Genomic DNA, 71,348 nt, shown 5'->3' on the forward strand with positions numbered 1-71,348 from the left:
TCTTAACTGAGACCCCAGTGAACCTTTGCCCACATGCTACTGTGTGGGGGAAGTAGGAGGAAATGCGTACAGCACATGTGCTAAGGGATGGTCACATAAACACCACCCTATACTGGAAACCTACCGACCGCTATACTTACCTAGATGCCTCCAGCTTTCACCCAGATCACACCACACGATCCATTGTCTACAGCCAAGCTCTACGATACAACCGCATTTGCTCCAAACTCTCAGACAGAGACAAACACCTTCAGAATCTCTACCAAGCGTTCTTAAAACTGCAATAGCCACCTGGTGAACTGAAGTAACAGATTGACAGAGCCAGAAGAGTACCCAGAAGTCACCTACTACAAGACAGGCCCAACAAAGAAAGTAACAGAACGCCACTAGCCGTCACCTACAGCCCCCAACTAAAACCTCTCCAACGCATCATCAAGAATCTACAACCTATCCTGAAGGACGATCCCTCACTCTCACAGACCTTGGGAGACAGGCCAGTCCTCGCTTACAGACAGCCCCCAACCTGAAGCAAATACTCACCAGCAACTACACACCACACAACAAAAACACTAACCCAGGAACCTATCCTTGCAACAAAGCCCGTTGCCAACTGTGTCCACATACCTATTCAGGGGACACCATCATAAGGCCTAATCACATCAGCCACGCCATCAGAGGCTCGTTCACCTGCACATCTACCAATGTGATATATGCCATCATGTGCCAGCAATGCCCTTCTGCCATGTACATTAGCCAAACCAGACAGTCTCTATGCAAAAGAATAAATGGACACAAATCTGACATCAGGAATCATAACATTCAAAAACCAGTAGGAGAACACTTCAATCTCTCTGGTCACTCAATAACAGACCTAAAAGTGGCAATTCTTCAACAAAAAAACTTCAAAAACAGACTCCAACATGAAGCTGCAGAATTGGAATTAATTTGCAAACTGGATACCATCAAATTAGGCCTGAATAGAGACTGGGAGTGGTTGGGTCATTACAAAACCTAAACTTAATTTCCCCAATACTAATTTCTCCCTACTGTTACTCACACCTTCTTGTCAACTGTCTGTAATGGGCTACTCGCTTACCACTTCAAAAGTTATTTCTCCTCCCTTTGTATTGTGCTGTTAATGGATTTAACTCGTTAGACTGACCTCACACTTGGTAAAGCAACCCCGCATCCTTTCATGTATTTATACCTCCTCCTGTATTTTCAGTCCATGCATCCGATGAAGTGGGTTCTAGCCTACGGAAGCTTATGACCAAATACATTTGTTAGTCTCTAAGGTGCCACAAGGACTCCTCACTGTTTTTTTTATAAAAAGAAAAGGAGTACTTGTGGCACCTTAGAGACTAACCAATTTATTTGAGCATAAGCTTTCGTGAGCTACAGCTCGCTTCATCGGATGCATACTTTCCACAGCATGCATCCGATGAAGCGAGCTGTAGCTCACGAAAGCTTATGCTCAAATAAATTGGTTAGTCTCTAAGGTGCCACAAGTACTCCTTTTCTTTTTGCGAATACAGATTAACACGGCTGTTACTCTGAAACCTGTTTTTTTTTATGGTATGTTTGGCATTAAGTCTGCATTACATTACCGACCTCTCATATCCACAAATATTTAACACCGATTAAATTCACCAGGGAAAAAATGTAATTGCCCAGAAGATGGATGAAAACATCCAAAATGTATTTTTAAAAAGCAGGGTTGGCTATGACCAACTCTAGCCACCCCACCCTCCAGAAATTAAGGAGCTGGGAATCATCAAGAGACCCCCATTACTACTCATTAAACGAGATGAGGCTCTTGAGCATCTTTCAACTTCACAGCAATTTGCGGGCGATTGAAAAAATTAACAAGTGATGAAGTCAGCCTTCATTTATTTGTTTTTTTTAAAAAGCTTGGAAATAGTCGCTTCCCTTCCTTTTTGGTTCACTCTCAAACACTCCAGTGCAATAGACGGCTGAAAAACACGCCGAGGACCTGATTCTAGTCTCCCGCTGGTGTAACTACACCAGACAGGATCAGAATCAGACCCTCCATTTCTAGTCTGTCCACGAGTTTTTAACCTTTCACTTGCAGGTGACAAGTTTACTGCAGTGGCTGAGTATTTATCAAGAACTGGAGCCAGGAGCATATCTAGCAGAAAGGAGGGGAGGGCAGACAAGAGCAGAACATCTGGGAGGCAGCAACAGGAGACAAGAACATGTATGGAGGACTGGAGAGAGCCAGAGGAGACGGAAGGAGAGATCCATGCCTGTGGACACCCCGGAAGGAAAATGAATAAAGGTAAGAAATAAGGTAAGATCATGAGGCCATGCACGGTGGTAGCATCTGAGGAGCTGAGCAACAGGTAAGTTACCAATATCACCTAAAGGTCTGTGAAAGGCTTAAACACTGTAGCCCATAAAATGTTCACCAGCCTATCCAGAGTGCTGGACGGCCAGTCCTTATTTAGTGAGAGCGATGAAAGCAAGATTCAGCCAGAGACTGGAATATTTCTAAAAGCATACATTTCCTTTGGGAACAGCCCACACATCTCTGGCATGGCAAGCAACCATCACTTCCTGCAGCGGTGTCCATCAAAGCAGATGATTAAACCTACATCAATCATTTGGTGTAAACAGAGAGTCAGGGGACTGGGACATCATGTCATGAGCAACGGCAACACACCTCTTTGCTTTGCTTTAACAGCCATCTGGCAGTAAGTATCCCAGCCACGCACCACAGCCATGTTCTCTTAATTAGTTTGGGGCTGTGAATGTGTCACACGTCTAGAGATTGCCTGTGTTGAATTCGAGGCCAGTGATAGGGTCAAGCGGCCTGGCCCTAAAAAGAAACACCCAGACTTAGATGGATTGATGCTCCCAGATGGCTGTTCTCTCTTGAGCTGCTTTTTGTTTATTTGAAACCCAGTTGCTGATATCTGCAGACTGCTTCATCCAGGAGCAAGCTGAGCACACAAACACGTGGACAGGTAGAAACCAGCACATGAAAGAGAGGAGTTCAGCCTCAGAGCACTGATAAAGGCTGATCTGAGATAACAGCCCACTCCTACGCGGGTACCACAGAACAGGATGCTGTTAACGAAGCCATACCATGCATGCAGGTTGACTGGACCACCACGCTACCACTGAGGAAAAAAGGTTTTATAAGTGATCCGGATTTCCTACGGGTGAAATGCCCGCTGCTGCCTATACACTCCCATTAGGACTCCAATTGGCCCTCTGTCCAGGCCCAGGGAGAATTTCGTCCTGAAACAAGACAGGGCCTTTAACACTTGGGCACCAAGTGTCCCACCCCCTCTCTCGGACCTGCTCTCTTTGCCTGACCTGCCTTTGCCAATTCACCAGTCACCTGCTCAGGTCCCCATGCACCATCCTGTCATTGCTCGTACTCCAGCTGTGCAACGTCATGCTGGGTCTAACCTACTGGGGGCCGAATTCAGACCTGGCGTAAGCAGGGATAAGTGCCCTAAGATCAACGGGGCGGTGCCTGCACACGCCAGCTCCGAGTTTAGCCTCGAGTGGCTTGTAAACCCCAGGCACTCCTGGACGCGGTGCCTCCGGCACACACAACAGCACTGAGACCACACACGGGGGCAGGGGCTTTGTTTTTTACTCCACCTCGTCCTTCCCCACAAGACACAATTTGTATTAAATATTTTAAATATATTAATTTTTAAAAAGTATTAATAAAAAGTGACGGAACGACAGAGCCGACCGAGGGAACGAGGAAGTCGTCTGATCACAAAGGGAGAGGGGGGTATTCTGGTGATTTACAGCTGGCTGGAGTATCCTGGATTCTTGCAAATTTGGAAGGGGATGAGTAGAAAAAATATACTGAATTTTATCTTCCTGGGTTGGGAGGTTAAGAGGAGGATACTGTGGAGTTTTAAATATTTTTGGTAATCCCCCTCCCCGCTCCTCCAATTTCCAATTGTTTTTAGTCTTTAAGAAGATTTTCTGGCTTGGGGTAGCCAAAGAGTACAAAATCAGCCTCGTAAAGTTTGTAGAGCTGCTGCCTCCAGGCCAGAGGAATTTTGGCAAACCAGTCCTCCTCCCAGCTGCTGGCAGTCCTGTTCCGGTAGCTGGGGGGGAAGTGGAGGAGCCTGTCCACCTTGAGAAGCTGCAGCAGATGAGCTGCATCTTCGTTGAGGGTCTCCAGCTTCCCGACAAAGTCATAGTCTATCTGGCACGGGTGACACAAGCGGTAAACCTGTCTCCAGTGCTCATTGAAAGGGGCCATCTTCTCTGTCCGGGGGTCCAGTAAGTACTGGATGAAGTCAGGGAAGGAGACTTTGAGGCCCGCCTTGAAGGCCTCGCTAACAGACGTGGGGAGGTTGGTGTGGTTGGAGTAGAGCTTCAACATGGGTATGGCAAAGCGCCGGTAGAACTCCTCATTCTCCAGCTCGAACTTGCTGCGGAAGGCAGAGATGAGCCGCACGAAGGGGTCACGTACGAAGAGGAACTTGGTGTATTTCTTCAGCTTGATCTTCATGAGGTGGCGGGAGAACTTCCCGTAGCGGCGCCAGAACTTGTTGAAAGTCAGGTGGGTGCTGGAGTTGTGGACATGCTCTCGGGGAATATCCAGGGGGTCCCGGTAGGGGACACCCTGATCCAGCAGGCTCTCACTCAGCACGATCATCACCCGCTTCCAGTTGGTGCAGGCCACCTTGGGGACATAGCAGTAGATGATGCCATGGCGGTCGTCCACGATCAGGTGGTTCAGCTCGTAGTTGGGGATGTCGTCAAAGGAACGCTCCTTAGCGGGGAAGGTGAAACTGGAATTGGCACAGAACTCCCGCAGTGCCCTCCGCCGCTCAGCCTGCAGCTTCTCCTGGTCCAGGCTCACTCTGGTAATGCGGGTGGACCAGTCATAGCCTCTCACATTCTCCTCCAGGTTGCCCAAGTCAGGCCTGCTGGAGCCCTGCAGTGGGGCCTGCTCCGTCTTTCTGTTCAAGGGACCATTCTGCCTCAGGCCAGAACTCAGAAGCTTCTCTAAAAACTCATCCATGTCCAACAAGCCTTCGCGTTCTTCATCCTGAGCAGTGGTGGGCGGAGTGTCCGGGACATGAGGCCTGGAGAAGGACGTGTGCAGGTAGAAATGAGCTGTCCCCACGTTGTCCCAGTACACAATGATCAGCAGAATCATGAACACGGAACCCAGCACCACCGAGAGGCGGAACAGCCGTGCTTTGGTCATCCTAGCTGTTGCTGGGGTGGTCTTTTTCTCCTGAGTTCACCTCAGCCTCACACAGTGCTGCTTGGGACACCACATTGTGCTGCTGACAAGGAGCCTGGAAGGGTACAAAAAACAAAGTTAGTCAGTCTCTCTGATGTAGAGTGACCCTGTAGGGTAACAGCTTCCATGTGGCCATACGTACTCCTGACCCTAAGGTTTTGTGTGACAGGAATTGTATGAAACATCCTGTTCCCACCCAACTACACGCAGACCACTGGCCCTCATGGGGTTAAATGCAGGCCTTTCTCCTTGCTGTGCCCAGCACCAGTTGATAGCATAACCAGTTGCTCCTACCCCACTTACTGGGTTGCAGGTGGTTGGGGATTAGAAAGTTAAAGTAACCAGTTTCTTAGGCATGGTGCTGCATGCAGTCAGGTTAGAGCGGACTGGCCCTGCTAAGCGAGGGCTCTGGCTACTTTAGAGGATTGTTGGATTCAAAGTCAGTTATTATCTCCTGCAATTTTATCGTGAGTGTTGCAATAGCTGGCGTTTTTCTTAAGGGCTCCAGCTCCTAGAGTCATGTGATTACTTAAGAATCTCCACTTTCATTACAAAAAAAATAAAAATAAGATTTCAGCCCTCATGAGAGAAGCTTGAAAACATGAACCTGAAATCTCAAAAATCAGAAAGAAAGTAAAAAAGTAGCCAGAATTTATTTTTTTAAACTCATTTTTTAAACCAATATTATTCACGTCAGGGGCCTGCCTCATGGTTTTTGAATACTTGACATTAGCAATCCCATAACGTGGTCTCACTTCCTTCATTCAGATGCCCCTAAAGCCACAATACTGTGTTGAAAATAGAGGTTCTATCAGCTGAATGGGCGCGAAGGGTGTCACTGCCGGGGACATCAGAGGTCAAAATTCACCTTCCTCCACAGACTGCGAGTTGGCCCAATGCTATGCTTTATCTAATCTCTGTTTGAATGTATTCCACGGATGATAACTCAATGACCTCTCTTGGCAGTTATTCCCTTGTCTATTTGCTTTTGCCACAAGGAGTTTTTCCTATGATTTAATCCAAACTTGCTTCTAATTTATAAAGGGGCCTGGCCCTGATAAAAATCATATTTAACATTCTTTAGGGTTTTACTGTGGCTGTTTGATTACTGCGATCATGCAGCTTCAGGGTTACTCCTGCAAATCTACTTTTCTCCAGCCAAGAGAAACCTGTCCTGCTTTTCTGGAATGTGTTGAGCAGGGGGGCCTCTTGTCTGGCCCAACATATTTTGCATTTCTAGAGCACCTTCCATCCAAGCCATATTAGCTAAGCCTTGCAAACCACTTGGCAGGCGGTCCTACCCCAGTTACAGATAGAGAAATTGAAGCACAGAGGTTAAAATACTCGCCCAATATCTGTCAACATAGATTGTGTCAGAGTATGGAACAGAATGCAGATTTCCTAACTTCCCTTCACTAGCTGCACACATGATCCCAGAGGGAGGTTTGTGGAAGGGAAACAGCTGTACACCCCACTCCCAAGCACGGATGCATTTTTTCTAATCAGGGGATACATGCAAGGTGAGGGCTGGGGAGCCAAGCAAGCTGAATGCAGCGGCCTCAGCTCCTCCCCAATTTAGCTCTTCCCATAGTCAGACCAGCAGCGGGGAAAAAGCTTGAGAGCTCAGGACTGCCACACAAGCAAAGCCTCTCCAGTGTCTCGACAGAAGGTAGGAGGGAGCAAGGAACAGACAGCGTGTCAGAGCAGCATGGCCCAGTGGACAGGACATTGGACTGGGACTCAGGTTCTCCATGGTCTATTCCTAGCTCTGCCACTGATCCACTGTGTGACCCAGACAAGTCACTTCACCTCCCTGGGCCTCTGTTCCCCCTCCCATCGACTTTGTCTGTTTTGACTACAGAATCAGTACAGCAGGAGCGCTCTCTTACAATGGGTTTGTACAGTGCCTAGCACAAATGGGCCACAACTCACTTGGGGCCTCTAGATGCTACTGTAATACAAACAATCAATAAGAATACACAAGAGGGGAGAGAGACATTGAGTTGCCTTTTTGCACCTCGCTCAGCATGGACAGGAAAACTGGCCAGCTCTGTTTATTGTCAATTTCACGTCTTAGTTGTGATGCAGGAACCGAATTCTGCAGCATTCAGCTCTCACAAAATCCAAACTGTTTGCACTGAAACCAGTGTATTTATTTACTTTTAGCTTTCATGGTTTCCCCCTCCCCCTAAAATTCTATTTATTTTCGGTCAACAAAACCGAGGTTTTGGGGATTAGTGTCGTTCAAAGGTCATCACTCCTGATCTTCACCCCGATCAACTGCAAATAAGTCCTCTCCTTGCCCTCTTGCAGTATATCAAGACTATTCAGCCACTCTGTCTGCTCCTTAAAGGACCTCAGACCCATCTTAGACAGTGCTCCTTTCATGAAGGTCAACTCAAACTAGTGAGGGCAGGACAACAGTTCAAACAACTGAGCTGAGTCTAAGTTGGTGACATGAAAGGACAATTGATAAACCCCAAGCAATTAGTATTATTCTTTGAATTGCTGTAGTACCTAGGAGCCCTAGTCACGGACAAGAAGCCCCCTGTGCGAGGTGCTGCACAAACACTGAACAAAATAGATGATCCCTGCCTCAAAGAGCTTGCAAGTAGCTGTAACACTGTGAGCATGTTTGCACAAATTAACTTCCTGCAAAATCCATGTGATGCGCCCCTTGCACTGATATCAATAGTGCTACATGCATATGTGCAAAGAGAACAAATGGGAAGATAAACTGAGCAGAGTCATGTTTGCAGCAAGCAGGGTAGCAATGCAGCTTGCCTGGTTCAGCAGCCCAGGGAAAAATGGTCTTGCAGTTAAAACAAAAGGCCAGGAGTCAGGAGATCCAGATTCTGTTCTCAGCTCCCTATGGGAACTTGGGCCAGTCACTTGCTGCCAAATTTTCAAAAGTGGCCTCTAATTTTAGAGGCTCAACTCAACACACCTTGAGCACTCACAGCTCCCACTGACTTCCAATAGGCGCTGTAGGGTGCTCAGCGCTTGGGGAAACCGGCCTCTTGTTGGGCTCCCAAAAACTGACCTACCCACAATAAGTGACCACTTTTGAAAATGTTGGTCTTGGCCTCCCTGTCTCAGTTTCCCACCTGTAAAATAGGTACAATGTAGGTGAATATTATGACCGGGGTAATTAGGCTGTTTAGTTCATTATTCTTTATAAGGCCCTTTGAGATCATTGGATGGCAGGCAGGGGCCAGGGAAGTGCAATGCATTAGAGAGGTTAGAAGGTTCCCAGTATTTTGAGAGAAAGAATCATTTTTCTTTTTTAAAACCTCTCTCTCTGATGAGATGTCACTTAGGAAGGTGAATAAAAAGGTGTTAACTACACAATCTCACTCCTGAAGAGCACTGAGGCTATCAACACAGAAAAGCACCAGTTAAAAACTCCCTAAAACACAAAAACAGCCCTTTCTGCTGACATCCTCATTCTGTTTAACGGCCTCAAAACAAACCATATCCACATCAGTTATGAAAACAAAACCATTTGTGCCCATTAAGTAGCTCTGAAAGGAGCTTTTCAAAACCAGCACTGGGTTTCTTTCCTCCCAAAATGCTGAGGCCGTTTGCCAGCCAGTTCACACGCACACGGCCTCTCAGGGCAGCAACATTTCCACGTTGTAAAGGGAGAAAAATTAAAAATAAAGAGCATCGGCCAAATCCGAGCAGAGCTTGGCAACAGTACATTTGATTTAAAATACAACACCTGAAGCGGATTGGGATTCATGGCTAGGGGGGTTCTTCATGGAACCTCATGTTCCGCACCCCACCCAATGGGCAAGCACGGAGACTGGGATGGGAGAGACAAACTCTGACACCATCGGTAGTGAATTTTCTCTTATGGGAAACTGGCAGGGAAGGGAAGAATCTAAACAAGACGAGAGCGAGGCCGTGGGATTGTTGGCATGCAAAGGTAGCATGGGGTCAGCATCTGTTTTGAGACACTGCTCTCCATCCAGATGGAATCATGATAAACAGAAAACAGCAACCAAACCCCTCCCCGGTTTGTAAACTAAACAAAAATGGCGCAGAGGGAAAACTACACAACAAGGTCCAGTATGACAGCTCTGGGTACGTGTGCCCTGGAGACGAGCATACTTCCCTCTTTCCTAGGTGCGAGCCAAAGCATCATAGAATCATAGAACTGGAAGAGACCTCAAGAGATCATCTAGTCCAGTCCCCTGCACTCATGGCAGGATTAAGTATTATTTAGCCTATCCCTGACAGGTGTTTGTCTAACCTGCTCTTAAAAATCTCCAATGATGAAGACTCCAGAACCTTCCTAGGCAATTTATTCCAGTGCTTAACCACCCTGACAGTTAGGAAGTTTTTCCTAATGTCCAACCTAAACCACCCTTGCTGCAATTTAAGTCTATTGCTTCTTGTCCTATCCTCAGAGGTTAAGAAAAGCAATTTTTCTTTCTCCTCCTTGTAACAACCTTTTACATACTTGAAAACCGTTATGTCCTCTCTCAGTCTTCTCTTTTCCAAACTAAACAAACTCAATTTTTTCAATCTTCCCTCATAGGTCATGTTTTCTAGACCTTTAATAATTTTTGTCGCTCTTCTAAGGACTCTCTCCAATTTGTCCACATCCTTCCTGAAATGTGGTGCCCAGATCTGGACACAATACTCCTGATGAGGCCTAATCAGTGCAGAGTAGAGCAGAAGAATTACTTCTCGTGTCTTGTTTACAACACTTCTGCTAATACATCCTAGAAAGATGTTCACTTTTTTTTTTGCAACAGAGTTGCACTGTTGACTCATATTTAGCTTGTGATCCACTATGACCCCCAGATCCCTTTCCGCAGTACTCCTTCCTAGGTAGTAATTTCTCATTTTGAATGTGTGCAACTGATTGTTCCTTCCTAAATGGAGTACTTCGCATTTGTCCTTATTGAATTTCATCCGATATACTTCAGACCATTTCTGAAGTTTGTCCAGATCATTCTGAATTATAATCTTATACCCCAAAGCACTTGCAACCCCTCCCAGGTTAGTATCGTCCACAAACTTTATAAGTGTACTCTCTATGCCATTATCTAAACCTTTGATGAAGATATTGAACAGAACCGGACCCAGAACTGATCCCTGCGGGACCCCACTCGCTATGCCCTTCCAGCATGACTGTGAACCACTGATAACTACTCTCTGGGCACGGTTTTCCAACTGGTTTTGCACCCACCTTATAGTCACTCCATCTAGGTTGCATATCCCTAGTTTGTTTAGGTACAGAGAAGGGCTACTAGGATGATCCGAAGAATGGAAAACTTGTCTTTTTGAAAGGAGACTCAAGGAGCTTGGCTTGTTTAGCCTAACTAAAAGAAGGTTGAGGGGAGATATGATTGCTCTCTATAAATATATCAGAGGGATAAATACCGGAGAGGAAGAGGAATTATTTAAGCTCAGTACCAATCTGGACACAAGAACAAATGGATATAAACCGGCCACCAGGAAGTTTAGACTTGAAATTAGACAAAGGTTTCTAACCATCAGAGTGAAGTTTTGGAATAGCCTTTCAACGGAAGCAGTGGGGGCAAAAGATCTATCTGGCTTTAAGATTAAACTCGATAAGTTTATGGAGGAGATGGTATGATGGGATAACATGGTTTTGATAATTAAATATTCATAGTAAATAGGCCTAATGGCCTGTGATGGGATGTTAGATGGGGTGGGATCTGAGTTACCCAGGAAAGAATTTTCTGTAGTATCTGGCTGGTGAGTCTTGCCCATATGCTCAGGGTTTAACGGATCGCCATATTTGCGGTCGGGAAGGAATTTTCCTCCAGGGCAGATTGGAAGAGGCCCTGCAGGTTTTTCGCCTTCCTTTGTAGCATGGGGCACGGGTCACTTGCTGGAGGATTCTCTGCTCCTTGAAGTCTTTAAACCACGATTTGAAGACTTCAATAGCTCAGACATAGGCGAGAGGTTTTTTGTAGGAGTGGTGGGTGAAATTCTGTGGCCTGCGTTGTGCAGGAGGTCGGACTAGATGATCATAATGGTCCCTTCTGACCTTAATAGCTATGAATCAGCGTTTTAGCTCAGTTTGTCCAAAAACACTTAAAATGCACAATTTAGGGATTTTTTTCAATGCATTTGCTTGCACTGATCAGGTATGAAAGAGGCAAAGACCAGGAGTGGCTGGTGATCTAATTATTGCTTTGCACTGCAGCACCAAGCATTGAGATATGGATCTTGGATTCAGTCTCTTGTTCTGTTCGTCAGCAGGGGCTGGAAGAGCTGCGGATAGAATACATTCCATTCCGAAGAGTAAGAAGGCAGGTATTACTCAGCAATAATTCTCTAGGCAAGGTCAGTTAAGACAGGGACTGACTGGATCTAAGAGTTGCTTAGGAAGATGCAAAGGGAGCTAAAGGAGGGGTAAACTGTAGTGTGTGTGTGTGTGTGTATGCAGGGCTGCTGGAACTAGGGGTGCTGGGCGCAAGGCAGCACCCCCGACTTGAAGAGGTTTCCATCATATACAGGATTTACAGTTTGGTTCAGTGGCTCTCAGCACCCCCATACAAATTGTTCCAACACCACTATGTGTATGTGTGCGTGTTTATATGTCGATACTTAGGCTCGCAGCCTCAGCCCATTAATGGAAGATTTGGAATGCTGCTGCTTGGCACATTGTTTTTTTGTTGTTTGTCTGTATCTGTCGGCCTGTCTTGTCGGTAAGATTGTGAATTCTTTGCAGCAGGGACTGTTTTCTATTCTGGTATGTACAGTGCCCAGAATAGTGGATTCCCCCAATCCTGGCTGGAGGCATTAGATGCTACTGGGATGCAATTAAATAATAATAATAATAATGTTTCAAAGAGAGAAAAGGAGGACTTGTGACACCTTAGAGACTAACAAATTTATCTGAGCATAAGCTTTCGTGAGCTACAGCTCACTTCATCGGATGCATCCGATGAAGTGAGCTGTAGCTCATGAAAGCTTATGCTCAGATAAATTTGTTAGTCTCTAAGGTGCCACAAGTCCTCCTTTTCTTTTTGCGAATGCAGACTAACACGGCTGCTACTCCGAAATGTTTCAAAGAGAATCATTCACTTGCAAACTCGACACCAATCACCCTCCATAACACGGTGCAGCTATAGCAGCCTGCCAGCACTGCTGTGAAATCTCCCACCCCAGGACGCCCTCTCTCAAGTAACAAAAGTGTTTGCCTTACCAAAATGCAGAGTTTAGTGTTGTAACAAACACTCACGGCCCTCTGGATCATTGGAAGGATGTTCATTTTGAAAGCCACTGAATTCACGCAGCTTTACCCAGCCCACTCCCAGGGCTCAAGCCTGCTTTCCGGGGTACAGCACACATCTACCAGAGCACAGACTGAGTTTCCAAGATACATAGCAATGATCAGCGGAGGATCAAACAAAATCCTCTCCTGTTAACTCGGTCAGTGCCATATTCACTGATGGGATTTCTATCAGAGACCCATAATGGGACTTAGTTAAACTAAGCCAACTAATGGAGAGAAAAAAATTATTCTGTCAATTATTTTCTCTTTTTCAATGTCAGTGTGATTTTAGTACTAATAAAAGAAGCCAGGCTGAAAACATTGGAGACTAAAGGTCTCTATATATACACAGAGAGAACAAAGGTCTGAGACAGGTGCCTGAGCCATAACCTGAAGAGAAAACCTCTACAGGTGAGTAGGGAGTTCACACTATATGGCCCACGCAGCCCTTGGTCTCAAAGCTGAGAATGCCAGCAAGAATGCCAATTAAGGTGGTGTTATTTGTGATGCGGATGCCTGCCAAGTGGGAACTGGGTTGAGCACCAAACTCATTTCATGCAGGCCAGGTAATAGCCATTGGATGGTAATAACTTTTAGCTACTACTGACCTGGCCCAGATTGGAACCCGTGACTGGCTCTCCCTCTCATTAGTAAGCCTGGCAATTTGTCTCATTTAACAACAGTCACAGAAACCACCAGAGACAGTGGCTTCTAACCTCTGGCATAGAGCCAGGGTGTTTATCATAGGGGTCAGAGTCCACTGACTCCAGTGGTTATTATTGCAATGGATTCCAAGACTCCCTCTTCCCCACTCCTAGGACTTCGTGCAACACTTTCCGCTCCAGAGAAGCTGAAGATGCAGACCAGGCCTTCAGCAATGGGGCTTAAGAGCTGTTGCTATGACCCATTTTCTTCTGTTCCTGGTCCTTTAACATTTTTTGGGGGGAGAGGGGTTTTGCACAATATAACAGGACATGAGACTTTACAAAAACTGTGGATTGCATTTTTTGCCACGACTTACCACATCTTTCCCCCGCGACTGCCAGGGAACTCTACTGTCCATCACCTGAGCCATCCAGCCCCTTGAGCCATAAATCACCAAACCTCGAGTGGGATATGTTTAGTCAAGCGCATTTCAGGTTTTTATTTCACTATATGGTGTAAAACGTTTGAGACCAACTCAGCTCCAGTGATCTGCTTTCTCTAAAAGGGGAAACTCAGCAGATTCTGACATCAGAGTCAGACCAGGACTGTGCTGACTTAGCCAAAACCAAGAAAGATTTTTGCTCATTCTGCAACATCCAAAATAAACTGCTTCACCCCCACGCTGCAAAAATCTAATGGCTTGTCTAGACAAGGTAAATTTGCATCAGTGTAACTACATCAGTGTCAGTATGTCACACTGATACAAACCCCTAGTGCAGACACAAATCGGGCTTACGCTAGTGCAGCAGTTCTCAAACTGTGGGTCAGGATCTCAAAGTGGGTCGTGACCCTGTTTTAATGGGGTTGCCAGGGCTGGCTTAGACTTGCTGGGGTCAGGGGCCAAAGCCAAAGCCCGAGTGCCACTGTTTGGGACTGAAGCCAGAGGGCTTCAGCCTTGGGCAGCGGGGCTGAGGTTACAGGCCCCCTCTCTGGGGCTGAAGCCCTTGGGCTTTGGCTTTTCCCCCTCCCCCATCCCCGGGGTAGTGGAGCTTTGGCCCCTCCCCGGGACCGGATGGGCTCAGGCTTTGGTCCCCCATCCTGGGGTGGTATAGTAATTTTTTTTGCTATTGCATCTTAGCCCAGTGTGGGATATATACATGGAGGGGTTGCACCAGCATAGCATCATCAGTGTAGCTACATCAGTGCATTAGACAGGATCTTAAAGCTGCACTTCAATAACCAACTGAAGTTAAACCCATTTTCCTTCATATTCATTCAAGCTTTTTTCCCCACCTCACTATCACAAAGTCCAATGCCATATGGGTTTAGCAGTACCAGCCGCCCCTTCTCTAATTATTTACTCGGAAGTGTTAACTCGAGAACCATAAACATTTCTAGGCCTTGTTCTACAAGGGGTTCCCAGAATACAACAGGTTTTATTTGTACATTACATTTGCTGCAAGGCCCAATACTCACCCATCAATTCTGGGCCTTTCAAATACTGTGGAGTCTGAGCAAGTCTCAGTTCCCATAGCCCTAGCCAACAAGAATCTGGGATGTTTCTGTTACATAGCTGGTCCAGAGAGCAAAGGTTGATGTATCAGAACACTGCGGTTCATACTGTCTGAGTTTACACTAGAAACCCCTTTTGTAAGGCCAATTTTCAAGTGTTTATAACTTTAGTATTTATAATTTACAGCTGTGACATTTTACTCCGTGCTGAAATTTTGCCTGTTGCGTTTCAGTGCAATTAATAAATTGCTTTATAGCTTAGAAGTTGAGTGCGTCAGCAAAGGGCAAGTTCTGATGGCCAACGCTAGCTTGCAGCAGCCCACATGTTTATCAAACAAAGATTTCCCAGTAAAATGGTAATTTACCAGTTTTCTTTCTGTAGTATCTGATCAAAGTCTGCTGTTCTCTGGTCTTTGGAGCCCAGAAGAGGGGGCACAGACCTCAGGCTATTTAATACCCTGTCCCAGCTCAAGAGTGAAAGCTTTTTAAAATGTCAAATGGGCTATTTTAAAATTATAACCCTAAGAGTCAGAGAGAAAAAGAAAAGCATAAAAACACCAGAGAAGGGACTTCCTCATCCATTCACCATACCACAAACCCGTGAAGACCAATTCGGGACTGTCAGTTTCCAAAGCCATGGAAATGACTTGGGCTAATACAGGAAACACACATCTGAATTACAAAACCCGTTACACAATGTATTGAAACAAACATGTTACTCAGCTGCACTTGAAAGTACAGAGTCCCAACATGTCCCAGCCTGCCAGGGCTAGGACTATGGAGGAAGATGACTGCATCACTCAAGGATCCTCTAGGACCGTGGTTCTCAAACTTTTTTTTTCCGGCGAACCACTTGAAAATTGCTGAGGGTCTCGGCGGACCACTTAATGATCTTTCCAAATGTTGTTTGTAACGTTAGCTATCTATTGTAAAGCGTGTTGGATAAAAGCACTGTATAAAAAAACCCTCAACAATAAACTTTTTTTGTTCTACAAATAAAAGCACACAACTCATATTTTAATATCAGTAGTCTTACCTTTCTAATGTGATGGATGTGTCCTCTCTACCCTGCCACAGCAGCCTCCGAGTTGGGGCTGGGAAGGAGGTGGGGGTCTCTCTCCCGCCACAGAGCTGGGGCTGGGAAGGAGAGCTGTCTCTCCCCAGCAGCCGCAGCCCTGGAGCTGGGGAAAGTCACCTCTTTCTCTGGCCACCCCAGCCCTGCACATCCCAAATTCCCCCCATCCCTTCTTCTCACCCCTCTGCCCCTTCCCATCTACCTCTTATTCCCCCCAAGGCCACCACCTCACCTTACATGTGCGTCTTCTCCAGGGTCCAGGCACCTAATTAGAGGAGTCATGCCTGCGAGGCTCCATTAGTTAGGTGGGTGCCCCTTCATTCTCTCGTGTGCGGCCCTCCAGACACACACCTTAGAGGGAACTATCCGCAGACCTACTGAATGGAGCTTGTGAACCACTGGTGATCCATAGACCACAGTTTGAGAACCTCTGCTCTAGGAGTTAGCCACAGAAGAGCATTACAACTTCAAAAGGATTTACCAGCCCTTTTAGGCATAGCATACCTGCTGCTGATCCACTGGTGAAGGGATGGGCTTCATAAAGGTCTCATCATCCAGGGCCTAGATGTATGAAAAGAAGACACATGACCTACTACAAACAGCAGTTGATACAGATGATCTTTTGTCAGATTTCTGCTCCCTTCTGAATTTCCATGCTAAATCCATGCAGTTACTTAAAGACCTAATATTACAGATCTTTTGTCCCAACTGTAGCCAGAACTTGCAAATGTCTCATTTTATCAGCCAGATATAGGGTAGTGAGGCATTGAGCTAACCCTTTGATGGTTGCAGTATAAATACAGAGTCTCTCCACACCAGTTTTGAACCAGAGTAACTTCACCAACTTCAGCTGGGTCACTTGATTTACAGCAGTCTAATGAGTGGCAAATCAAGCCCAAAGATGAGATTGGGCTAGAATCAGGGCCATGGCTTCCCACATCAGAAAACTAGGGCCTTTCCCATCAAGGAGAAAGCATAACACCCAGTCTCCACATAGGCACTTCCACTCCTCCCCTCTATTATTCTGCAATCTCGCTTCTATTTCTAGCTTCCACTGATTTCTGTTCAGATCTAACCAAAGAAGATAAAAAAACAAACGGATGAATACACACAAGGGGGTGGGGGAATATAGCAGGTCCAAAGTGACGAAGAACAGCTGGACTACATCAAGGAGCAATCACCCACCTCACATTCATATCTGTATCAAGCAACATCCGGTCACAAGTGTAAATGTGGCTTTAATGCCACCAAGTTCCAACATCTGGGTCTGACTGAGAGCAACAGAGACTCTACCCCATGGTCTCCATTCCTGAGAGCCAGCTGCTTCCAGGACCCTCCCGACTCTCTGTCAGGTAATACCAGGAGTCCTGGCTGGACCCAGGCTGAGATGCTGCCCAGAGCCCCCAGGAACCGTGCGCACATTCACAAGCATTGTCTCAAATGGCCAGCAGCATTCCTAGCCCGTTCTGTGCTTTCCCAGGGCCACCACAGGCAACGCAGCGCCCTTGGAAAGCCTCACCCACAGCACCTGGCTTTCTGCCCGGAGTGTGGCTTCAGGCACAAGTCACCCCCGTACAGCCATCCCTCTGCACATACATGGGCCACCAAGATCAGAGACAGGAAGCTGGGCAGCAGGAGGAGCAACTGAACTGGTACGTCTGAGCTTCCCCATAAGTATTCGTATTAACAAAACCGACCCAGCATTAAATGCATAGAAATAAACCTGAGGTCAGCAGCACCGATGTCCAGCTGTGCCTGGAGGGGAGGGCCAGGTGCGCTGCAGTCGGCCTGTACCATCGGGGGAAGGGATGAACCCCACACCGCTGGCCAGCTGTGCCAGGAGAGGAGGGGCCGTTGCACCCCGGGGGATGGAAGGGGAACCCTGCACCGCTGCCCAGCTGTGCCAGGAGGGGAGAGGGGCATTACACCCCGGGGATGGAAGGGGGAACCCCGCACCGCTGGCCAGCTGTGCCCAGAGGGGAGAGGGGCATTACACCCCAGGGATGGAAGGGGGAACCCTGCACTGCTGGCCAGCTGTGCCAAGAGGGGAAGGGGGCATTGCACCCCGGGGACGGAGCGGGGAACCCCACACCGCTGGCCAGCTGTGGCCGGAGGGGAGGGGGGCACTGGACCCCGGGGACGGAGGGGGGAACCCCACACCGCTGGCCAGCTGTGGCCGGAGGGGAGGGGGGGCACTGCACCCCGGGGACGGAGGGGGGAACCCCACACCGCTGGCCAGCTGTGGCCGGAGGGGAGGGGGGCACTGGACCCCGGGGACGGAGGGGGGAACCCCACACCGCTGGCCAGCTGTGGCCGGAGGAGAGGGGGGCACTGGACCCCGGGGACAGAGGGGGGAACCCCACACCGCTGGCCAGCTGTGGCCGGAGGGGAGGGGGGCACTGCACCCCGGGGACGGAGGGGGGGAACCCCACACCGCTGGCCAGCTGTGGCCGGAGGGGAGGGGGGCACTGCACCCCGGGGACGGAGGGGGGGAACCCCACACCGCTGGCCAGCTGTGGCCGGAGGGGAGGGGGGCACTGCACCCCGGGGACGGAGGGGGGGAACCCCACACCGCTGGCCAGCTGTGGCCGGAGGGGAGGGGGGCACTGCACCCCGGGGACGGAGGGGGGGAACCCCACACCGCTGGCCAGCTGTGGCCGGAGGGGAGGGGGGCACTGCACCCCGGGGACGGAGGGGGGGAACCCCACACCGCTGGCCAGCTGTGGCCGGAGGGGAGGGGGGCACTGCACCCCGGGGACGGAGGGGGGGAACCCCACACCGCTGGCCAGCTGTGGCCGGAGGGGAGGGGGGGCACTGCACCCCGGGGATGGAAGGGGGAACCCCGCACCGCTGGCCAGCTGTACCATCGGGGGAAGGGATGAACCCCACACCGCTGGCCAGCTGTGCCAGGAGAGGAGGGGCCGTTGCACCCCGGGGATGGAAGGGGGAACCCCGCACCGCTGGCCAGCTGTGCCCGGAGGGGAGAGGGGCATTACACCCCAGGGATGGAAGGGGGAACCCCGCACTGCTGGCCAGCTGTGCCAAGAGGGGAAGGGGGCACTGCACCCCAGGGACGGAGGGGGGAACCCCGCACCGCTGGCCAGCTGTGGCCGGACGGGAGGGGGACACTGCACCCCGGGGATGGAGCGGGGAACCCCGCACCGCTGGCCAGCTGTGGCCGGAGGGGAGGGAGACACTGCACCCCGGGGATGGAAGAGGGAACCCCGCACCGCTGGCCAGCTGTGCCCGGAGGGGAGAGGGGCATTACACCCCAGGGATGGAAGGGGGAACCCCGCACTGCTGGCCAGCTGTGCCAAGAGGGGAAGGGGGAACCCCGCACCGCTGGCCAGCTGTGGCCGGAGGGAAGGGGGACACTGCACCCCGGGGACGGAGCGGGGAACCCCGCACCGCTGGCCAGCTGTGGCCGGAGGGGAGGGAGACACTGCACCCCGGGGATGGAAGAGGGAACCCCGCACCGCTGGCCAGCTGTGGCCGGAGGGGAGGGGGACACTGCACCCCGGGGACGGAGAGGGGAACCCCGCACCGCTGGCCAGCTGTGGCCGGAGGGGAGGGGGACACTGCAGACCCCTCGCACCCTGGGTGGGGGATCACGGCTCCGTCCCCGCGCCCGGCCAGAGCCACCGCCCCGAGTCCCGCTCTCACCTCCGCCCGGAGCCGCTCGGCTAGCGGAGCCTCCAGCCGCGGCTGCAGCCCCGACTCCTCCCCCTGAGCCACCGCCTCTCGCGAGAAGCCGGCCGGGGGGTCCGGACAGCGGGGCCGCAGCGCAGGCGCCGCTCGGTCCAGCCGCGGGCCCCCTGCGGGCCGGTCCCTGCCCCGGCCGCCCGGCGGAGACTCGGTCCCGCGCTCGCTGGAGCCTTTGCACCGCGGGGCTGGAGCGGAGCCTTGGCCGCCGCCCCCCGCCCCAGCCCCGGCCCCGGCCCCTCAGGGCGCCCCCAGCCCGGCAGCGGGTGCAGACTGGGCCGGGGAGCGGGGTTTAAAGTCAGGGCCCGGCGCCGGGGCGAACTCTTCCCGGGCATCGCACGTGGAGATGACTCGCTGGGCCCAGCTGGGTTCAAATGCTGCAGTCGGATGGAAATTGCGACAGCGGCTGCGCCCCCTTCTCTCACTCGAAGGGCGCTCCTTGCACGGGCCCAGGGGGATTCAACCCGGTCTAACGATGGTGGGGGAGAGGGAGAACTGGCTTCTGTTCTCCACTCCGCCACTGTCCTGCTGTTCAGCCCGGGTCGAGCTGCTTAACTTCCATGCCTCGGTTTCCCTATTTGTAAGATCTGGGCGGTACCAGCCTCTGTAAAGCACTTTGAGGCTCATGTGAAAGGCATGATATAAATGCAGAGTATGGATCCAGGCAGAAAGGCCCAGAGTATTTGGAGTTCATCCATCCAGGCTGAAGGGCCTCTCTGTTCAGTCTCATTCACTGAGTGATCTATTCATACCGCCTTAAAGCAACTCTCTGCCCAGTCCCTCTCCCCTGCATTGCCTAGTGGGACAGTTCTGCTCCCTTCTCTGGGATTTTTCCATGTCTCTTTCAGGGTGCAAATATTTCCTAATGGAACTAAATTGTTTATCCCTGTGGGTGGCTCTCTCTCACATATTGATGTGCATCCTAATAGCAAACAAAACTTCCCCCTCTGCACTGGACTTAAGTCAGCAGGAGAGTTTGTATGTAGCATCTGAATTGAAGTGCTGTCAGTCAAGCAGCAATGGCAAGCCAACAAAAATGCTATACAGCTTCCCCTCTGTAAACCAGGCCAGAGACTGAGGGATTATAGTTGGCATCAGATTATAAGGCAGTTTCCATTAATATGATCTGTTGCGTGTGACTCAGGTGCCAATAGCAACAGGTACTCAAAATAATCTGTGGGAAATGGGAAGCCAAGAATTGCTCATATTTTCCTCTCAAGCAGACAAAGATAGACGAATATGGGTATAACAATTACAAAAAGAATCTTAGCTCTCTTAAAAGATTTATGGGAAACCCACTGCACTGTAAAACTGTATTCCAACCAGTTACTGGTAGTAGGAAAACTTTTTAGTAGTTATATTAACCTCATTGTTGAATTGGTTACTGATTTTGTAACCATCTTGAAGGAGAAAAAATAATTTAGGCAAGTTTATTTTCTGCAAGGATTTAGTTTTGTGTGGATCGTGGAATGGTGAGTGCCTAGAGGTGAACTGACAGCAAGACGAGTTTGTGCAGGGGGGCCTGTTGCTGTTGCAGGCTGGTGCTTTAGGGGAGAGAGACCACTTAGAAGTGACCTGCTCTGAGGAAGGTCTCTCCGCTGTGCTGCACTTCTTGTGAAGATGAAGGCAGCTACAAGCAATCCCATTTGTGCAAATTAGGTGCAGCCCTGGGGCTTCCAGCAAGTTGTCAATCATGTGAACAAAAGTTTGGGCTCCCCTAATTTAAACACACCTAAAATGTATCATACAAAAGGCCCAGAGGAGTTTAAATTCTTGTCTCTTTCCTCACACGTAAAAGGCAAGAACAGGAGAGCCCATCATTCCAGGTCAGAGGCAATGTCATTCATCTGAGTTCTGAACATTAGTGCCCTCTCTCTCCTATGATACACTCAGCTTCAAGAGACTGGGGACCGACTCTTCAGAGTCCAGAGCAGCAACACAGAGTTACTGACTCCAAGCGTCTGAGGTCTTTCTCAAATTGCTACAGTCATATTTTTTTAACTTGCGGATTTTAAATGTAGGAAAATTATTAAAAAACATTTAAAGGTGGCGTTGCATACAGTGGCTCCGATTCATCTTCATCTGTGTGGTGTTCCTGGAAAATTAGCATCAGCTTCCATTTGTTTCCAAATGTGCAACCTCCAGTCTGAGTTATGTCCACAAACCAGTGCCTTAGTGTCAGGATTCAAAGTAGCAGTCTGAGGGAAATAGGATCTAGCTTCTGAACACTGTGACTTTTCAGAGTGAATCAGCCCAAAGGTATTTAGCAGAGATGTACACATTTGGAACATTCATGATAATCCATCACACTCAGTTTCTTGCTCCCACCTAGTTCACATGGTGTCCTGTAAATACAAGACTGGCTCAAGGCCTGCTGGAATGGGTTTATTTTCACATGGTCTGTGTTTATTTTATCTAGGTGTGCTTTTTATTTCTTTGCAAGTTCTCCTGGCCCATCTTGTCTACAATGTGACTTATCAGGCTTTCTGCTGTTTAACAGAGAATTCAAAGAGGAGTAAGAAAAGGAGTACTTGTGGCACCTTAGAGACTAACGAATTTATTTGAGCATGAGCTTTCGTGAGCTACAGCTCACTTCATCAGATGTGATGCATCTGATGAAGTGAGCTGTAGCTCACGAAAGCTCATGCTCAAATAAATTCGTTAGTCTCTAAGGTGCCACAAGTACTCCTTTTCTTTCTGCGAATACAGACTAACACGGCTGTTACTCTGAAACCTGTCAAAGAGGAGTGTCCATCAGACCTTATTACATTATACTGAAACAGTGAATAATTCTTCATTTTACCTACTTTGCACTTGTATTGCATTCCATTCAAGGATCTCAAATCAAGCCTCCTAATCCAAGGTGAAGTAGTGGATTATCATCATCCCTAGTTGACAGATGTGGAAACAGAGGCCCAGAATGGTTAAGTGACATGCCTAAGGTTGCATAGTAAATTAGTGGCAGAACCAGGGACAGCATCTAAGCATCCTGACTCCATTTGTGCTTTAGCCGCACAAAGACCCTTCATAACTTACCTCCCCTTTGAAACTGAACGAAGCCCTAAAGATGATAGTTCCTTACATGCTTGCACTGAATGCCCAGCAGGTGGCAAAGCGGGTGTGGAGAGAAGCTATTCATATTTGGGGAATAAAGGCCACATTTATTCAATGGAATGGCCGCCCTGTGCCACTTTATTTGCAACATGAAGAAAATAACAGGGCCAAGAAAGGAAAAGGGTAGGTCTAGTATTGATTTACAAAATGCATGTCCCTCCAAGAAACCAGGGGGAGAACTGAGGGAAAGAGGGGTTTGGTTTATAAGGAGAAAAACACATTGCTTTTGTTCACCTCCAACCCAGCTCATAACAAAGTCTCTGCCAGCCACCAAACCTCTTTTTCAAACTCCCGTCAGATCTGAAATGCTCTGCACGTGGCCAAGTGCTTAGAATGCCGCTGGCTGCTCCCACTTCCAAACATCTGCTCAGCTGAGCAGCATTCCAGATAGGCTTCACCTTTTCCAGCTCCAAGGCAATGTGTATAAACCTCAGAGAAGGGGGCAGGGGATACTTCAAAAGAGTCTGCAATTGCTTTTGATAATAGCCCCCCCCCCGCCACGTGTGGGAGGTTTCCACAGGTAAAGAGAGGATGCGCCTCGTGCAGAGTACCAGATGGTAGACTCCATACTACTGTCTCCTGGGACTAAGAATGCTGATGGACAAAAGGGGTTTCCTTTTCTTTTGCATGTTATTAACAAAAGAACCCACAGTTCATCTTAAAGGAAACTAACAGCTGCAGCACAGTGCAGAACAAAACTGTAGGGAGGCTGTGGGGGAAAGCACCAAGCAGTGTGCACACCGCCCCTTCTGCTTCCTAGCCTCAGAGCATACTGCCTAAAATGCATCTTAAGAAAAACCCTCCCTGCTTTTTAGAACCCCTATAGTCCTTGTCCCTCAGGAACAGATGGAATCTTGCTCTCACTGGTGATTTTATTTTGATCTTGGCAGGTTCCTGAAGCTTGTGATGGGTTGCTTCTTTGGCTGGTTGCTGGCACCATCTACGGGCCCTACGTGCGAAGGAAGATTGAGATGTTTTTTATCATCATATTACAGGAGAAGTGTCTTGCCTCAGTGTCCCAGAGTAAAGAAAGCACTAAGCCTTGAACCTCCCTGATTGGCACGAGGCACTCTCAGCATTGGTCAGAGGTGGAAAGAGATACAGTTTGTTTTGGGTCCAGATGGAAAGCCACCTTTTTCATTCACTTCCTTAAACATTTGAGAGAATCTTAGTGCAATGCATTAAATAGCAGGAGCATATTCTCATACCGCTAGTTCATATTACAGCAGTGCTTCCTACATGGATCAGATGGGGATTGTGAACACATCTGAAAATGTTCTCTCCCCACAAAGGAGTTAGTTTTGGCCAAAGGGGAGGAGGAATGTAACTTAGATGTTTGGAATATTGCGAGTTGTCTGCTGAAGTGTGTGGCTTGAAAATGTGGCTGTAAGAGACATACCCACAGGATTGCTTTTCCAAGCCAGCAGTTTGTGGGGCATCTACAACACATTCAGATAGGCCTACTACAGAGCAAGCGTCATAAGGAAATATTTAATAGCGGAATATTGATGTTTTCCATACTGACCTTTGACTCGCTTTTGTAGGACCTGGCCTCTGGTCTGACCTGCATTGCTCTGCTGAACGGTGCTTGGGGGAGTGTTGCCTATCTCCAGTACTTGTAATGGATTTTCTTCTTGATAGCCTGAGAGAGAAAGACAGAGACCTGTACTAGAAATAGTGGGAAAGGAATACAACTTACGCAGCAAGCAATGACAATTCAGTATAGGATTCACTAACGGACCAGCTGAAATAAATGGAAGGGCTGCAAATGAAATGTTAACAGTGGGAAACAAACTTAAAAAGGAAAGAATTTAGAAGTGGTGGAAGGGAGCAGGATGGGGATTGAGACTTTCAAAGTCTCCACAGGGATATGAATGCCAGATTCCAGTTAGAATTTAATGGGAATTGGGCATCTAGTTCCCCTAACCAGCTTTGAAAATCCCACCCTGAAGTCCTCTGTGTTCAGCCACAGACCAGGTGTAGCATTTGAGCACAATGTGCCTCAAGCCGGACCTGGACTGGCTAGCCCTCAGGCTGTGAGGTGCTTATACCACAGGCTCATTTAGTCTTTGGCCTCTGCAGAGGATGCCAAAATGGAGGCCAGCTGGTTCCAGTTGTGGACACCCGTCTGCTGGGCACTGGTCAGAAACCAATAACTTGTTTCATATACGACGCTGAACAGAAGTGAGATGATAACTTTTGGTCACTGCAGTATGGGGACAGATTTGAGCCAGCGACTTCCAGAGGAAACGCTTCTGAAATCCTATTACTCATCAGGAGCCATCAAGTCTACCTGAAACACAGCTTTTGTGCATAAGTATAAGGCTCCCTAGATAAGTTCATTTTCGGCATAAACCTCTGCTGCGGCTTGTTTCTCAAAGACTAATCCACATATTGCAACCATACGGATATGGAGTTACATCAGGAACCTTGTATCAGAGGGGTAGTCATGTTAGTCTGGATCTGTAAAAGCAGCAAAGAGTCCTGTGGCACCTTATAGACTAACAGACATATTGGAGCATAAGCTTTCGTGGGCGAATACCCACTTCGTCGGAGGCATGTAGTGGAAATTTCCAGAGGCAGGTATAAATATGCAAGCAAGAATCAGGCTCTGGATAAGGAGGTTAATTCAATCTGGGAGGAGGAGGCCCCCTTCTAGCAGCTGAGGTGTGAACACCAAGGGAGGAGAAACTGCTTTTGTCGTTGGCGAGCCAGTCACAGTCTGTGTTTAATCCTGAGCTGATGGGGTCAGATTTGCAAATGAACTGAAGCTCAGCAGTTTCTCTTTGAAGTCTGGTCCTGAATTTTTTTTTTCTGCAGGATGGGCTGCCTTTCATATGCTATTGCGTGTCCAGGGAGACTGAAGTGTTCTCCTACAGGTTTTTGTATATTGCCATTCCTAATATCTGATTTGTGTCCATTTATCCTTTTACATAGGAAACCTTGGGTCCTACCTGTATGGTGACTGATGGGGAATTTGACCTTTGTGGCAGCAGGAGTGGCATGGGATAAGTTGCTCATGATCTTCAACGCCTGGAAGAGTTTAGCTCGGGGCAGCTGGTCCTCAGAAACATTGTCCATATTGTGGCTTGAGGGAGTCCGATGCTTTGCTTTCCAGAGCTGAAAGACACCATCAAGGATTCTGTTGACTTAAACCTCCCAATTCAGGAGGCTTTATTCTCTGACCATGGGCCTCATTACACCAAAACAGGTTCCCTCGCTCCCTCGCTATGATTTGCTTTTTACTTAACACTTAAGGTGTTTTTCATCTTCCAACCATGTTAGAAACATCCATCAATCACTACCACACTCCAGAGAAGTTGGTAGATGTTAGTATATCCATTTTTGCAGATGGGAAACTGAGGTAGAGAGAGTAAGGGAAATACCCAAGGTTACAAAAGGAGTCAGCCTTGGGATAAGAACCAAGAGTAACTGCCTCTTGGTCCTGTACTCAGGCATTAGGCCATGTCATAATCTCTCCCATAGTGTCCACATATTAGCCCCAAAGGAATCATATGTGATTAGATTCTTAAAAGAATTTTACAAAGGCCTCATTACATGATATGGCACCAGAAAATACCAAACTCCATCCAGCTTCAGCTTTTGTGGGAAACAAGCGACATTCCTGGTCTGAGTATTGCAACATCAACACAAATGTCAGAGAAGCTTGACACCCAGGCAAGAGTCACTTCATCATCTTCTTTCCTCCAGATAGACATGCGTACAAATATTACTTTGTGCCTTGGATGCGCTGAGTAGAAAATACATTGGTCTAGGGGAACTGGCTATTGATCTAAAGGTATCTGTCATATCACTTCCTTGTCCCATAATTTATGTTGCATCTATCAAGGTGTTTATATGACTCATCACAAGGGTACCCGAGCATCTCATGAACATTCATTTATCCTTCCCACCTGTGTTGCAGGGATTACTACTATCCTTGTTGTACAGACAGACAACTGGGGCCTGTAGAGATCAGGTGATTTGCCTATGTCGATCATGGAGGTGGGAGTAGAACCCATGGCACTTGGATCCCAGCCTGTACCTTATTCCTCTGGGAATGGAATGTATTACACACGGATATTTATCTTCCTCATCTAGAAAACTAGTCTCGGACTCCTCACTGCATAATACGACTTGCAGCCACGATGGGTCCAACTGCTGCGTGCACCCTGCTCTTGCCAGAGGAAAGTGCTCACTGTGGCGGTAGACCTTGAACTCGGTGCCTGCCAGTACTGACCTGGTGCAGTGGGGTTCTTGGCAAGCAAAAGAAAGTAGGGCTGAGATGAGTATCTGGATTCCCCAGTTTCCTAGTAGGTGTTGTTTTGGATGATCTGTAGCTGTCACTGTGAAAAACACACACATGGAGGCGTGAATAGATTGAACTACATGTATAAGAGCCAGGCACTTGGCCCGTTAGAGGGAGAGGGGAAAGCCAGTCAGCCCTTCTGGAGTGTTTGGAGGCACCTGTTTGGATTAACTTCTCCAAAATGTATGGGAAACCAGGACTGATTTAAAAGCAGGGGTGGGGAGGGAAGATCCAGGGTGGAAAGAGAATTTCAGAACTCAGGGAAACATTGAGGGGACTCTGAACCCACTTAAAAGAGCTTCATTAATATACATTGGTTAAACACTTTCACACTGATTGGTTTACAACCAAAGTCCCCCTCACCCCACCCACTCCCTGGAGAAAATTCCTACTAAAACACAGAGCTACCTAGCAATTGCATAATACAACAGGGACTTCTTTCCTATTGGCTCCCTTTTCTGGGGGTTCCTCTATCATGGTCACTCCTTTGGGGATCTGTCCTCTAGGAACCAAGTCTGGCTTAGGACTCACGTTGGAGAGACTTTGCTGGGCTCTGCATCACTGGGCAATGTTCACCTTAGTAAGTATGTTACTACAACATCTTGGTTTCCCTTTTCCTCTCCCCTGCCCAGCCCCCATAAAAAGCTCAATGCAAGCAGCTGGCTGTTTGTACTGTCTGTCAAGTTGCCTCTCACTCCTGTTTTATTCTGTCATTGGTTTGATCTCCGCACAGTATATCTCCACCGATAACAGCAGATAGTTGGTGCTTCGGCCACATTGAAAATATAACCACAGTCTCTACACCAGCCATGCACAATCCAACTCAGAAAAGACAATGGGCAAGTTACATAGTATAAAATGACAGGGTCAACAGACCTCTAGCCATAGCAGCATAGGTCGCACTCTGTAATTAACTGCTAAGCTGCAAGGCCCAGGAGAATGGGGCTGATGATGGGCACGTGGACAGAACGGATGGAAACGCATTCACCTGTCTGACTCCAAGACAATGGATGGAAGCTCAAACTTTGCTCCACAGGGAAGACCTTTCCTGTTGCCAGATAGCCCTTTTCTGGCCTCTTTGTTTAGGTCCAGCTGCCGAGCTATATTCAGAGCACAGCCACCCTGGGGCCACAGAAAAAAGGGAGGTTGGTGGGACTGTAGGCAGACACAACGTAGTTTTTTTTTCAGTACAAACCCCTCTTCACTCAGTCAGCTTCTTTACACACAGATCTCCTAATGCAATAGCCACCTGCCCTCTCTCTTGAATCCCTCATTACAACAAGTATTTTGTTTTCAGTTTGAGACGTAGCTTTGGCCTGGCACTGAAGAAGGAGCAAAGAGAAAAATCTGAAAGCAAGGGGCATGTAAGAGGATTTCCTCACTTCATCTGTGTCTGTAAACCCTCCAGCCCACAAACCTAACGGGCTTTGTTTGGCTCAAAAGGCACCAACCCACAGCACAGCACAGCTTCCTACACATGCCCAGTTACTCTTGGAGCCTTTGCAACAGAGCAAGCCTCCTAATCAAATGCAGGGAAGCTGGCTGATGAAGCATGTGTGGTTTCCTTCTCCAGGATTCAAAGCCGCAACCTGCCATCACCCAACAACATTAAAGAGAGTGTCTGGAATAATTTTGGTTCCTGTATATCAACGTGACTGACAGCAAGTTTATTATTCAGAGTGAAAACCAATTCTGTGTCAGGTTTATTGGAGACGAGTCATAATAAATGTGAGGAGCTGCCACTGGGGAGTCCCACCTGTTATTACAAGACATTAAGAAGCTGCCAGTAAAATATCACTATCACAAGAAATACTCACAAAATCTGCAAAATGAGCAGAGACTGGCAACGTATTCCCCTTTCCTTCTGACCACGAGTTCCTAGGGTTCGAATGCTGGCTGTGGTTTAGGCCACCAGGATGCTGTTAGAGGTGATGGACACCTTTGGTTGTCAGGGGAAGCAGGTTTACCCACAGTAATTCTGGCTCTCCAACTGTACTGTCTCCACGGAGCTCCGCTGTAGGAGCTGAGTGCCTGGCCACAGAATCTTCTGAGTCATAGCTGTCAGTGAGGGGCATACATATCCCTCAAACCCAACATGATAGGGACTGAGGAGAATACCCTGCCCCTTCCAGCTGTCTCTTGGTTCCTCTCAACCTCCAGAAGCCGTAGGCCTTAAGGTCTGAGACAAACAAGATGTAGATCCACTAAATAGCAAGATGACAGGTTTCAGACTAACAGCCGTGTTAGTCTGTATTCGCAAAAAGAAAAGGAGGACTTGTGGCACCTTAGAGACTAACCAATTCATCGGATGCATCCGATGAAGTGAGCTGTAGCTCACGAAAGCTCATGCTCAAATAAATTGGTTAGTCTCTAAGGTGCCACAAGTACTCCTTTAAATAGCAAGAGTATCTCCACTAAGTCACACCTGAACACTAGCCATTCCTCAGGAGGTGGGCTGAAGAGGACCATCTGCTGAATGGTGACTGACCTACCATCCCCCCAAATCAGCATGCAATGTGGTATCGAGGCTTCAATCCAGAAAAGTACTTAAGCCTGACACTGAATGGAATTAGCTGAGCTGGTTTCAGCTCTGCCTTACCCTCAGTGTGCTGGACATCACAGAGTGAAGCAGGAGCAGGTGGGTCAGGGTCCCCTCTTCTAGCTCACGGCAGTGCAGTTGATACAGCATCCCCAGCATCTCTGGGACAGGGATGTCATGGCCTGGAGTGGGGATGGGAAGGGAGAAAGTTAGGGATCACGGGAGAAGGAGCAGCTGGCCTGATTTTTCAAAGGTGCCGAGCACCCACAGCTTACGTTAAAGCCAAGGGAGGACAGTGCAGAATTTGGCCCATAAGCAGGAAGACCTCTAGATGGAATTATTTCTAATGTTCCCCATTTGTCATCAGCTGCTCTCACTCCAGAGCAGGAGTGGTGCTGGCATTTTACCTTTGATCAGCATTTGCTGCTGCTGAATGATTTCCTCGCAGAACAGCCCATGCTGCTGCTGGATGACAAAATCCTTCTGGCATAGCAGATTCTCCTTGTACAAGGCATTTGCCTGCAACTCCGTGTTCCCCACCTCCAGTTTATGAGCCTTGCAGAGAAGCCTCAGCACCTCTCACTGGTCCTCACTGGTGATTTGTTGGGTAACAGCTTCTCCATCTGGGAGGCTTTTTTCTTGGCATTGGCTAAGCGCTGCTCCAGCTCTGACTGAAAAGGAAGATAAGGGTTTGTGTGCACCGTGGGTCTGCACTGAGGTTTGCTAACTTTTATTTATTAAATGCTCAAGATATAGCTCTGGTATCTGATCCGTTCCAGCTATTTGCAGCAAGAGATTATATTTCACTCTTCCTGGAAATGGGACATGTGCACATTTTGTTTAGCAATGATGAAGAAGACCATCCACATTCTGGTATTGCTCACAATGCGACTAGGTAGTGTCCAAACACACAGGAGGAGACAGCCCCCGGCCTGAAGAATTTACCAATGTGAAATGCTGTCTAAGTGTAAAGAATTACTGGAGTACCATACAAACACCGGCTAAGGAATCCACCTAGCACCCCTCAGAAGGAGGTACAGAAACATGATTATCCTCATTTTAAAGGTGGGGAAAAAGAGAGAGAGAGAGTTTGTGACTTGCCCAAGTAAGAAGAAATCAGTGACAAAACCAGGATTAGAGCTCAGGAATTCCTAGCCCCTACATCCACTCACTATCCATGTTACCCATATCCAAGTTGCTGTAAACATCTCTGCATGACCATCTTAAATACTGGTGTGGTAATTGCCCAAAACCACTCTCCTCAATGACTCATAACAAATATCCCTCTGCATCCCAGAGGGAAATACAGGTACAATCTCTTCCCCTTGGTTTTACCATAGTAAGTGCAGCAGTGTCACACAAGCCTGTGTTATAGAGCGGCCTGTATGCTGACACCATACTCTCAACCTCTCAGCTTCAACCTGCAGACAGGGCTCCCAATGTCCTTCGGAACTAGGGTTATCTGCTGAGTGGCCAAAGCGTACGAGGGGACCTCTGCACAGAGCTGACCGCTCATGTGCATTTTCTATTTCCTTTTTCAGGTCCTCTAGTATCTAAAGCGCTTGCTCTGCCTCCATGCGATGCCCCACTACGCTGTTGACATCATAGCCACCCTGGTACTCCAGCTGGGGCATGGGACCAGGCTATGGAGAGGTCAGGTAAGTGCTTTATGCTTGCTCTCACCTTTAAGGTTGCTGTTTTTCGTAGCTCTGCCAACAGCACGTTGATCTCCTCTCTTGCTACAGTGACTTCATGAGGTTCCAGGGAACCTGCCCCCCTCTACTTCTCTGTCTGCCTCCTCCATGTTTTCATCTTCCTTTCCATTCACCAGCTTGTTATAACGCTTCCGAGCATGTTGAGTCTTCTCTCGTTCCCAGCTGCCAGCAAAAATACATGAGTGAAAACCATTAACCACCAACGGCCCAGCAACAGTCAGTCAAACGCTAGTTAGCCAGTGATCCAATGCCATATTTGCCCAGTCTTCTGGTGCTTTCCCCATTTCTTCTTGTATGGCAACAGCTAAACAAACTACACTAATGATGACAGCACCGTGGTCAAGAACATAACGTAGAGCAGCCTGCAAACAACATCCTAATTTCTAGGGTGGATATAAAGAGAGAGTCTCCAGTGAGACATTTAAACTGCAAGGGCGCACTGCCTCTGCCATCACTACAAGCTGCTGTAGCAGCAGCTGTATAGAGATATTTACTGGACATACGTCATCGAACGGAGATTAAAATTCAGGTAAGCTTCAGAAAAACAGTCCTATAAAAATTTACAGAGGTTTTGAACAGACTGACCGATAACAAATAAGCACCGTACTCAGAACTTACCACAACTCATAGTTTGTCCAATAGCAAGGACTGGTTTAGCTCTATTTACAATGGGAAAGTGTACCCCTGCAGAAGCACGGGCGTGATACCTCAGAGTTGCAGATGTTAAGGCCAACAATCCAGGTTTGCCATCACGAGTTAACATAGATTTCAATGAAAATTCAAGGCCAGGGGAGTGATCGGACACAGGCTTTTTTCTGCTGTGTGTAGAGGCGGGGCGGGGGGGAGGGGGAAAAATCTACCATTTGCACTCTCAGCTGTGGCTCTAAACTTTATGCTGGAGAAAATTGGCAGACCCACCTGCTCAAGGTAGTATTACTTTGTATCAATGACACTTTTGACCACATGCAGCCTCTATGAATGAAGAGCTAGTCTAACTCCTGGCTTACATTTCGCAATGGGGGCTAAAAGCCACAGAGCTTCCCATGCTGGAAATCCAGTCCCTCAGGAAAGACACCACCTTAAGTTTCTACATACAGTATTGATGTTGTAACTGATAACTGCAGCGTGTTGAAACCTGACCTCAACCATGCTATCTCACTCCCATCAGAAGCACTAGGAGGGATCCAGTGCTTGTGTCCAGATGGCAGAATCCTCTTCCTATCATAGTGCAGCACCCAATTAAATCACTATGCCCCTATTAGGTTATTCTGCCCAGCGGTCTGCGACTCTCCTGCCTCAAGACCATGTTGAACTACAGTGTATGTTTTATCCCTTTCTACCTTTTAGAAAAGTCTCATTTCCAAACAAACTCAGATACAGATTTAGATATTTTTAAAGGAGTCTCTTCCCCTGCAGAGCCCTGAAAGAGTGATAGCCACCAAGTTCTTGCCCTGCAGAACCCCTTCCCCTCCCTGAGGAATGAATACATGCAGGATATGCAGGGAACAACTGACTTCTTGCTGGATAGGAGACATTGTTTACGGGCTCCATCTGTAACAACCCAGTGCCGCAGTAGGAATTGAGGGCACTTTGCTAGAGATGCTCATGTCTGTGCATAATCAGGCTCGAAGGTTGCTCTCTCCTTGTTGGTTCAATCTTGTGCATAGACTTACTCTAACTGCTAGACCAATTGCCAAAGGGACAGTTATGTGAGCTGTTCTGTATGCATATGTATGAGACTGGTGTGTGGCATGAACCAAAAAAACAAATCTGCATCACTATTTCTTACTGAAAACGTAGGCTACATCTACACTGCAATTGGGAGGCAGGATTGCAGCACATGCAGACATCCCTGAGCTAGCTTTGATTGAGCTAGCTCACTAAAAATAGCAATGTAGCTGTGGTGGCATCGGTGGGGGCACAGGCTGCCTGCCTGACTACGTCCTCAGGGTCCCAGGCAGGACTGTACTCAGGCGGCTAACTTGTATCGCCAACAGTGCGCTGCTATTTTTAGCAAGCTAGATCAATCAAAGCTAGCTCAGGTATGCCTGCACCTGCTGTAGTCACCCCTCCTGATTGCTATGTAGACACACCTTACGTGCCTTTGGCAGGGAGCTGCAGTTATGTTACATTAGGGTTTCTCATCGTGACGGCAGGGAGCCACACATTAATTAACTTTGTGCTCATCAGTAAGTGCCTAGCTCTGCAGTGGTCGTACTCCCTCGGTAATCGTTAGCAAATGCCTGGAGGTATCAATGTGCAGCTCAGCGTTGGTGTTCTCCAGCTCCATGAGGCTGCGGCGCATCTCTGTTTGCTCCTTGAAAGCCCCGATTAGCTGCTCCCGTAATTTGTTCATCTCTTGCCAGCTGTACGCCTCCGGTGGGAGAAAACAACAGCTCTTCTGTTTCCAATCTGCCAGCATCTCAGAGCAATCCCTTGGGACCGGTAAGGCCCAGAAGAGATTCCTTTGGGGGCCATCACCCATTCCATGTGTTATGAGACATGCCTGATACGAACCTCTGTTATTCAGCAATCTGTTGGGTCAGTGGTAGTGTAGTACCTTGAAGCCAATGGGACTATTAACTTTCAACATGTACTTAAGTGCTATATTGTATCATGACTAGTTAGCCCCAAAATAGTTTTCATCGGTGCTGCTTGGAAGGGAGTGGTGAGAAGAAGCCTGCATTGCAGGGTCACTTACCTAACTCTCAGGGAAGGAAAATCAGAATCTGTTGCATTGCTTTCCCCTTCCTTGTTACCTGGGAGCTGTTTTCTCTGAAAATTGGGCCAGGGTATTTGTGGCTGAGATCTACTAGCCTTTGGGGTGAGGGGGCTTGTCTATCAGACACCTTTACTATTTTCTGTTATTGGAAGGAACATTCCCCATGGTGAGATCAATTGAAAAGTTATTCTGGAAACAAAGTACACCAGGAACTGAAACAAAGCTTTCTGGCCTGACACAGTATCAGAGCCTGGAGATGCATGGGCAGCAAAATAATAATAATTACATGATATCATTTGCCCTTATATATTGATTGTCATCACAGGATCTCAAAGCCCTTTTCAAAAGCAGATAAACCTCATTTTCCAGTGGAGGAAATTGACACACAGAGAGGCTAAGTGTCTGCCCAGAGTCACACAGCAAGTCAGTAGTAAAGATTGGAATGGAATCCAGGTTTCCTGACTCCTAGTTCTCTGCTCTGACCACTAGACATTGCTGCCTCTTCCACCTTTTTAAAAGCACCATGTGTCAGCTCTGTACATGTAAAGATGGGACAAGGGAAAAGACTTGAAAAAGCCTCTGTAAAGGAGACAAAGACAACTCAGATGTGATAAAGGGAGACTAGAGGGGAGAGTTTGATGAACCCATACTATCATAACTGTATAAAAAAATGATTTGCTACAAATATATGATCAGCAGCTGGAAAAGCTAGAGCCCGTCTACAGGAATGCCTTTAAAGGACACATGAAAGGGACAGTATGGAGGGCGTACGATAATCACTCCAATAAACAAGATGATTACAAAGAGGCACAATAGACAGAAATGGAACCTTGACATGACCAGCATCTACCCCCAGCTCTACCTTGTACGTCCTTGAGGTCAGAGCCGATTGCACTCTTCTCCTATTCCTGATTTTCAGTCTTTGCCTTCAGACCCGCAATCTCCCTGCGTAGCTGTGAAATGATGCAGGTGAACTGTGCAGTGTGAGAGGAGACATTCAGCAGGTTTCGTTTTACCTGGTGGTGAGAACACACATGGTCATTAATCCCACAGCCTGCTCTGTCACTTCGTAGCACAAGGGCTGTAAAATAAAACATCCCTTCCTAGGAGAGGAGCCCTAGATCACTGAAAGGGATTCAGGAACCCTCAATCTCTGGGATACGTGTTTGTATATCAGTGTCGATCTACCTTCACCCCGCAGGCCTTTCCCTCTGTCACACCCATCAGCCTTCCATTTTCTCTGTCTCCATTCACTCCTTTCTGCTTGCTCATTGCCCTCTACCCACTTCTTTCTGCTGTCCTCTCAGCCAGTATGGTATCTACCCACTGCTTCTTGCCATACACATTGCTGTCTTACTTCCATCACAACCCGTACGCTGTACGTTATCCTCTCCCTTTCCATTACACCTGCTTCCCCATCCTTTCGCCATGTTACTAACTCCCTGCCTTATTGTTAGGCCTTCTCCCCACTGCTTTCTTCTGTGTTCTTCACCTTCAACCAGGCGGCCTTTGTTCTCTCTCCCATCAAGCCTTCCAACATGGATGCTGTGTAAACCACTTGCCCTCTCTCTCCCCTGTCATGCGCTGTATCCTCCTTTCCCCCCCAGCATACCTTCCCCTCCCCATGGCATGCTTTTAGTCTACACAATTGAGCTCTTGGATTGCCTGCTTGCTTACCCTGGTCTTGATGTTTTTTGCTCGATAAGCATAGATCAAGGTTGTTCGAGATTCTTCAAAGTAGATGCTGGCAGGACTGATGTGGGCAATCATAACTGTCCTGCTGTTCCCCCCTAATGAGTCCTAAAGGAATGCAACATTTCCACTGTTTAGCTTTAAAAGAACAGAGGCCAGGCATGTTTGGAAGAAACAGGAAAGACACACTAAGTGAAAACATACAGACCTTAAAGAAACACTAATTAAAATGCTCATTTAGATTCCAGTGGAGGATATCGACTAAGGGCTATAGGAAAAGCTGGTCAAAACATTTTCAGCAAACAGCTTTTTTGACTAACTGGGAATGTTTGCTGGAAAATCTGTTTCCATCAAAATACCAGAAGCGTTTCACATTATTTTAAATGTTGTTTGTTTTTTTTCAATATTGTGTGTGTGTTTAAATATATTTTTCAACCAGCTGTAGCAGTAGGATCAACACCAAGTACTTGGGCTGAGATTCATGCCCAAAGCAGTGAAAGCACCCTAGGATCCATAAACAAATACACCAAATGGCCGTGGTTACTCAAGTCACCTTTGAAGTTCACCGTCACCAGTAACAGCACACTAGCACAGTCCGGGACTTCCAAACCTTGACCCCTTCTTTTTGTGGTAATGTGGTCACAATAAATTACTGGGTGGATCTGAAATCCCACACAAGATCCTGGACTGATTTCCTAAACTTAAGAAGGATAAAGGGGTCAGGACATGAGGATCAGCTCTCAAGTGCCACCTGACTTGTGCACCAATACAAGCCAGCAACCGATTACCTTCCTAACCAGTTGCAAACAGTACCTTCAAGAAGCGTGTGAGTTTGCTGTCTCGAAAATTGACATACTGGGCCTGACTACCTCCCTTCTCACTCAAGGCACTGATGCAGTTCCCCAGAGCTAGCAACGAGCGGTTGATATGGGCTCCCTCCTTCATTCTCTTGCCTCAGTTCTGAGTCTGCTTGGAGAGGGAGAGAAGTCACTTCAGAAAGACAGAGTTGTACTGTGGGAATGAATTCACCCATGCAACATTAACATCAGGATCTGCATTTCAAAGCATCAGCTTCACTCACAAATCTACGTGGAAACCAGGACCAGTCAGCTCTGACATAAGTGGGTACAGAGTCCATTGAAATCTCACAACAGAACTGAATCTGGCCCACAGCCTCCATTAGATGTTTTGCAGTAAACTAAAAATCACCCTCCCATGACTTGTTTTCTGCAATTGGGGTTGCAAACATAGAAGATCTAACATCTTTCTGTGGAAACATCTTTCCATCCATTCAGTCCAATACTGGTCTCCTCAGCTGCCAATCATTTCTGTGTATCTCTGTTGATATATAATAATAATGCCTAACTTGTTTAGCATTTGTCATCAGTAGATCTCAAAGCGCTTCACAAAAGAGGTCAACAACATGCTACCCATTTTACAGATGGGAAAACTAAGGCACAGAGAGGTGAAGTGACTTGTCCAAGGTCACCAGCAGGCCAGTGGGTGAGCCAAGAATAGAACCCAGGTCTCCTGAGTCCAACCAAATATAGTGCCTTGATGGCATCCAGCCATCTGCTTATCCCACCCTTCTTGTCATTGACCCTCCCACTGATTTGTAAACTTTCCCTTCAACCAAGAGGAGTCCAAGCCATGACCTGGATGCTGCATTTAGTCCCTGGAGCCTTAAGCCAAGGACCATCACCAGCCTCATCACACATTTTCAGGGTGAGGACAAAGCTAACCGTTTGTAGATTTTTACTGCTGATTAATTCAAATAGCAACAGATTTATATTCATCTTTCAGGAAATTACAGGCAAATGCCATGGTGTGTAGTGTGTTTTGTACATCCTGCCAATTGCACAGCTTGTTATATGTCTAGTTGTTTTCTATTTTAAAATTTCATGTACATTTACATACATGTTTAGTGCAGTCCTTGGGCTCTTGGCAAATTGTCATGGTGGCCTTTAGTACTGCAAAGTGTCAGTGCTTTGCTCTAATCAAAGATCTGGCCACCTCTCCTTCAGTATCTCCTTCCATCCATCTAAATATCACTTATCCCCCATCAAGTGGTAATGAACAGTATCAAGAAGTGGCGATCAACGCCTTCAATTCTCCTGCCTGCTTGTCCACCTCTTTCTCACCCAGTTCCATATTTAATCAATACATTTTCACTTTCCTTTTGATGTCCATCTACCATTCTGAGCCCTTTGCCTAAGAGTTCATCCGTCTTTCAGACAGACTGCATACCAGTCTTGCACATCCATCCTTTCTGTCTTCTAGCACCGGTCCACCTATGCAGTATTCAACATGTCTATCCTTCCAATAATTCATTGTCTTCTATCCTCTTTTCTATCTTCTCTTCCTTCCTGCAATCCAGTGTTCCACGTAGGTTCTATTTATTCTGGCTTCCATCCCTTTTTGTCCTTCCAGCTACCTACTTATCCATACTCTCTTCATCAATGACACCAATCTACCATTCCTCCTCTTTCTAAATAGCTGCCACTGGTTTTAGGTATCATTTTCAAATTCTCACATTTTGCATTGAATCATGCACTCAGATGAAACATTCTGGCTCTGATCTCCTGCATTTCCTATCTGTATTTCCTCTATGCAGTCTATGAAAAAAATATTCATAGCTGTCTTTGTACGGGCCTACACGTCAACAACACACAAAGGACAAAGTTTAAATGCATTTAGTTAATTCCTGCACTAAAAAAAATACATGGCCCACATCACCTGAATTGAAATGTTGTAGTCACAATGGTTTTAAAATGTCAAATACTCATGCAGTCATGTTTTCCAGGAAAGTAAAATACACACACACACTGTGTGAGCTTTTTCATATCTACTCATTTCATGACATGCCAAAGAACTAAGGCTGAAGAACTACAAGTTGTACCTGGGGTGCTCTCTCAGAACCAGCCAAGTCGACCGTGAAAAGCTTCCCCACTCGCACGTCCTCTTTAATATTCTTCGCCCGACACTTCTGTTTCACTGTGACCTGGAGGACTGCACGTGAGCGGGAAGATGACTTGCTGGCAGCGGTAGGCTCCTGAGTGCGTTCTTTGTTTCCTTTTGTTAACAGCGGCGTGATCTAAACAATGCAGAAAAATATGCAGAAGTTTAAAGACCTGCTCAGGTAATGGTACAACTCTCTCCATCAATGACAGTACCCGAGAGGGGTTACAATGAGTAAGTAAACAAAATAAACCATCCCGCGTGTCTGCCGGCATTGGACCAAGTTCGGGTCTCACTGAAGTTGATGGGAGTTTTGCCTTTGACCTCACTGGGACCATGACCTGGCTCATTGACAAAGAATTGTATAATTATTGGGGTTTCACTTTAGGAGGCTTTACAATGGGCTGAGGTACGTTCTCCTGGGATGCATGGTGCCTTGGCATGTTATCTCACATTGAACACAAAACAACACTGCATGACATAATAGAATACAATAACATGATGCTCCCTACCCTGGTAGCATTATATAACCTTAGAAAAACTGCAGATCAAAGGTCAGGTTAAAGTCCTAGCATAACTTACCTCACAGTACATATCAGTGAATTACAAAAGCACGTTTCAGTTATCTCCTTTCTACCTATAAATAATTTTGTTTAACAGGGCTTGTGAACACAGGTCCTGGCATTCCTATCCTTTCAGAAAACTGGCAGTCACTTAGGGTATGTCTACACAGAAACGAAACACCCACGGCTGGCCCGTGCTAGCTGACTCAGGCTTGTGGGGCTTGGGCTGTTGGGGCTGTTTTATTCCCATGTAGACTTCCATGCTCAGGCTGGAGCCTTGGCTCCAGGACCCTGCGAGGTGAGAGAGTCCCAGAGCTCAGAAGTCTACACAGCAATGGAACAGCCCCACAGCCCGAGCTCTGCAGCCCGAGTCGGCTGGCATGGGCCAGACATGGGTTTTTCTTTGCTGTGTAAACATACCTGACCCATATAGCTGATCTTTACTGCTTAGCTACAGATTTCATCCTGGTTTCTACTATTCTTGTGCCTGCCTGATTAGTCCTTTCTGAGCAACTCACTTCATTAAGTAAGTCCCCATAGGATCCTGTTACGTGAGATGTCTTACACCAAGGAAGGCTATGCCAATATTTAGATGCAAGAGCCTCTTAAAATATCATTATTCTAGTGCACTGAACATCTCCCTCCCTCTGGAATTTCTTTCAGATTTACCTCCTGTGCATTTGTAGTGGAGACTTCAGTAATTCCTGCTATCTGGATGCTACCCCTAGCATCCTCTCTGAGGTCTAGGAATCCAGTGGATGGATTCAGGAGGTCACGGATCACTTTGTTATAAATCTGAAGGAGGAAGAGAAAGGCAAAGGACGTTTGTATGTTTGCACTCCTTTGTCCTTAGGTCAATAATAAGGATTAAAATATATCGTGCATTACATTGGCTTTGTACTTTTTGTATTTCCCTGGAGAGGAGAGGCTGAGCCCCACTCCAGTGCATGGCTGACACAGGAGATAACAGAGATAACATGAATGGATGACTGAGGAAACCACTCAAATGCCTGTTACCGGTGAGAGCTGTCACAGAAATAATAGCAGATATACTCCCTGTAACAAAAGTGAAAAGCAAAAGTGGTATGAGGCAAAAAGCCATTTATCAACTCCTTTATGTATCTTAAATTTATACACAGGGTGAGTGCAATGCATTTGTCACTACCCCCACCGTGAGTCGCCAGTCAGGAATGAGCCTGGGATCATCAGCACCAGCGCAGGCTTTTACCACTTAAACCAGAGGCATAATTATTAGCCGGTAAAAGTAGTAGGTTCTTATCCTCTACGTGAGCCAAGCTCTCTAGGGAGAAATGTCACATTTAGCCAGCGTGTTATGCATTAGAATAATAATAATTAAAAAAAAGAAACAAGAATTCTAGACCCAAGGTAGGAGTCACCATAGGGGAATGAATGCAGGAGCCCTGGCTCCTAGATTTATAGCTTCTCCCAGCAGGAGTGTCTCTAAGCTATTCTTTTAAAGCATCTTCTACACAGAATTGGTCCAGATGACAAAACAAAGACACCTCACCTCTAGGTACGACATGGAGACGGTGTAATCCATGTTGTCACTGGTTGCCTCAATGGCTTTAGAGAGGTCATTTAGGGTGCGGATGTAGATCCCAGGATCACAGTCTGTCCCTAGCACAGTGTAGGTTTTCCCTGCCCCTGTGAAAGATACAGGGAAGAGCAGCACAGATCAACTTCCAGAGAAAAATTATCTTCTAATGTAATCCACGGCAGTTTATCAGCAGCCAGATCTGCCCTCCTGTGTGATCATCACAGAGACTCAGCTTTGCATAGAGAAGCCCTCTTTCCCTCCCCCACCCTTTTTTAAAAGGAAAGATTTCTCTCCAATGTTAAATCTATTTTCAAAGTTACTACAGCTCTGCTGTCCCTTTAACTTTTAAAATAAAGATTCACATCTCGCAGCCAGAATGGTATTTTTATTGCTCTGTTCTAACGTGATCAACTAATTGGCCTTGTTACTTCAGATCAAGTCCCTATACTTATCGCTGCCCTATCCCGGTTCCAAATCCAGTCCATGCCGCTATTGCTCCCTCTGTGGTATAATATTTATGTTACCTGTTGGGCCATATGCAAAAATGGTTGTGTTGTACCCAGAAATGACTCCTTCTACCAAGTTTTTGGTCGTGGACACGTACACCTCCTCCTAGTCAGTCAGAAAGAGCGTAGGTCTTAGCTGGAAAATATTGTTATGCCTGACCTAACACAAGTACGCCATGTCTAAACTTACCACAACATTCCTCTCTCGTTCTCTACGGTTCACTCAGCACATTTCATTTTCTCTTTACAAATTCTGTGGGCTCCAAAATCATTTCTGTCTCCACAGAACAAAATAATTTTGCCAAATCATCAAAACGGCTAACATCTTGCTAAAGTATCTAAAGATGCGTGCGGTGTGTCAGGGTCCAAAAATAAAGTTTGATTATTTTCTTAGATTTTGAATTGGGAACGTTTCAGCTAGAGTCTTTGCATCAGTGGAACAAAGATGAAAATACTATTTGTGATCACGTCCTCGCTAGTGCCATCCATGCTCCAGCGGACTGTTATGTTTTCAGCATACACACAGAAAAGTTAGATAAAAACACAAATACTCTTGCTGGTAGGTTGCAGTGTAACTCTGCTTTATTTCTTAGCATTCAGAACACACGAGAAGTGGCAGCGTTCAGTTCTACTACAGTCCTCAGTCCACCACCGACACTTTTTACAAAAGATACTTTATTAGAATATAACCACAGATATGGAAGTCACATACGACAGAGAGAATAGATGAGGACACACGCACACTGCATTCTCTCTCTCACACATACACACAATATATTTTCATAAATATACAATATACTAATTATAATATCATATAAGGCAGCGTTTCTCAAACTGGTGTCCACAGACCCCTGGGGGTCCGCAAGGGTAACACCAGGGGAACTGCCGGCCCTTCTGATCAACTCCTCCCTCTCAGTGCCTCCTGCATTCTGGGGAACATGTTCAGGGGCGTGCAGGAGGCGCTGGGAGGGAGGGGGAGGAGTGATGCACTCGGGGGAGCAGGGGGAAAGAGGATGGAAGAGGAGAGGCAGGAGAGGGGGCTTGAGGGAAGGAGTGGAGTGGGGGCGGGCCCTGGGGCTGAGCTGGGGGGGGGCGCAAAAATTTTAAATCAAAATAGGGGTCCTTGAGTTGCTAAAGTTTGAGAACCGCTGATATAAGGGAATACTCTGCAGGGAAGTATAAAGGGTCTGTCGCCACTCATCTGAGATGACTGCATTACTCACAAGAACCGAGACCATGTGTGTAATACAGACCATCCCGAACAAGTGCTGATAAAGTCTTCATATCACACCATAGCGTAGATGCCAAATACAACATGACAGATCATTAGCTATATGTTAAATATGTTAAGGGAAAATTCTTTATAAAAATGCATTGGAACTCTTTTTTGTATCCCTCTACCTGTAAAGCCAGGCACCTTAGCAGGAATTGGCTGTGCGGGTTCCGAGGGAGAGAAAAATTAAAATTCATAAATGTAAAATCTTCAAAAAATGACCTAATATAGATTTGCTTTAAATAAATATCACTGTTCTAAAGTCCAGAACCTCAGGCCCTTCGAGGGCTAGAAGGGGCTGTAACCTACTGGAAAACTGGAATTTCCCCTTCCCAATGGTATAAAGCTCCCATTCTCCTATTTCTCTCCCCACGGGACTGTAAGTTATTGGAATTTAATGCAGCGACATTTTTATTTTAAAGCTGCGGACTGAATCTTGTCCATGCTGGACGTCAGACAGAGGTATCATTCCACATGCAGGGGGAGCCCTTAGGGAACCTTGTCTGGCAGGTTGTTCTAAAAGGAATGAAGGTCATAGCTCCATTGCCTCCAACAGAGCCATGACTATTTATACCAGCTGTGGATCTTCCCCAAAAAGTGTCTGTGTGAAGCGGCTAACAGGTTTGGAATGTTCAAATAAGTCCTGGGGAGATGGGAGGACAGGTGTTGCAGTCTAACTAGTAACTAGATAAGAAAGATGTAGGGCAAATCCCCAGTAGCTGGTCTGGGCACTTCAAGAGCTTGGCGGGGTTTTCCATTCCCCTCCCTGTGCCTAAAATTCCAAAAGTATCCAGTAAACATCCCAGGCTAATTACTTGCACAATTTCACTTGCTGGAGAAAAGCAATTTTTTCTGAGCTATGCAGACAAAAAAGAATTGAAAATAGTAAATATCTAGGGGGCAAATACCCAAAAGACCCTCCTGATTTGTGTCCACAATCTGTAGTTGCACATGCAAAGTGGGTAAATGCATGAGTGTCTGTCTGTGTGATTTAACATTGGATTCCACCCACGCACCTGGGCACAGAGAATTTATATTAGGCATTTTCTTTGGAAATGTGGGCTGTAATACTTTTAGGCCCTAATCCTGCAACTGATTTCATGTGGTATCGGGATCAGTGCATGAATGGGATCTTATATTCCACCTCACTATAAAGTTTATTTTTAATTAGATAGCAAAAACAAAAGTTAGTGTCATTCATCCAGGGTTAATGCCTTGTTTGATTGACAGGCATTGTGCAAACATACACAAAATTATAAGCCATTCACTGGTGGACTGAACTGCTGAAGCATAAGACTGTCAATTTCGTTTTAGCCATCAGTGAATGGGTGGAAATGGCTCCAAGTAAACTATACTTGAGATTAGAATAGTAACGTTATCTAAGAAACCACCAAGGATATTCAACTGCCAAAGAACCCATGTTCACTTCATTTGTTACAGTAATTTTCATGACTAAGAGAGAGAGATTCTCCGGGGTAAAAATGATCCTTAAACCAATGCAATATCTGAATCCTTCCCTGTCCACTGGAGGAAAATAGAGCTCAGGGCTGGTGAGGTGATCTCTAAATAAGCTATACAAAAATAAAGTTTGTTATCAAGCCAGCTTGATGGCCTTTAAAGAATGATGTTCCACAAATAACTCAGTAAATGGAAACCATGCTTGTAAGAATTTGTACAGGGAAAAATAGATTTGTTCCCTTTTCGCTTCTTTATGATGCAAAAGACAGCCTGCATGTTTCACAGCAGTTCATTGTTCCCACATGACACCGATCTAAGGTCTGCTCATCTGGAATACTGTGTGCAGTACTGGTCACCCCATCTCTGCGAGGCTATTGCAGAATTAGAGGGGTTTCAACAAAAGCTGATGAAACTGATTAGGGACCTGAAGAAAATTTCATATGAAGAGAGATTGAAAAGAATGGGATTGTTTTCCTTAGAAAAGTGATGATGAATACAAGGGGACATGACGAAAGTCTATATAATAATGAATAACCTATAGAAGGTAGATGGGGAGCTTCTTTTCTCTCTTCTCATAACACAAACAATGGGACATTCCATTAAATTAAAAGATGGCAAATTCAAAACTGATCAAAGGACATTTTTTTCCCCACACAATATGGGCTGAAACTGTGGAACTCATTGCCACAGGATGTTGTTGAGACAAAGCATTTAACGAGATTCAGAAAGAGATTGAACATTTCTATGGATATCAAGAACATCCAGTGTTACAACAGATCATGTTAACATAAATTTTAGAAGGAATATAAACCATGAAGCATTCGGTTTAAAAGCAGCAGTTCCTGAACTGTGGGTTGCGACTCCAAAATGGGTCACAACCCCGTTTTAATGGCGTCGCCACGAGTGGCATTAGACTTGCTGGGGCCTGGGATCGAAGCTTGAGCCCCACACTGCCTTGGTTGGCGGGGCTCAGGCTACAGGCCCCCCGCCCAGGACAGTGGGGCTCAAGCTTCAGCTTTGTCCCCAACCTGGGGTGGCGGGGCCTGTGCAAGCTCAGGCTTCAATTCAGTCCCCCTGGCTGCGGTTGCATAATAATTTTTGTTATCAGAAAGGTGTTGTGGTACAATGAAGTTTGAGAACGCCTGGCTTAAACCAATCTCTAACTACTAGGGATCTGGAGACCTGATGCAGGAGGGAAATTATCCCACATCTGCCTAATGCGAGCTTTCTTGAGTCTTCCTCTGAAAGTGCTGCTATTGAACATTGTTGGAAACAGGATACTGGACTAGATTGATCTTGGGTCTGAACCAATCTGGTAATTCCTATGTTTGTAAAGTTTCCAAAATTCACAGTTTTGTCTTTGGACATAATGTCTTTCAAGCAGTCCTGGTGAATTCTCCAGGGTTTAGTTCCTGAGCAGTTTCATGAACCTAGCCCTGCAGGCAGCTCCCACAGGTTGAGAATGAACCAACTCCTGTAGGAGCACTCTCAAGGGTAATCCCCTCTTTTTCCCTTCCTTCCCCCCAAACAAATGTCATGAAAGCAGTTCAGTCTCCTACCTTCCTCCTAGCTCCCAGCCCTGGGAATCTGGGGACTTCTCAGGGGTCTGCAAATTTTGTAGCTGTCCTAACAACCACTGCCCAGGTTTGCAGAACTTTTAACTCCCCATAACCCTTTCCATGTTCAAGTGAGTCACTGTGTTTGTTCTTCATCATGACAGAGGCACCAACACTTAAGCACCTGGGTTCTCCTTCCAGGAAGCCACTAGCTACCAGCTCAGCTGTAAACTCACCCATGCTGCTCTGCTCCAACCTCACCTGGTCACCCACCCAATGATAGCAGCATTTTCCTCCAGCTCAGCTTCATTGATTGGACAAATCCGAAGAGCCACCTGCACACAGACACAGGAATTGCGCTGGTTATAAATACTCCCCCAGCCAGCTCAGACTGATCCGTCACTGAGTCATTCTCTCTGTTCAAGTGACATGATCACCTACTTGGAATAACTTTATATTGATCTTTTTATTCTCCAGGATTTTTTAAACCACCACAGAAGCTTAAAATATTTAATTCCCCAATAATTTTCACTTTTTCTTTCAACAAGTGCTAATTCCCTACTACCCGCTCTGTTTCTAAAGTAACAAAACCCAAGACCATTCTGTTTTGCTTACTTCTCTGCCCACCAACACCATCGCCATTCACAGATGTGGGAGTGTTTCTGGATGCTGCAGAGCTGTTAGACACATTGTGTTTCTATTGTGTCCCCAAAACACTGATTACAATGATAGGTTATTTACTTTGTGGTGTCAGGGTAAGGGAATTTAAGTTGCGTGAGCACCCAGATTTGTACATTTTGGCCTTAGAATTTGAACATCATAAAAAAAATTATCACCACTTTATATATTTAAAAGGGCTAAAACTAAAACAAACATGAGCTGAAGAAACCAAAGAGGAGTGCACAAATCTCTTATTTGTTGAATTTCACTACCATATGGGTGAAATTAGCCATTTTGCAGGACCTACAAAATCACAACGGTTTTTGCTCTTTAGCATCCCCATCTGGAGCTACAATGAGCAACAGACTTACAAATCCTTTTCCTAGAATATTGCTGCTAACATCATGATGCTGCCATATAAACAGCTGCAGCCACACTCATTTTAACTATCCAAAGCTCAGGGAGAAGAAAAATTAATAAAACAAAGACGACACACTTAGGAAAGATATTTTATTTTCAAACAGCTGGAGAAAATGCTACCCAACATGCAATTGACACTATATCTCTGACACAGCAAACATTTAACAAAGGTTTAAGATTACATCATGTTTTGCTTAGTGTAATGTTGAGAGATGGGGCCAAATCAAAATCTCAGATCTAAGCACCCCTGAACTTTGGAAATATTCTAGATCTGAACTCGGCAGCTTGGGTCTGTAGTAAACTGTTAGTTACCCATAAACAATACATAACTCCATAGCAATCTATGGCTATGTTGTCCCACACACTGCACTGTGCACATGCCCATAAAACACTGTGTAGAATATATTATGAAAGAGCTCTAGAGCTGTATGTATATATATAACTATATGTAAATAGTTCATAGATAAGGTAGCAAAAGATCGTGTCCAATAATATGTAGCATGGTTCCGAGATTTTGTAAGTCTAATAAATTTGTTGTTGTGGACTGCAAATGGCTTCCTATGGGCAGCTCTTTACATCAGCTCTTAAACTGGACTGCACAAAATACATTTATTGTACCAAGTTTACTGCCAGAAGAACACAATACCCAGTTGCTTATCCCTGTGTAACAATCACTATGACCCTGATCCTAGGATGAGTTAAGTGTAGATTGACCCCTAACCTGTGCAGAACCCCACTGGAGTCAATGGGATTCCACCAAAGTCTGGAGTTCATTGCAGGATTGGAACCATTATGAAGTGCCAGTTACAAGCATGTTCTTCTAAACATAAATATTTCAGTCAACGTCAATCATGTAACTACATTTTCAAATGGAGACAATATTATAAATATGGAAATTAAAAATATATAAAAAAGGACAGGAATCCTTTTAATTAGAACACAAATGACTCCTGATAGCGCACCTTTGACTGTAGTTCACTGCACTGGAGTTTTCGAATTTACACCTAAAGTAATAAATAGAGAGGCAACATGGCGTAGTAGTGGATCAGGCATGTGTATGCAAAACAGAAACTAGGTTCTCTTCTATACTACATGGGTTCAGCCCAGCTCTTCCACTAACTCACTGTGGAACCTCTGGCTCAATTAATCCAACATTTTCAAATGTGGCCCCTAATTCCTCAGTTTTTGGGCAGCCAACCTGGCCCACTTGGGGACTGATTTCAGAGATGCTGAGTACTAGTAGTTCCCAGTGATTTCACCTGGAATTGTGAGTGCTCAGCATGTCTGAACCAGTCTTGTTATCCCAAGGTGGACACGCAACTTCAGTGGTCACTTAAAAGTGTTGGCCTTAACAGCTACGTGTACATTTTCCATCAGTATAATGGAATAATACTATCTAACAGTAGCATTTAACATTAGTTAATGCTAGTGAAACACTATATAAAGTACTTGGCTAATGTGTCATATCTGAAGAGTGACCAATTTTCAAAACAGTCTTGCTATAAGGCCCCACTAGTCACATACAAAGAGTTTATACAAAAACCAAATCTATTTCCACAATAACAAGTCTAGTCAAGTGTCGATTTAGTCTAGTCAAGAGGCAGTTCCAGGTACCATCCAGTATCACCTGGTACACAACACTTTAAACTCTAGCAATAAGAAAGTAAGGCTGACTTTCAGATGAGTATTAACAGGATATAGGGAGTTGCACCCTAACTCTGTGGGATCTTTAATATTCATAGAGGACCTGGAATAGATTGTTCCTTTATCATCAAGTCTAAAAGACTTTGGGTGAAATTTTAGAAGCTCCTATGTGACTTTGGAGATTAAGTCTCATGGGACTGAGCAGGGAGGGGCGTCCCTAGGGGCGTGCGGGGCCCAGGACAAATCAGCCTTCCTGGTAGTCTCCTCGCTGTCGACCAAGCCAGCACTCTCCTCTTCACACACACATTCCTCGCTGTCCGCCCGCTGCTCGCCTCCCCACTAGTCTCCTCGCCATCCGTCCAGCGTGCCCCCTCCGTATGCTGCTGCTCTTCTCCTCGCCATCCGCCCACCCGTCTCCTCACCCCACTCCCACTCACCTCCTCACCCACCTGCCCGCCACCTTGCCTCCCCGCTAGTCTCCTCACCGTCTGTCCGGCGTGCCCCATTTGCCCGCCCACCGCTCTCCTCCTCACCATCTGCCTGCCCCCTCAACCCCCTCCCACCAGCCGCCTCGTTTGCCTCCTCACCCCCCACCTCACCTGAATAACGGGACAAATGGCGTCCCAATCATACATCGGGCAGGACGCAGGACAAAGGGCTAAATATCAGGACAGTCCCGATTTTATCGAAGTGCAGGGCCAAGGCCAGTCATCCCGATTCACCCTACCTAAGGGACAGCTCAGGGTAACATTTTCAAAAGTGCCTCAGTCCCAATCTATAGCAGTTCCTCCTCATGCAGAGCAGGCAATGGTGTAAGACTGACAAGCCTCTCTTGCATGTCTGTAACTGCTCACATCCCAAAGCAGGTAACATTAAAAAAATTATTTGTAGCCACCAACGGAAGACAAGAAAGCATGTGGCAAAGGATCAGACTCCATAGTAAGGGCTTACTGGCACTATAAGGGAACTCAAAATATTTTATATGCTATTACACATTATTACAGAAGAGATTCCTGTGACGTGCAATAGTTACTATGTGGTTTAGAGCTCAAAGCAGAGATTTCTGCAGATGCAATCATGTTTCTGACACAAGGTCATGGCAAAAATAAGTCTGAGGAGTGAGAGAGATTTTTGTAAATTATATATGTATATATATAAAAAAACACCACAGGAAACTTGGGAGCAGGATTAATTAAAGAATTGTCTCTGTGCACAATCATTACTGAAAAAACAGCAAATTCCCATGATCCACACAGAAATGCCAAAATCTTGGGACTCTGATGAGTGCAACCTACCTACTTTCTACTCAGTATGTATTAACACACAATTTCAATTCAGATGGAAAAGCTCAGATGCTCAGTTGCCTTGGAAAAGTCTTATCCCAGGACTTCCAGAAGAAAACAAGGGGCAAACCTGCTAGCGTTTCCTATCCACAGGTCTGTCTCCTGCAGGGTGTTTTCTTTGTCCAACCCAGTGCTTTCAGCCCTCCGAGGATTTGTTTACAGGCCCCCAGGCTGGAGTAAGTTCTGCAGCGGAGCTGCACGGGGCTCGCAGAAGGGGTCTGCGGGCGCAGCAGGGGATTGCCCAGTAGATGGGAAGGGCACATGTGCCCAAAGCAGCCTGAGTGCCCCGGGGCAGCCGGACTCACTGTGAGCTGCTGCTCCACGCTCAGATCCTTCATGGCCGAGCTGGGGCTTGGAGCCAGGCCTCCTGCGTGCCTGTGCCCCGCGCACAAAGGGCTGCCCACGGAGGAGAGCGGTTCGCTGCCGCAGCCCGGGGCAACCTGCGATCCCCCGGCGGCAGGTGACATCAGCGGGCGGTTGTAGCAGCACAAGGCAGCCGCCAGCAGCTCTGGGCTGCACCAGCCCCAGGGAGCCACCGGGCGAGACAGAAGCACTCGCTGCCCTGCCCCGGGCAGTAGAGGATGCACGGTTTGGGCACGACTCCCGCACGCCCCGTCGGTGCCATCCCCTGCTAAGGCCAGCCACGGAACCGGCCCAAAGATGCTCAGCACATGGGTGCAGCCCACACGCCCTCTGCCTGCGGGTGAAAGCGCCTCAGGGCTGGGCTTGCCTGCTCAGCGCTGCCTGCTTTTAGCGCAGTTAAACCCGGCCTCAGGCTCCGCTGCTGCCCGGGCCCCTCCAGCTCCTTTGCAGGCGGGGAAGAACAACAGGAGCCCTGCTTGCCCCTGGAAATTATTCAGTGCAAGGAAAAATAAACCCAGCGTTAGCTGTATGTCTCTCCTTCAGCAGGCGTCACCACCAGCATGGTTGAAGATGCCGGTTTTCCCAACGACACCTTAAGCACCAACCTCTCAGGTGTAGCAACGATAAATGTTTGCGGTGCAGCCCTAATGAAATATTTGTCCTTTTTGATTGTCCTATATAGAATGCTTAACGTTGGCATGTGAGGGGGGTAGGCCTGGCAGCGCTCGGATTTCCCCCTCTGTAGTTTGCTGCAAAGTGGAAAACAAGGAATGTGTGTTCTATTTTAATTACTGGGGTTTATTAGCATAGAAAATTATAACAAGCAAGACATAACTGGACAAAACACTAGAGCTTTAGTTTAGAAGTTAGAGGACTCAAGCCTAGAGCAAGCCTTAAGACAACCACGGAGGCTCGCGCACAAATAAAGAAACAACTTGGTCCATCTACTTCCATTCATGGCCAATGAAAGAAAAACCTTTCAAGAGAAAAGCATTTTATTTTTTAAAAGATTTTTAAAATTGTTATATTTAAACAAAGAACTTGACCAATTTTTAATATAACAGGCCCTGGGCTGTTTGGCTTATTTTAACAGTAATGGCATTAGAGGTTATTCGGAAGTCAGAAAAATTACAGTGAGTGGTTGAGGCAAACACACCTTAAAACACAAAACAGGACAGAGCAACTACTAGATAATGGGAGATAGCAATAAAGGTCTTGGTCTGGTTTTCCTTTTTTTTTTTTTTTTTTAAATAAAAAAAAAGTCTCCCATCCTGTTATCAGATGGACAATAGTAGGGATTTACCACACACTAAGCACACTGGACCAGGACACTCTTGAAGGAGAAGCAGGGACTACAGGGATGTAGATAAGTCTCCCTCCAGGTAGAAACATTGCAAGTGGTTGTAGCCTCTCTCTTTAATGATTAAAAGATTCTATGGACTTTTTCCCACAAAAAAAGTGTTTGCAGCCCTGTTCCAGGGTAAAATGCTTAGAAATTTTCCTGTAGTCAAGTTCTGAGTCAGGGTGCTCTACCACATTGTTGAACAACTGCACTTCAGGGGCAGGCAGAGAGATTATTATACTACACAGTTTGTAAAAACACTTAGGGTAAGTGCTACAAAAAAAAACTCATCTAGAGCAACAGCATGAGTCACCAGTGTCAGTAGTCAATACTGAAGTTAAAAAAAAATTGTTGTTGAAATTGGACTTCCAAAAAAGTGCCTCATAAAACATAAGCATAAGTAACAGACTTTACTACGTCATAAATAAATATTTTAAAAATACTCCTTGCTCAATGGTGACCTGGAGAGATAAATCTCTTTCATCCTGAAGGAGCCCACTAAAGCATGACCAGGATCATGATGCTTTAAGTTACTTTATCCAAAACACACGTGTCCAGCAGATCTCTGTCTCTAGTAGTTTCACTATTCTTTATTGCCAAAAAAAAGTATAGAGTAGTGGTTTTCAAACTGTGGGTTGCGGAATAGAAGGGACTGGATCAAAGTGGCTCTGGTCAGCACTGCCGACCGGGCCATTAAAAATCCTGTCAGCAGTGCTGCCTGGCTAAGGCAGGCTAGTTCCTACCTGTTCTGACACCACACTGTGCCCCAGAAGCGTCCAGCAGCAGGTCTGGCTCCTAGGTGGGGGGACCACAGGGCTCCGCGTGCTGCCCCTGCCCCAAGCACTGGTTCCCACCTGCCTAGGAGCCGGACCTGCTGCTGGCCGCTTCCAGGGCACATGCGCGGTCCGCGGTGCCAGGACAGGCAGGAAGCCTGCCTTAGCACCCCCACTGTGCCGCTGACCAGGAGCCGCCTGAGGTAAGCCCGCATCCCAAGCCCCTCAGCCCCAGCCCAGAGCCTGCACCCCCAACCCAGAGCCCTGACCCCAACCTGAAGCCCTCATTCCCAGCCCCACCCCACAACCCTCACCCCTGCACCCCAACACTCTGCAGGCATCAAAAATTTTCTTCAACTGGGTCACCAGAAAAAAAGTTTGAAAGCTACTGGTATAGAGTATCCTATCACAAAAGATAGATGCGTCACTGAAAAACTACAAGGCATACTGGACAAGACTAAAACTTATTCTCCATACCCCAACGATTAAACAGAAATTCAGATCACAACAACATGTTATGGGAGAATATTTCCCTCTTCAGAAATAGTCAGAACATATAACTGACTAACACTTATCTATCTGTCAAAATGGCAGACAGTTTGACATTTCACATTAATGCACTTCACAAGCTGAGTTCTGGGACTGTTGATGGGTAGAGGAGCAGATCACCCCCACTACATGAATTACTTCAGTCCCATAATAAATCCTGTATGCCAACCATGAACAAAATCTTATTAGCAACTGATCTTTGGACTTCCACAAGACAGTTTTTCACTACTGAAGTGATTTTCAATAAGGGAAGTAGTTTTAATAAATTACAGTATTCCTTCAACATGTTATAACCTTGCAGAATCACTTCTGAAAGATTAAAAAAATAAGATTAAGGGATAATTACTTGATTATGGATTATCTAGAAAATTTTAATTATTTACATTCAGTGTGGGTATTTGGAATTCTGCTTACATCATCCATGATAAATATTAATTTTTCTGAAGGATGAAAAAGCTGATGATACGAGAAACAGTATCGACTTGTATTTTCACCATAAAATATGCTCATTTAAGAGCTCTTATCTGCTGAGAACTAGATTCTTAAGGTTTTTTGGTTTTGCTGCTGCTGCATGGAAGTTTGTTCAAGAGGAGTTGAACCAGAAGTTAAACACTCTGTACTTTCTTCACCACAAGGTATGGGGCTCCAGACATCAGAATATAGGCTTCTTGGTATATCCAAAAAGCACACATGAAGAGTGTGTTCCTCTGAATAGATTTTCAGCCAAAGCTTGCAAATAAAACCCAGGAAATCTCCCATAATCTTGCTGCTGCCAATAGCTACACCTTGTAAGTAGGTCTCAGAAATTCATCCACTGATCTTAAAAACATTGCACCATAATTATTAAAAACATGTAAGCTGGTCTGCCACCTAATACGCCATGTAAAAATCAGTGTAGCCATGAAGGAACTGGGATGCAAATGAAGCTGCAAATTCTGAACCCTGACAGATTAATATTCAGATAATGATCAATTCTGGTCATTCAAGGGAAGATTTCTACAGAACACACGGACGGCCTGTTTTTAGTATAGGTCTGCTTTTATTTCCACGTTCAACCTGTTGAATTCTGTCACAATCTGAATGGAGGAGGGTACAGCCCACTGTAGTGCTGCTTCAGCACACTAACATACATCATATGAAAAATGGTTTTCCTGCTGATCTTTCCCCATACAAAACAAACACCTGTCCATGCACCTGGGACATAAAAAGAGTCCTCTGCAAAGAGAAGCATTGTGAGCATGCAAGACTTTGGAAGGTGCACGGATAATGCTCACCTACTGGCAACAGTTCAAAATTGCCAACTGGTAAGCAATGCACAGGAGTCAGACAGCAAATACTGGTGGTGGATTTAAAAAGAAAGACAACGCCTCCCAAATGAATAAAAATTTAAAAGCAGTGCCTTTCAAATATCCCCACTGCTGACAGTGAGGTTTAAAGGCACTACAATATGTCAGAATGGAGAGAACCTGGTGCATTCACCGTCCAGAGTGAGAGAATATGGATTAAAAATTCCGAAGATGGTGTAGGCTTTCTGAAAATAAATGAACCCCTTTTCAGTACAAGATATGGCGGTGCTGCAAAGAAGGAAAAAAAGGAAAAGTCAAAGTCAGTACTGTGCCTCACACAAAACAAACTCCGAACTCACAGCTGCTAGCAAGGGAAAGGCAGTTCTACAACTACACTTCACTCACCCTTTGCTGTTGTGCTTCCCAAGTAACTCATTAGCTGAAGCCTATTTAATCCAGAAGACTGCTTCTCCCCCTTTCTTACCTCCACTCTTCCACATCCCCCAAATATTGGCAAGAGGACATCCCTGGCCACTGGAACTAAAAACATATTTAGAGAATGTAAGTGACATTTGTGCATTTTTGGATGGGTGAGGGAGTTTTAGTAGTCAGCCCTAACACTGATGGGGCTGCTGGGGGCAGAGCTGCTGCTGCCTTAACTCCAGTCACTACATAGTTAAGTGACTTGTCCATGGTCACACAGAAGTCTGAGATGGTACAGGGAATTGAATCCAGATCCCTTGAGTCCTGGGCTAGTGTCCTAACCACTGAACAATATTTCCTTTTCAACACAAAAATGATTTAAGCCTTCTAAGTACACATTTCTCAGATCCAGTAACTAGGGCTATCCTCTTGTGATGATTTGGGGAATGTGTCTGTACGATTTAGGAACTCAGAGTATGAATTCTATGCAACTTTATTTATCAAGCCATAAACGTCATTCTGAACGGGTTGCCCTTTCATTTCTCTGCCATCTTTTTATTACCTCCATGTTGGACTGAAATTCCAAGATGTTATGGCATAGGGCTAACAGTCTTGATGATCCTCTATTGAAAAAACAGCATCTTGAGACAAAAGCCTGGCTCCTACCCAGGAGAACTGTCAGGGGAGATGTTGCCTGGTAACAAAGTTATCTGCAGGGGTCTGTAATCACCTGAGGAGGCTGATCAGAGGCAACTTGACAGAGGAGACTAGAAAGTTAGAGGGCAGGAGCTGCTATACTTGGGATCTTCAGCCATTTTCACCAGCTCAAACTGAGGGAAGCTGCTGCAGAAGCCAGATGAGGCAGGAAGAAATTCTGAACACAGATTGTCCCTCAAGGTAAGCGTGTTCTAGAGTCTGTGTGTTGTGTGTGTTCAGGGTGTTATCCTTTAAGTGATCAGTGCTTTCCTGCTGAAGTAAAAAGCCATGGTGTCTTTAAAATCGCATGCAAAGTCTGTGTGTTGTGTGCTACACCTCATGTTCCCCTGAAGAGTTAACTCAAAACTAGAGCATCCACTATGACTGGAATTCTGGGAGAGATGTGTTTAAGCTACAAGGGAGCCTGAGCAGTCAGCACTGGTCCCAGAGGCTAGGCTCTCAGGAGGGGGTACTAAAAGAGGAACTGCATCCTATAAGTGTGCCTAGACACACCAAGCCAGACACGTTGCTCTGTTCAGACTCCAGAGGCCTACAGTGGGGTTCAGGGTTTGGATCTCCTTCACAACAGTCTGGCAAGTGTCCAAGGAGGAAAGCTCCACTAGATCTGCAATACCTATTGCCAATATTTGGGGGATATGTTGGAGTATGCAGCAAGATAATCAGCCTTCTGGATTAAAACAGGCTTCAAATAAACACTTATAATGAATAAGTGCTTTCAGTAACACTAAATACAAATGTTTGTTAAATGTTGAAATCTCAGTGGCATTTTTAGGAAGAGGTAGCAGAGTGCATGAGGACTTTTGGTCAATTCAACAGTAATACCTGACTTAAGAGTATGCCACAAATTTGTTCTGTAATTAAACCTTCTTACATAGTGCATCAGAACATTGTTTACACCAATTCAAGGTTCTAGTCCTTCCAATAACCAGAACACAAAATTTACCTCTCCACTAGCATAATTATAAACATTTGTCATACTGCATAGGCACTTTCATCAGGTGCCTGCAATGCATCATGTTTAAGAATTGGCTCAGATTCTCAGTCTTTGAAAGGATCACACTGGAAAGTGCCCATAGATTTATGAGCTGACCTAACCATTCACTTTGAAGAAAGAAAGCCTTTATCATTTCTGGCCACTGACACTACAATTGGCCATTCAGAACCTTTCAACTGAGAGCAAAGTACAAAAGCCTCGTCAAAGGAATAGAAACATTCATTTTTGCACTCTATAAGCCTTAAGCTTTCCCAGAAAGTGCTTTTACACAGGTTGGAGGTACGCTGCAACAGCTGATAGGAAAGATATTTCTCAATTGAAAGGCAATCTGTCTTACCACAGTTTTATTGGACTACTCTGGTTCTGCAATGGTAATAATTTCTTCATTGATAAAAAACTCAACAGTCTCCTCTTCCCAGTCATCTACATTGCTGTCCAGCTCATCTGTGTCCACCCCTGGAAGAAAAGAAGAGGCATTAGTCCTGAATACTTCCACCAAGGAGGCAAAAATGCCTAATGCATTTGCTAAAAAGGAAAATATACAGCAGAGAAGCACCTTTAAAATAAAAGGTATTTTAACATAATCACTGGCCTCCAGCATGTTACATGCAAAGCCATCAGTACTGACCACAATGGGCAGCAACAGTAGCCTTCTCACTACTCACCACCTCAAGATAGCAGACGGAAAAAATAGCTGAGGAGTGAGCAAACCTGCTAGGGCATGGGTCGAGGGATTATTTTTGGCAGGAGGGGGAATAATTGTTAAAAGGGACCCCAACCCATCACATAGAGGTGGTCTTCAACTCCCAAACACTGATCCACTACCAAAGACTGCTTCTACAGCCTGAGTGATGTTTATTTGGTGCTTTAAAAAAAATTAACTGATAAAGCCACATCTTTACAATGCTGCCAGTGGCTGGTTTACCTCCTCGCAGCTCTAGACGCTCATTCTTCTGTTCCAAATATAATTCTTGTGCCATCTTGCGGTATTTCTTGAACTCCTCCATCATTGTACGTCTTCTTTCTACGAGCTCCTACAGAAGCAAAACAAGAGGTTAATAAGCCCATCAATAAAGTGTGTCCTTGTGGGATGCATTTGGAAGCCATCTAGGGGTTTTCTGCTAATGAATGCAGCTTCTGACAGATAATCATCGGTGTTTAAGACACCTTTCTCCAACATGGCAAGATGGGTTTATGGTTTCCGTGAAATTTTTATACTAAAACTGGCTAACAGGCAGTCACCCACAAGTGCCAGCCAAGATTATTCAAGTATCTTTATTTAACAGAAACTCTTCCTGATTCCTCCTCCAACATATGCCAGTAACACCATGCCTCAGTTTCTTCAAGTGAAGAACCAGCAAATTCTGCCTTACTGCCTTCCCTACACATATGCTTGTGCTTGAGTTCATGATGTTCCTGGCTGGATCATGTGGGGACAATCTGGGAAACCTGGACATAAAACACAATGGCTTCTCCTACTCAAGATAAGGGACAACATCGATTAGCTTGGAGGCAGCAGCAGACCCAAAAGTATATGGCCCAGTCAGTGAAATTAGACAAAGAGACACGAGATTAATATGAGTTACAAGTGCATCAGCTGCCTTTCATTGATTCATTGGATCTCAGAAGCTTCTTACCTTTGAGGCTTTGGTTTGGCTTAGACGATCCTTCTGTTCAAAAATCTTGGAGTACCTCTTCAGGTCCTTCTTAATTTGCTGCAACAGAGAACTTATGTCAACCAGTACTAGAGACCACCTTAATGTATAAGAGGGTGCCACTTCAGATATGCCCAGGCATACTCAGCATTTTTGCAAGTTTGCTTATGTCTATAAAAAAAATCCCCTCTCGTCTGTCATTTATAGTTTCTCTTCCTTGCTTAGGTCTATAGATACCTTCAGTTTTTCTGTACCTGAGCAACCACTGGAGTTTGGATAGCCAAAGTCTGCTCCTTATCCAAGTTTTCAACAGTTCTCTCTGCTCCTATTACCTTTCCTTCTAGTTTCCTCAGAACATTCCCGCATCCCCACACTCACCAAAAAATAAGTTTGTGATAGGAATAGTGACTACTCAAATTGAGTACTGTTAACGTACACAGAACCATTTCAACATACAGATTCCCCCAGTGCATTTGTGAACAGCTCTCACATTGTCTCTGCTTAGTGGTAAGGCAAACTGCTGTAGAGTTGTCTTCCATTCCCCAGTTTAAGCCACACCCTTTGTGACTAGACCACTCTTGAATTCTCTACACCAATGCCCACACCAGAAGAGTTAAACTGAGATATAATACCTTTATCTGATCCTGGCTGAGCAAGGTTGGAGGTCGGGGTCTCCACAGTAGCTGGCAGAACCGGTCTTTATTGTTTTTCTGGAGGAGACGACCCTGGAAGGTCCACAGCCAGTAGGCATTGTCCACCTGGAAAACAGCAAGTGAGAAATCTCACTCATGTCTAAGGGTTTTATACTGCTCTACCCCATTGTCATATATCTGAATGCATTCCATGGAAAAATCAACAGCAACAGGAAAGTCCCTAGTGGGACTCAGTCTTTGGAACTTCTACCTTTTTAGGGTGAACACTCTGCTTGGGGTGGGTGTGGGTTTTTGTTTTTTTCCCTTTCTTATTTTAACTTTAAGTTGAAGTAATGTTCCTCAAAAAAGAAAAAGAAAAAAGTTATACTACTTCAAAAATGAAGCACCTATGAAGTATCCAAAGCAGAGGTATCCACCAGCCCTTCCAAGATATCTGAACTGCAGTAAGAAAGCTCCTGAACTAATCCGAAAGACTAAAAACCTTATACTTGCATATCAAAAAGATACAGTACATTGATTGGAATAATAAGGAAGTAGTTCATTGACACAGGAAAGCAATGAGTTGGTATGTGAAATAGGCATGCAAGAATTACACCAGGAGCTATTACCCACTGACAGATACAAGTAACGCTACATATCTTTATTTTGTAGTTAACATAGGAAAAGCCAGATTGACCCTCTTAAACATGCCGGGAGACATCACAGCAGAAACTTTAGTACCTTGTGGCTCCACCAGGACACAGATGTCACAACATATCGGCCTGTAGGATCCCACTCTACATCCGAGGCTGTATAGTGTTCAGCAATATTCATCACGGTGCAGTCTGATGTATCAACAAATGTTAAGGCACCATTCATGCTGCAAAGGCAAACAATGAGGAACAAGATGGAAATGTGATCCAGGCCCGCTGACACTTCCCTCTGACCTTTTTAAAGGTGGGGTGGGAAGAGGAATCTATACTAGGAGGTGACATTCTTTATGAACTCACCCCACAAAATCCCATCAATATTAACATTTTTTCCATTGCTGGTGTTTAAATGGATTCGCCCAAGGGTTTTTAAAATCACACCTGTTTCTTTATATTTTTGTGAACAATGGGGAATAGTTTTAACCCTTGTATCCTTGTAGGCTTAAAGTTCCTTAACATGTTTTTTTCCCCTTCAAAGTCATAAAGAAACCACATTATGAATGCACTTGGGGTACAGCCAAAATTTCACAAGCATGGTGTAAATATGGTTATTTCTGTAGCAAAGACAAAGTCAAAAATAAAACAGATTTCTAAATGAGAAGCAGGGCTTTACCATTAACATGTGTAAAGCCCAGTAATACATAGAATAACCATATTGCTTTTCATAGATTCCAAAGCCAGAAGGCCATTATGATCATCCAATCTGATCTCCTGTATAATACAGGCCATAGAACTTCCCCAAAATAATTCCTAGAGCATATATTTTAGAAAAATCTTAAATCTTGATTTAAAAAAATGGTCAGAGATGTAGAATCCACCACAAACTATTCCAATGGTTAATTACTTTCACTGTTAAACTTTACACTGGATTGTGTTAAACCTGTTAGTCTGAAGAACCCATTGTTAAATATTTGTTCCCTATGTAGGTACTTATAGACTAACGAAGTCACCCCATCACCTTTTCTTTGTTAAGCTAAATAGACTGCACTCCCTAAGTCTATCACTATCATAGCTGAGTGGCAGACACCACCGATATAGTCAACTTAATGTACCCTCTCTACACATGTGAGCATCACTTGAAAGCTTATGATGTCTACTTTAAGATGAGGTATGAGAACTCTCAAGTGGTGCCATTACCATAAAAACCGGGATAAACAATGACACCATCAACATGTTGAAATGACCACTTTGAAAAAAGTGTGTGTTATGACCCTATGTATTATTTCAAGGCATAACATTGGATTTTTTTGAGGCCTCACAGCATCACAGGCAACAGTATACAGCATCACAACAAAATAATCAATTTGTACAGGTGTCATTGAAATGTAACAGTGTTGGTGACATTTCTAGTCAACATCATTATCCTGCCCAGCATGAAGTGTTGAGAGCACATGGATTACCAGTCTTCACAGTTCTGTGCAGTGAAGATTGTTCTGACTACAGACAGCTGATTTTGCAGTGGCCCTTTACTAGTAATGGCACAAATAAGGTCTTGAAGCTTAGATGCCATTGGGCCCTTGAAGAATATGGAAGTAGTTCATCCATATTTTTCCATCCATGTTGCAATGGTGGTCCAATATTTGGTTTACCTTTGCACAAAGACATCCAAATCTTTGTTTGCCAAGATGCTCTGCTGACATGCTCTTCAAAACCGTCCTTACATAATGGGAGTTTGGCCAGTGACTTGCCCTTTTTGAAGACTACACTGAAATACATGCAGTTCAGGTCTCTGTGGGTCTCCTTTTCTCTGTCTTGTAATACAGCACTGCTACCAGATTCCTTGCTGCAGAAATTGTCACTCGTCAGTCACTGCTTCAGAGATCTCGCCAAACTGGGAGTAAGTTCCCTGTGTTTCTACAACATTAAATTCCGATTATTTCTGCAATTGGAACTAGGGATGACAGTCACATCCTATTAATGCATGCACAGGAAATAGGAAATATGTTGCAGAAGTCAGGAGGGAGTGCATCAAATTGTATGCACAGATATGAAGTGACGCTTGTCAGTGGTGCTGGTAATGGTGCCAGTTTCAATCCATATCTTATCTGCATGTTCCATTTTTGGAAAGTAATGAACAGCAAGGACCAAAACATCTGCATCAGTGACTTAATTAATATGGTTCCTTTGACATCCAGAGACCCAAAAGCCATACTGGTACATACAGCATTCAGAGGCTTCTTTGTCTCTGCTTCCTCTCGCGTCCTGTGCTAGTCTGAACTTCTTTCAACACCTCTACTGGTGATGTATTTTACTACTTCACCACTGGAAAAGCCTCCAGCAAGGTGGTATGTTTGTACTCTGGGTGCTCCTACACTGGTGCACTTTGAACCATATATTCACAGAGGAATTTTACAAGCGACTGCTTTTTGGACACCAACTTTAGAATCTCTCCATATGGAAGCACAGGACATCCAATTACTTGGTATTTCTTGCATCCCACTTCAGAACCTGCCCAGTGCGATCTTCCTGCACTTTTCACAGTTACAGTTATAGCTGTCAAAGACAGACTATGGAACTAGCTTTGTCAAATCCTTTTAGGACCTGCCTCAAGTGCTCAGTAGCCAACTCACTGAATGAGTGAAATTTGTCTCCAGACATCATTTGTATGACCGCCACTGCATCTTTTATGTACACTGTGGAAAACAATTTTTGGACTAATAAGCTGCTCTGATGGTCCCTCCTTTGCCAGATTTCAATTTGGTGGTCTTGGCCATGCCAGTAAATGTCTCAGTGCCAGATTTCTTGACTGGGCTGAAGCGGTGTCTCCCATCATAATCAAGTGCACCTCTCACAAATCTTTCAATTTGTTCTTCAGCAACATCTGCTGTTTTAAGTAGAGACTCTTATATCTGATGTTACATGCAGTTCAGTAGATATGTTGAAAAGCACCTCCAGATGTGATTCAGGGTCAAAAGGGTTTGTCATATTGTTGGTAAGAGCTGTAACCCATCTCCAATACAGAGGCAAGGACTTTGTCTTCACTATTTTTTTTTTTTGCTAAATCACTTCTCTCACAGCTTTGCATATTCATAATATGAAGCTGTATACTGTCATCTCTGACACTGATATGTGCATTAAGTGTCACTGAATTAAAAAGCTAGTTTCTATACTATTTCAAAAGGTTAATACTGCATGGACAGGCAGTTACAAATTAAAATCTTCTACCAGGCAGACAATGCTATACCGTACACACAAAAGCTTACAGATGGAGAAGCATTACATTATGAATTCAGATACATTTCTATCTACCCACTATGCAGCACAAACTGTGGGCATGCTATCTACTGTTGCTGATGCACAGTCTCAGTGAGAGATTGATTTGGTCAGCAAATTTCAACTGAAAAGATAGAAAACTATTATAATCACGTGAGAGATATTTTGACAATTAAGAATATGTGACTGAGAACATTTCACGTTAGTATATTGTAAAACATTGATATTCACCATTTTTGCCACATGCTAAAAAGCTTCATCATTTCTGGAGAAAAAAATAGTACCAATGCAAATCCAATGAACGTCTCAACACATTTTCATTTGGTAACTGACCAATAAACACTACATTAAGGTGTTAAATTCAACGAACATTAAAAGCTGTAGTCACAATCGTGTTGCAATGTTTCTGGAACCGTGCGGAAGTGGACACGCACTTTGGGATCCACTGTTTCGCCCTGCCTAAGGCTTACAGCACCACTTGACACCTCCATATCATATCTCAGCTAAACATACATAGCATAAGCTTTGAAATGACATATGATGCGGGTGTATGTAAGGTGGGTACATTAAACTCTAAAACCAGCTTTTTTGAGAACTGCTGTATGCCTAGAAGGCAAATTTTCTAACCGTTCTCATGGCTACTCTCTCAACTCTCTCCAGTTTTTCAACATCCTTTTTGAACTGTGGATATCATTACTGGACACAGTATTCCAGTATCAGTCACACCAGTGCCAAATACAGAGGTGATAAAACCTCCTTACTCCTACCAGAGAGTCCCGTTTATACATTCAAGGATTTTAAATAACTGGCTAAGAATAGTCTAAGAAAGTTACACTAACATTAGTATGGTTAATGAAAGGAAAAATGGTATGTACAGGGCATTTATAAGGACATACAAGAAATCTTTACTGTAAGAAGCCATGACCTGAATGCAATCCCTAACTTTTTGAGATCTTATATGATAGAAGGACAGACTTGAGGAAAAAGTGACTGCTCCCTTCAGCATCAGTTACACTTAGGCCCCTTACAAATTCATGGCTGTAAAAAAACAAACACACACCCTCACAGAATGTGAAATCTGACTAGTGGGGGGGGGGGGAAGGGGGTGTCACGGTATTGCCACCCTTACTTCTGTCCTGCCTTCAGAGCACGGTGGCCGAAGAGTGGCAGCGGCTGGCCGTGAGCCCAGGGCTGCAGGCAGTGCTGACCCCAGCAGCAGCGCAGAAGTGATGGTGGCATATGGTATTGCCACCCTTATTTCTCCACGGTTGCCTGTGAAGGCAGCACAGAAGGGTGGGAATACTGTGACCACCCCCTCTCCCCCCACATCTTTGCCACCCCATTCTGGGTGAAATCCCCAGTTTGAGAAATGCTGACCTAAGGGCTTTACATGTTTTAAATAAATGCTATTTGTCAAAAATCATGAATATGTAAGATTTAAATTTCTGTAACCATGAAGTTCAAGATGATTTTTAAAATGCTATGACAGATTTACCAAAATTGACAGGGCCCCCAAGTTATATTTAAATCAGAAAAAAACCCGTTATGATTTTATCTGAGATTGTAAAAATTCTTACAGAATAAGTCATTTGTATTGCTGCCTGGGGGAGAAATCTGAGGGGCTCCCTGAATAAATACATCTTTCTATTTAGACTAAGGAAGTAAACAGCTGACGTGAATTCTAAACTTAGCCAAGAGAACAATACGGTGGGCGAGATTAGAATAACCTCATTCCTCATCTGATATGATGGCAGAAGAGGTAGCCAATATAAACACAGGCATCTCATTAATTGTTTTTATAGACTAAATAAAATTGGATTTTCTGCTAGCCACAGAACAAGAGGTGTTATTTTATCTACTGCACTAACCACCTTTGCTGTAAGGAGGCCAGCTACTTCAGGAAATTAAATTTCAGGCAGAAGAGGGCAAGAAAATACGTAGAAGTTACAACCAGGTAAATTTATCTTCAAGAAAAACTCAATCACTTGCAAACAAATTAAAATCCATGTAGACCCTGGAAAGGCTAACTGGCAGATTACTGTATGTCAAAATTAGATTCTTCCAAACAAAGATAATCCTCTTAATACAAGCAGGTTTTCTACCTGACAGATGGTTAAGATTTTGGCTATTTGTCTTACAGATAGTCTTTATACAGTAGTGTGAAGACTATCTTTTTTTAGCTCTTTGAGAGCATTACATTGACTTAAAATGAGCTCTCTCAGAATGCCAAGTAGCGATACCCACCTTCTCAAGCCAGCCAATACTAAAAACTGCCCTTGCGGACTCCAGAATATCGTATTTGCCTGCTGCTTGTCAAACATTTCTGAAAGGAAACAAAATTTGTATTTATGCCAACATAGAAAGGATGGAAGTCTCCACCCAATGGTATCAATCACATTGACAGGCACTCAACAGAGTCCTCAAAAAGGCACCGCTGAGCTCTGCAATTAACAAGCAACATGTCTACTATAGTCGTATTTTAATCAGAAGAATGAAACCCAACATGGATCTGCTCTCACTGATTAAACTGAAAACAATGGGATGATCAAACATTCAAAAAGGTGCATTTGCAGGCAGAGAGAATCAGGAATCCCCAAAGCCTTAGCACACAAGTTGTACCAATTTAACTAAAATTGTTTAGAAACGGATGTAGTTAAATTGGTGCAACCCCTTACGTGGATACTTCTTTTGGCATAAGAGTGCTTTTTCACAATTTAGTTTAAACTGATTCCTTGCGGATTTAAGTTAAATCAATATAAGGCCCACAAACCAAAATGGAGGGCGTGGAGGAGAGAATGTCCAAGTTGAGAAAGGGCGGAAATCCTTAAAATACTGGGGAGGAAGCGTAGAGAAGGTGAATTAATGGAGAGAGGAAAGAAAGTTTCAAAAATGCATTTTTTGCCCTGTCACAGAAAGGTGGTATTTAACTTTGCCAGCAAAAGGGGCACAGGCCGCAAGATTAATATTTTACCAGTGGACCTTTCATTTTCAACCCCCAGACTCTGAATAAAATGGTAATTTGGCCCTCACTACAGAATAAATTGATACCCCTGCTCTCAGGGCTGTTCTCCCAGCCCAAGACAGCTGGAGCGCAGCATGCTCAAGACATGTTCTCTCCCATGCCCTCTGTCAGGGCCCAGAAGTATCAAACGGTCTATGAAAAAGCAACTGTAAGAAGTCTACAGGGTAAACAGGTTGCTACCACCACATAAAGTGCTTAATGCCTAGATTCCTTCACCTGTACTCCTGCTGTCAACTCTACTTACTGATGAGCTCTATTTTCCCATTGTTTTTGACATGGTAAAAGGAGATAGAAATTCGGGGAGGCTCTCCATGCAATACAGCGAACTTGCTTCCATTTGGTTCCCAGGCAAAGGCTATGATACTTTCTGCAACAGATGTAAAGAAGTGTCAAAAGCCAACATTGTACAAAGGGACAAAATTCTTGAGTTAAGTCAGTCATTCTCTACACAACTTCAATTCCAAGCAGTTACTGTATACAGGACTGAAGAAATCCTGTATATGAAAGAGAACATTCATTATGATGAGCAATTTGGTATTAAGATTTCTACTGCTGCTTTGCTTCTAGTGAGCCAACCAGACAAATGCAGAGGATAATACTTATGGGGTGTTCACAATCACCTACTCCAGCTTTTTTCCAGCCTGGTGCAGAATATCCTCAGAGAGAAGGGTAAAGCTCTAACTAAGTCATCAGTCTCCCACTAGGGAAGCTTCTCCTTTGTTGTCAAAGTACAGCAACTGAAGCAGAAAACAGTTTGCCAGGCAATTTTTTTAGATTCAGAAATAGCTGGGCCAAGACAGAGAGACAAGTTTGCCATCCAGTTGTCCTTCATCTGTTAAAACCCATTAGTTGTAACATTTTACACTACAATATTTTGTCAGTTTATTCACTGATGAATACTGTATGTATAAATACACAACGTCAGAAAAATAGCTAGCACATTTGTCTGTAGGATTTACCTTTCATTTCTACCACATCCACAGGGACCTGCTTCTCTCTCATTCGGAAGATCTCAAAGTTGGTCACCACACCCTGTGAAAGTCAACATAGGTCAAGTATCTAGTATAATTAGTTTTAATACAGGACTATGAGGATGACTATGCAACTGACCTAGTTTAGTACTTTAAGAGGATAAATCTAGACATTTTGGGGCTTATTTTCCTAGAGGATGGAAGATAACACAGAAAGATCATGAATCATTTCTAAAGACCTTTATTAAAACAGGAGTTTCTTCAGCAAGTTGTGAGTTAACAAAAACAGGCTTTCTACGGTACAGAAGTTGAGACTATTTCAAGAGGACTGAAACATATGGTAGGTCCCACACATCTGTGGGACCAAAACCAGCTGAAACGAATACAACAAATGCTGAAAGAAGGGGGGTCTGTCCCCAGGTGCTTCAAAAATAAGACAGACATACTTTCATTGATCTTGCAGAACCCCGATGGATAGTGATGTCAAGTCCAATGCTCATTAAGCGCCCATAGGACCTTACACATAGCCCTTAAAAACCTAACTGAAAAAATGAGAGGGTTTTGACACCAAGTAATTGATTCACACATTTTTATCAATCCATATTGAAATGCAAAAACCAAAACAAAGAAGAGACCGAACCAGTTTTATGAACACACCTAGGAAGCACATACCTGTGTACCTTTAGGAGTCCTGTCTACCTTCACACACAGATAATCTCCATTCTTTTGCCAATGCAGCTTGCAATCCACCACATTGAACAGGTTCCGCACACGGATTTCTTGTCTGGAGGGGAGCTGCATCAGTGTCACCCTTGCTGGGATATCTTTATCTTCAGGCACCCAAAACGCAATTATGTTACCCCCTGGAGACCATGAGAAATCCCTACGAAGGAGGCAAGATGTCATAAAAAAAGTCCAATTTAGTAATCAGTTAAAGATATGTTGCAAGCAACATAAAGAACAGCATTCTGCATTACATTTGGTACATTATGGTGAATCAGTCAGTTTCCAGGTAGCTTGATACTAAAGCTAGGCTACAAGCAGGAATTCTAACTCTAAATTCAAGTGCAATGAGAATGACTAAAAATAAATTTACCAGGACCTGCTTGGTGACCCCGCAGAAAACCCAGGTTTGATTTGCCATTCACAGGTGGACAAGTAGTGATGCAGAAACAATACACTTACATCTAGGAAAGGCAGAAAGAGTACCGCATCTCATACTGCAGAATCCCAAGTGATTTGGGAGATAGGTTGATAAAATGAGTTACAAAAAGACAACCCATTAAACTATGTTAAAAGTACACTTCTCTCCTACAATCTGTCACACTTAGCTTCCTTAACAAGGAAGCTAGAAATCTACTTCAGAGAGATCCCCATTCTCTAAGAAGCCTTTTGGAACCCTGGAAAGGTGAAAAAGTCAGTTGTTTCTTTAGGAATCATGATGAGAGTCATATAGAATTATAGAACGAGCCTAGCTACCTAGTGCCAGCTGGTAAAGTATAGTGCACTCTTATTTAAGACTATGGAAGGCCAAATATCAGACAAGATATCCCTTTATTGATGTAATAACCTTAACTTGGAGTTAAATGCATTTTGGTTTATGCAACAGAAACATCAAGTTAGATCCTTAGATCAATAAGCTTTTATATATTGCAGGCATCATTGCAAAGTTCACAAAATTGTCACCAATGCATGGAAAGAGAGAAGTAGTAAAAAACAGATGTCTTTACTTCTTCCCTTATAGGTAGTTTCTCCACAGCTGCAGACCAGGATCATCAGCAAGGAAAGTATAAACATTGAAAAGAAACTTGCTATCATATTGAAATTCTAAGTATTAATTCTATTACTGCACCAAAAGCGTAAGAGTTGAAGAGTTAACATTATTCCACTTGACTGACAGCCACCTAACACTGACATAACCTGTCTTTTGCTGAGGAAGATGCCTAATAACTCACTGCTGACCACCAATATAAGAAGCAGATGGTTCTGGACTAGATACTAATTCTTCATTGTGTAATCACTACACAAATGCAAAGTTTTCGGTGCATATAGATATCAGGCTGAAAGGCTGATCCATGAGCTAAGAAAAGGGGATGTTCTGGGAAACAGCATTTAAACTACATCTTATAGTGAGAAAGACTGAAAGAGCTCAGTCTGCTTGTCTTTAAGAGGCAAGTTGATTACACTGTATAAGTATCTTCATGGGGAGAAAATACTGGGTACCAATAGGCTCTTTAATCTAGTGGAGAGAGGACTAACAAGAACCAAATAACCAGAAGCTAAAGTAAAAAAATTTAAATGAGAAATAAAGTACACATATATGGTTTATTTTAACAGTGAGGGTGATTACCCCTGGAACAAACCATCGAGGGAAGTGGGTTATCTTTCTTTTGAGGTCTTCAAGTCAAGACAACATGCCTTTCTGTGAGATATGCTTTAGTCAGACCCAAGTTGTTGGCCTCAATACAGGGATAACTAGGTGAAATGCAATGGCTTGTAATACATAGGTCATGATCTAATGGTCTCTTCTGGCCTTGAACTCCACAATACTAGAATCCTAACACACAATAATATCTCAAGAACAAAACAAAAGAGCAGAACTCTTCACAAGAGAATAAACTCACTTTATCCCATTGATTTTCAAACTTTTCTTGTCCAGCAAACCCATAGACTACAAAAAAGAAAAATCATAAATTTGCAAGTTAGAAATACTTACATAGGTAGGTTATTTAAATTAACACCCTTAAGGAGGTAGGGAAATGTCCCCATTTCATCACTACCTGGATACACAGTACAAAACACACTTGCCACACATCCCCATAATCCTAATTCTTGCATCCTAATTCTAGTCCCCCATAACCCTACAAATTAAAAATACGCATTGGGATGATGAGGCATACTGGAAAATAAAGCAGGTTGTAAGCAACAGTGTTACATGAATGGATTTGGGGGGGGGTTTCTGGTAGTGATCTGCTGACAAAAGTATTAAACAAATGTGATACTGTAAGGCTGTATTTTCTATGCTCCATTAAAAAATTAAGTTGCTCTCCTTATCTGCTTCCTTCCAACCTTTACTACCCCAGTGGAAAATTAAGAAGAAGAAAAAACAACCAAAATCCTGAACAGTGGGGATGTTGGGAGCCCAAGGAAAGAGCAAAACAAGAGAGGGTGGGTTTCTCACCCTTTAATAAATATTTACTGGAGAGTCAGATTTTTTTTAAAAATCAAATTTTAGCAGTAACTTGCTTCAAAATAAAAAAAAGCAGCACTTCAGGTACAGCTGACATTATAAAGCAGGTTATATGTAAAAAAGCACTTACAGGTGTTTCATAGATGCTGAGGGTGTCTGATGTCATTCGGGCAAAAAATTTACCATCATGACTCCACCTGAACAAATAAGAGGAAGACGAAGCATCAGATCTACCATGTTACCTCACTAGTAAGAAGAGGCCAGTCATTTAGTGTGATCTGTCCTCTACTACTGTTACCCAACCTACTTAAAAATGGGCCAATGGGCTGAGCTTTCACAGTGGAACCCTCGCTTCTTCTGTCCAGTTAGGGTATCCCAGATGATTATGGCCTGAGGGTCATCTTGTGTGTCCATTAAAGGGCTGAAGGTCACTAAATACCTACAAAAAGGGGAGACGGAAAATTACTAGCTTCACTTTTCATATGGTGTAATTATCATTTCAGCACAAATATGCTTTCATCTAATTGTGAGAAGAACCAGCTAAGCAAAGTTCAAGAGGCATGCACTGAAAGAGGACACAGACAGAATTGGGGAACAGGCAGAGTATAACTCTTTTCTCCAGTCCACCCCTACACAAACTAGTGAAGGAGTTGAGAGATGGCTTGAGTATTAGATAGCCACCCATACGCCCCTTTTTAATAGAGGGAGAGCTCTCTAGGAGTAGAGTAGTGGAGAGCCTTATTCACCCACCTCATGAACCAGCAGTTACTATGGAGATGTGGAGCAGTACCACAGTGTAACTGTGGATGTTCTAGGGGGACAGAGTCCCTTCTCTTTCAATAGTTAGAGGGGGGATGAAGCTTTATCAGCATTTAGATAGACTGTCTGATTACATCAGTGTTCCCAGGCAGGATCCAGCACTCTTTCCAGTACCTAGATGTGTCAGATGTGGTGTTGGGCATCCAAACTATGGTATTGCCTCTGGATTCCTCTGGCCAAAAAGCCACCCAATCCAAGCAAGAAACCCACCACACCTGGGTGTTGTAAAGGGGAATCATCATCATCAATGTATGACGACTAATGAGGTACATAGTATAAAACATGATGGCCTAGAGACAAGAATTTACCATATGGGAGCTTTCAGGACAGGAACATGTTTTCCTATTAAGAGCCCAAGCACATCTCAACTACAATAAAAATCTAAAACCAAAATACTTTTAAGTCAGGCTTTCCATTCATAAACACAAAAACAGAAGCTTAAGCTTCACAAGAGATAAAAATAGGTTTAATGAAAGCTTCACCATTTGCCTGACAATCTCCACAGATACCATCATAAAACAAAAAGCATAAAGAATTAATTCATCTGAAAATTACAACCCCTGAAGATGCTGATAAACTGATCATTCTGCTGAAAGACCAGAACTCAACTCACAGGCATCACAGACTGAGTTCAAAGATACCGTCTATGTGTGCATTAAGGTGCTCGTACCTGACAAATTGAAGTAAACTGGAAGATTATTAAATACTTTAGTTCATTACTCTGGATTGTGTTCTTTAAATACTTTTTCCAATTTAAAAAGTAGAAAGTCATGTCAAACAGAATTATGGATACACACAAACATTCTAAAAATTCCAAAGAGCAGAGAAATTAAGATTGAAAGCCCATGATACCTAAAAGTAGATAAGGCAGAATAAACATGCTGTGTTTTCTATTCCCCAAGACATGATCTCAAACTGCTTTTATACCATACCTTTCACAAGGTGAGAAGTCGATAAGCTGTACCCCCTGGTGACTGAACCTCTGAATCTGTTTGAACTTCTCTCCTCCCCACAGAGCAATGCCTCTCTGATGGAATGTAGCCAGGTAAGTACCTTTTGGGGACCAGCGTACATAGGTTTCTGTCCACCGCTGCAAGCAAAGTATACAGCATACATCAGAGATGAATTACATTAAGACGGCTCTCAGTATGTGTGGTGTGTAGCTTCACACACATACCGCCCCCCGTTCCACAAGTAATCCAGCAGC

At 45.1% G+C, this 71,348-nt stretch overlaps 3 protein-coding genes and 1 pseudogene across 5 annotated transcripts in view; all 4 read right to left on the reverse strand.

Moving 5' to 3' along the window:
• Window positions 1–3,612: 3,612 nt before the first annotated feature.
• CHST12 (carbohydrate sulfotransferase 12) lies at window positions 3,613–19,556 on the reverse strand. Of its 3 annotated transcripts, none has more exons than XM_077827915.1 (3): window positions 19,414–19,556; window positions 16,255–16,311; window positions 3,613–5,309 (listed from the first exon to the last, which is right to left on the reverse strand). In XM_077827915.1, the coding sequence occupies exon 3, from the start codon at window positions 5,213–5,215 to the stop codon at window positions 3,956–3,958; it is 1,260 nt and encodes a 419-aa protein (XP_077684041.1). In that variant the 5' UTR covers window positions 5,216–5,309; window positions 16,255–16,311; window positions 19,414–19,556; the 3' UTR covers window positions 3,613–3,955. The 3 variants fall into 3 exon arrangements, with proteins under 3 accessions (XP_077684041.1, XP_077684042.1, XP_077684043.1); XM_077827916.1 differs by lacking the exon at window positions 19,414–19,556 and adding an exon at window positions 17,474–17,828; XM_077827917.1 differs by lacking the exon at window positions 19,414–19,556 and adding an exon at window positions 16,936–17,183.
• Window positions 19,557–23,438: 3,882 nt separating this feature from the next.
• On the reverse strand, window positions 23,439–33,485 carry LOC144271399 (kinesin-like protein KIF19). The gene is made up of 7 exons (XM_077828742.1): window positions 33,373–33,485; window positions 31,198–31,291; window positions 29,822–29,969; window positions 29,475–29,596; window positions 25,521–25,686; window positions 24,092–24,208; window positions 23,439–23,515 (listed from the first exon to the last, which is right to left on the reverse strand). The coding sequence occupies exons 1-7, from the start codon at window positions 33,483–33,485 to the stop codon at window positions 23,439–23,441; spliced, it is 837 nt and encodes a 278-aa protein (XP_077684868.1).
• A 1,189-nt stretch (window positions 33,486–34,674) lies between these two features.
• Window positions 34,675–49,949, reverse strand: LOC144271400 (kinesin-like protein KIF19; annotated as a pseudogene).
• Window positions 49,950–53,528: 3,579 nt separating this feature from the next.
• The window catches only part of EIF3B (eukaryotic translation initiation factor 3 subunit B), a 34,934-nt gene continuing 17,114 nt past the window's right edge, over window positions 53,529–71,348 (reverse strand). Inside the window, exons 6-19 of the mRNA XM_077827692.1 lie at window positions 71,074–71,231; window positions 69,630–69,761; window positions 69,453–69,519; window positions 68,757–68,803; window positions 66,805–67,015; window positions 66,121–66,193; window positions 65,406–65,528; window positions 64,384–64,462; window positions 58,958–59,096; window positions 58,217–58,342; window positions 57,567–57,644; window positions 56,855–56,963; window positions 56,267–56,385; window positions 53,529–54,083 (exon numbers count right to left, since the gene is read on the reverse strand). Of these exons, the coding sequence (XP_077683818.1) occupies window positions 56,282–56,385; window positions 56,855–56,963; window positions 57,567–57,644; window positions 58,217–58,342; window positions 58,958–59,096; window positions 64,384–64,462; window positions 65,406–65,528; window positions 66,121–66,193; window positions 66,805–67,015; window positions 68,757–68,803; window positions 69,453–69,519; window positions 69,630–69,761; window positions 71,074–71,231 (1,446 nt within the window). The 3' untranslated portion in view covers window positions 53,529–54,083; window positions 56,267–56,281. The remainder of the gene's footprint in view (window positions 54,084–56,266; window positions 56,386–56,854; window positions 56,964–57,566; window positions 57,645–58,216; window positions 58,343–58,957; window positions 59,097–64,383; window positions 64,463–65,405; window positions 65,529–66,120; window positions 66,194–66,804; window positions 67,016–68,756; window positions 68,804–69,452; window positions 69,520–69,629; window positions 69,762–71,073; window positions 71,232–71,348) is intronic.

This window comes from Eretmochelys imbricata, chromosome 10 (genome assembly GCF_965152235.1).
Source record: "Eretmochelys imbricata isolate rEreImb1 chromosome 10, rEreImb1.hap1, whole genome shotgun sequence".
Lineage (NCBI taxonomy): Eukaryota > Metazoa > Chordata > Testudines > Cheloniidae > Eretmochelys > Eretmochelys imbricata.

Coding starts and splice junctions, on each gene's coding strand:
- LOC144271399 (XM_077828742.1), bottom strand. CDS start 33,485: ATGAACAAATTACGGGAGCAGCTAATCGGGGCTTTCAAGGAGCAAACA. Junction 29,970..31,197: donor TGGAGGAGGCAGACAGAGAA/GTAGAGGGGGGC, acceptor CTTCTCTGCAAG/GCTCATAAACTGGAGGTGGG. Junction 25,687..29,474: donor TGATGTCCAGCACACTGAGG/GTAAGGCAGAGC, acceptor GGTGTCTTTCAG/CTCTGGAAAGCAAAGCATCG.
- CHST12 (XM_077827915.1), bottom strand. CDS start 5,215: ATGACCAAAGCACGGCTGTTCCGCCTCTCGGTGGTGCTGGGTTCCGTG.